General features: G+C 37.9%; 2 protein-coding genes across 2 annotated transcripts; one reads left to right on the top strand and one right to left on the bottom strand.

Moving 5' to 3' along the window:
* Window positions 1-37,477: 37,477 nt before the first annotated feature.
* Window positions 37,478-52,074, top strand: LOC109147297 (60S ribosomal protein L8-like). Its single transcript, XM_019294952.1, has 3 exons — window positions 37,478-37,667; window positions 50,261-50,573; window positions 51,579-52,074. The coding sequence occupies exons 1-3, from the start codon at window positions 37,541-37,543 to the stop codon at window positions 51,922-51,924; spliced, it is 786 nt and encodes a 261-aa protein (XP_019150497.1). The 5' UTR covers window positions 37,478-37,540; the 3' UTR covers window positions 51,925-52,074.
* Window positions 52,075-52,693: 619 nt separating this feature from the next.
* LOC109147326 lies at window positions 52,694-53,613 on the bottom strand. The gene is made up of 3 exons (XM_019294988.1): window positions 53,472-53,613; window positions 53,187-53,381; window positions 52,694-53,067 (listed from the first exon to the last, which is right to left on the bottom strand). The coding sequence occupies exons 1-3, from the start codon at window positions 53,611-53,613 to the stop codon at window positions 52,694-52,696; spliced, it is 711 nt and encodes a 236-aa protein (XP_019150533.1).
* Between the last annotated feature and the right edge of the window lie 18,476 nt (window positions 53,614-72,089).

Raw genomic sequence — 72,089 nt, 5'->3', positions numbered from 1 at the left:
CAGTAGGCAAAAGAAAGAGTAGAAGCAGAGAGTTTTGAGGCTAAAAAGATGAACTTTCATGTTCAATTTTTCTGTGTGTAAATCTCTACTGCACAACTCCTCTTTATATAAGGTTGAAGGATTAAATAGCTCTTAATAGGACACTTTAAGGCACCCCCCACTACACCTGGTAATAGCAGCCATTACCATGGGTTTCAATTCAAAATTTAAGATTGGATTTAATTCAAAGAATTAATTCCGTAACAGTAAGATTGAACACCCAACGGTCACAAACTGCACAGGTTGTGAAACTGGAAGTTTCGGCCCTTATCCACTGAGTGAAGTTTCGGCCATGATGCTCACAAGGCCGAGACATGATGTTTCGGCCGAAACATCCATGTTGGAAAACTGATACCGAAGTTTGGCATAACTTAGCCCGCCAGGCCAATTTCTGAACGACATTCGTGCCCGCAGGTGCCGGTGCACACGAGCTCGAGCTTGAATCAAGCCTTCCGATCTCGTTTCTAGTTGGAATTTGATTTGCACCCACCGCCCCCTTCCCCCCGCGAGAAAGCCTCTATGCTATACAATTCTACAAGCTTCAAAAGAGCTTTTTTATATAAGGGGGGTAAATCCACTTTCCAAACCAATGTGGGACAAAACTCACTTTTCCCTTCTTTTCCCAACTCAAATGGGTCTACTTTGAGAATCAATATCTCATTCACCCATTATCCGTTTTGAGCGTACAATATATCAATCTCTTCGTCTCACTACGAAGAACCCGAATCCACTTTGACCCGACTCATTTTGGAAGTGGACCCCACTGATAATTGTACCACAAAATAGCCACTTAACATGCCATTTTATGCCTTTTTAAGCTATTTTTTCCAACATTGCTTCAGTAGAACTTATTCTTGTACAATATAAAATGAAGAAAAGGATAGAGAATTTTTCAACACATATTTCTTCCCTGATATTGCCTTTGTAATTTAAAGGAATTCTTGATTCTTTTCTTTTATAGTCTCAACATGACATTTGTTACTACGAACATATTTAAAACTTACAAATTTTTATGAGACTTCGGAGAAAATAATGCATTACACTCAATCATTTTTATACTATCAAATATTGTAGTGACAAATTCCTCATATATATTTTTCAATGTGCATAAATACTTTGCACTATTTAAGTATTATATGTGTGGTTTCACCATCCAAAATACATATATTTTCCTCATTTGTCATGGATCCAATCATGACTGATGATATAGTCATTGCTTTTTTAATAAAACAAAGAAAATATTTAATTAAGAATATTATAGCATTATAGAGAATATCATGATTCACTTCCAATTTTTTCCGTATAGCATGCAAGATGAGCAAATATAAATAAATAAATAAATAAATAAATATATATATATATATATATATATATATATATATATATATATATATATATATTAATATATTATATGCGCGATGCGCAAAAAATATATGCCCAATATTAAAATTAAATATTAAAATCTTAGTTATATTAATTTTTTAAAAATAATAGTGTGTGTGTGTGTGTGTGTGTGTGTGTGTGTGTGTATATATATATATATATATATATATATATATATATATATATATATATATATATATATAATTGTATAATTCACATTAATATTATTGAGGTAAGAATTATAGAAATGATAATTTACTAAATATAACTATGGTAACAGTTTAATTAAAACCTAAATGAATTCAAACTTACCATTGAAGGATGTAAGAAAAAATATTGTGTATGCATGTACATGGTAATAATAATGTGAAAAGATAACAGAAGTTATAACGGCAGGGATATTTTTGTCCAAAAAATTATGTAGTACAGCTTTTATAGCACAAGGTACAAAAAAAATTAACGGAAAACATGGACATAAACCAGGGGTATAAAATATGCGATAAATTTAATATTTATGACCTATAGCAAATACTTATTATTATAAATTTTCTTTTATGATGAAGATTCTTGTAGCCATAAAACATAAAATAACAATTTGTGACACACAAACAACCGTCACATAATAGTTATAGCTCTCAACCTCTCACCATACAATATATGAAATGGTGATTTCTAAAATGCTTATCATCATGCTCTCAAATTTTAAAACATAAATTGGATGCAAAGACATTTGACATATTCTAACTCAATTATGCAATAATGACACTTTTGAGGAAAATATAATCAATGCCAAAAAAACAATATATGACTACTGCAAAAATTAATCATTTTCACTTAGTAGTCTATTGTCACGTATATACACATGTATAAATACTTTATCATGACCAAAATAATTAAATAAAGACATTCTATCATATTAAAATAAGAGAGGCCAAACACTGCTAGAAATTATGAAATTTCCGACCATAGAAAAGTGATTTTAAGTCGAAAGCCTTGTTCCGATCACTTTTGGTATTCGAAAAAACATTTATTGCTATTTTCGACCACTTTTTGCTTTTGAATTGATTTAAGATCATTTTCAGGTGGTCGGAAATTCCATAATTTCCAGTAGTGAAACCTCACACGAAGTGTGGTCAAAACTCTTATATGATATTCCAATAATTCATTCTAGTTGTACTCACATGCTTGATTTTCCATGACCATGACCACGACCCTTTGTATTTTCATTATGATATGACACTCCATTCACTTTAAGGAACCGGATTGAACCAATGGGACATGCCTCGTGATTTTTTTTATCAACATCTCATTAATTATTGTGTTCAGTCACAAGAAGACATGAAATCAATTGAGAATATTTTGTAAAACCTTTCTCTCTATATTGTTGTTAAAGCACCATATTGGATGCATGAAAAGTAGAGAAGGTTTTCTCGAGCATATCCTTTATCAATAATTTTTTTTCTTCACATAATAACAACTAAGAGCTAATTTTGAACATAGCAGAATTATATTCGCTCACAGTTTTGAAATCTTTCAATCGAAGTGAATCCAATCATAACGGGCTTTCAGGATAATTACTATCTTCTAGTGATTATATATTTCTTTCAAATTTTTTCAGAGTTCAGAGGGTTCTTTCACAGTGAGATACTCATCTTTTAACCCTTGGTCAAGACGATGGCGAATAAAAATTATTGTCTTAACCCGATCTTGCATCGAAGCATTATTATCTTTTTTGATAGTATCACCGAGACCCTTTGTATTTAAATGTATCTCAGTATCCAATATCCACGAAAGGTAATTCTTCCATATATATCAAGCTCCACAAACTCAAGATTTATAAGGTTAGACATATTTATGATATTGAATAAAATATCATGGAATATATAAATATATAAAGAGAACATACCTATATAATAATTAAATACGAGACTATGTACTGATAACGTGTTGTGAATAATGATAATAATGATGATAAGAACATCAGTAGAATGGAGTTGGGAGTAAGAGATTTCTATTGCTTCTTTTTGGATCATTACTACAATGTGTATAGTATGAGGGTATTTATACGTTTAGAATCAGAATAAATAATTAACATTTATACAAGAATTTGACAAATGTCTATGCTAGCTAGATTGGTGTGTCACTCGTAGAAACAGCTTGGTTAGCACTAGAGGATTTGTGTTTGATTTCTCAGGGCAACATTTATTGGAACCTGATAGTAACATTTGTTGAATGTTTTTGACAACATTCTCATTTAAAGAGTTGCTTTGAGTAAGTGGTAGGTATTAGGAGTATATTATTCATATTCAATTAGAATTATATTATTCGTGTTACACTAAGACTCTATCTAGTATTTATATATTCGCTCTCTGTACTCTCAGACATTATTGATTGAATACAACACAATCTATATTCTCATCTGTTATCAGTTTTCAGGTTTTCTCTCATGAAGAATCTCGGTGCTAATGATGACGGATATGTTCGTTCTTCTGAACGGACTGTTACTGAGACCTCTCATATGCCTGTTGGTAACAATCTTTCGTCGGCTCATCACTTTGTTTCTCTGAAGCTCACCGCTCGGAATTATCTGTTCTGGAGGACACAGATGTTGCCTTTCCTAGATGGCCAAGGTCTTCTCGGGTTTGTTGACGGCACCGTTCCATTCTCGACGGCGTCCCCGGCAGCGGCGTCGACGGCGGAAAGTGCACCGGAGGTGGTTGATCTGTCGGCTCAACAGATGGCGTGGCGGCGGCAGGACAAGGCAATCCTGTCGCTCTTGATTTCGTCTCTCTCAGAATAGACGTTGCGTTTTGCGGTTGGCCGAACGACTTCCCGACAGCTTTGACTAACCATCGAACAATCCCTCGCCTCTTCTACGTACTCGGTCTCGGGCGTTGCGTTTGTTTGGTTAGTTACAAGGCTTGCGCCAGGGGGACTCTTCTATATCGGATTATTGAAGATTTGGCTCTAGCCGGGCGGGAGATTACGTTAGACGATCAAAACTTATACGTCTTTCGTGGTCTCCGGCCTGAATTTCGTCCGTTGGTGGCTACCTTGGCGCGGGTGCTCCGGTTTCTCTCACTGAGGTAGCGGACTTCTTGGTCTCGCAAGAATGGATCTGCGCAGACGACGGGACTTGCGTGGTTGCTCTGGCGGCGTTGGCCGTGAACCGTGGCGGTCACGGCGGTCGCGGTGGCGCTCAGCAATATGGAGATCGACTATCACTTTGTTTGCGATAAAGTAGTCAAGAAGGAGATGCAAGTCAACTTTATCTCAACCAAAGATCAGATAGCTGATATATTTACTAAACCTCTATCTTCTTTACGTTTTAATTTACTCCGTCACAAGCTCAATGTTTTGGCTAGTCAACCTTGTGCTTGAGGAGGAGTATTAGGACTATATTATTCATATTAGACTAGGACTATATTATTCGTGTTAGACTAGGACTCTATCTAGTATCTATATATTCGCTCTCTGTACTCTCAGACATTATTGATTGAATACAACACAATCTATATTCTCATCGTAGGGAGTTTGTTTTCTAAACAAACAGTAAACAATCATCCGCCACTCCGATGCAATGTCACCCGATGCAATCATCAGTACAAACGTGTTCAATTTACTCCCCAACTATACAAATGTTAACCTAATATGTAAGTTTAGTATGGATTTGGAGACATTTAATTTTTGGAGAGTTGAGGACTAAAGTGGTGAAATTCAATAGTCGATGGATCATTTTAGGTAAAAATTACATAGTTAGGGACTAAATTGAGCAAATTTGGTAGTCGAGAATCAAAGTGATGAAATTCTAATAGTCGATGGATCATTTTAAGTAAAAATTTTATAATTAAGAACTAAATTGAGCAACTTTCATAATCGATGACCAAATTGGTGAAATCTTAATACTCGAAGGACTAAATTGGCTATTAACTCAAGTTGCTAATAAAGGAAGGGTCTATACGGCTATATGTGATAATAGGGAGAAAAGAGATTAATGGATGTAGGTCTAGTAGGTTTGTTTTACAACACCAAATTGCAAGCAAATAGGAGGACATCCTTGTGTGATAGTTCCCTAGGTAGCTTGTACTCTTTCTCAAAGACAGGTGAGGGTTGTGAAATGGACTAAACATCATCAGATGGACCCAGAAAACATCATTGTCCAAAAACCGTTTGACCATTGATTTTTGTTCCCTTCCTCTCCCTTTGACCCTATCGTACACATTCTCTCTCTCCCTTGTTACTGGAACTCACTCTCTATAGACCTCATGCATGGAAGTGTCTTTAGAGCATCCACAAGTGTGAATATTTGATGAATTTTTGTAGAATAAATAACTGATGTTGGGGTTCAAATAGATGTCGAGGGTTAATTTTATTTTTTATTTTTTTTTGTTCTCCCTGTAAGAGATGCATATTTGTGGGGTCCATAACATGAAAGAGAAAAATAAAAAGACAGCAGGCAATGGGAGTGCAGGTGCCCAGCAGGCGCGTGTAGCGCGCTGTGACCCTTTTATTTTATTTTATTAATTTTGTTTTATTTTCTTCTCCCCTTCTATATTCTTTTTCATAATCACACTCACAAAAATTTCTCAAAAATCACAAAATATCATTCTTTTCAAAAGGTTGAACCCCAACCCTAAGGGCCCCTCACACTCCGGTCCGACAGAGCATCTGGGAGGATGTAAATCATTGTAACTCAACTGAACATGAACCATAGAAGCTAAATATTTGCTTACTGAGTACAAAGAATCCTTCACTTTAAGAGGTTGCTCCCACACTTAACCACAAAATATCATGCTCTTATGAAAGCCCAACTTTTCACTGATTCAGTTAGGCTATAGGGAATTAATGCCTACTTTACTAGTGTAGTTGGTTATATGTGCTATGATATGATGGGGCAGTGTAACAGTGGCATCAAATGGCCCTATCTAGGTTTGAAGAGGATATGATGCCTTTCAGCTGGTTTTCTGTCCAAGAGTTGTATCTTTTCATGTTGGTTGCATACTACAGCTAATTCTTTACGGGGTAAGGTATTTGGTTGGAAGGAGTCAATTAAAGGGAAAATGAATTATAATTTCGTAGAAAAGAATAAAGTAAAAATTTAAATTACATTGTTTGGTTAGTATGAATAGAATGATTGAGAATTGAATGGTGAAAAGTGAATAAAGTCTAAAATATCTTTATATTATACTCTCTCTGTTTCATTTTATCTATCCTACTTACTATTCATGGGTCAAACCAACTTTTTTTTCAATGTTTATTTTTTTTTAGTATTTTTTTTTTTTACTTATTTTTGAATTTGATTTTTTTGTGTATAATAGTATTTTTAGTGTAGTTTCTAAATATATAAATTTGTATACTAATACTAAACTTAATGTTATTAAAAATTGAATTAAAAATAATTTCAATCAAATCTCGTTAACCGAGCCAAACATATAAAATAGAATGAATAATATAATAATAATAAAGGTAAAATGGTAACTTACCACGAAATTACAATTCTACAAAATGAAAGATTTTTCAATAAACCATTTACTTTATACATCCTTTCAAACATGAAGACAGCAAGCATATTTATTTGATCATATTATTGGGGTCTGAGTAAAGAAAGAAAAATATCAAATGACAAAAATGTCCACATATCGCTTTTTTTTTTTTTTTTTTTTTTCCGAATAATACAGTAGACAAAAGTATTGTATTTTTTTAAAACATCAGATGAAGTGAGTATATTTTATTTTATTTTATTTTATTTGAGATTGTTCCATGACTAGCAAAATGACTTTAGGGTGCGTTTGGTTCAGGTTATATAACATAATCAAGGGAATGTGACATTCCAAAGCTCACATTCATTTGTTTGGTCCACATTATCTCAGGGAATCTAACATTCTCTAGGAATGTCACATTCCCTCCACATAGGATTTTGAAGGGAATGTGATTCCTTTCAATTTCTAAGGTTATGTAAGATAACCTTAGTTATGTTAGTTTATCACACACACACATATATATATATAATTATTTTTGTAATTATATATTTTTTATTTTTATTATGTTAGGTTAGCATATAAAATAATTTTGTTTCTCAAGTTCAATATTTTAGTTAATATTTTAAAATCATGTAATTATATATGATACCGTTATCTTATTTATTTATTTTAATTTTTAAATTTATTAAAATATATGACAATATGTTAAGGATATTATAGTGTCTGAATAAAAGATAACCCTAAACCTAACATGATTATATTACATACCACAATTTTAACCAAACACAGGAATCTAACATTCCCAGCAATCTAACATTCCCTAAGGTAATCTGACATTCCATGAACCAAATGATCCAAGTTGCTAATCGCAATATGTGATAATAGGAAGAAAAGAGATTAATGGATGTAGGTCCAGTAGGTTTGTTTTAATTTACAAGAGTTTTACTATATAGACTTCCAAAATTCTATTCCCTTATTTATACTTTTTGAGGTGACAAATTAGAATTGGTTATTTTTATTATGTGAGTCCACAGAAAAATGTCTGCATCAAGTATGAGAAGAAGTACAAGTTGAAAGTTTAAAATGAAAGTACACCAAGTATTTTTCAATTTAGGGTACCAAATTGCAAACAAATAGGAGGACATCCTTGTGTGATAGTCCCCTAGGTAGCTTGTACTCTTTCTGAAAGACAGTTGAGGGTTGTGAAATGGACTAAACATCATCAGATGGACCCAGAAAACATCATTGTCCAAAAACCCTTTGACCATTGGTTTTTGTTCCCTTCCTCCCCCTTTGACCCTATTGTACACTACACACTCTCCCTTGTTACTGGAACTCCACTGTCTATAGACGTCATGGATGGAGGTGTCTTTGTAAAAGCCCAACTTTTCACTGATTCAGTTAGGCTATAGGCAATTAATGCCTACTTTACTAGTGTAGTTGGTTATATGTGCTATGATATGATGGGGCAGTGTAATAGTGCATCAAATGGCCCTAGCTAGGTTTGAAGCTAAGAGGATATATACGATGCCGTTCAGCTGGTTTTCTCTCCAAGAGTTGTATCTTTTCATGTTGGTTGCATACTACAGCATACATTAATCATACATTACCGCAAACTGTCCATGATGATATCATCATATTCCTAAGATGAACATGCTCAGCGAATCATGATCTTCACAAATTCAAAGCAGACACTGCTCATATTGTCAATACTAATTAAACAATCACCAAACAATTATCAAACTGAATTTCTAAGTCTGTTTTTAGTGTGACTTTAAAAAGGCATTAGAAACTTGCCTACTTGACTGGTGGTTGAAGTTTGTTTTTACCGTAATAGTTGATAATGCTTTAAGCAATATTACTGCCTTAGAATTTTTTAAGAAGAAAATGATGTCTTGGTTTTACTACTTTTAGGTGTATTTGCATATGCGATGCATTACTCACATCCTTATTTTGGTGGTGCAAGATGGTTGAGGGAATTTGATTTCGCTGTTAAGAATGTGAGAGACTGTGTAAGGTATGTGAGGAATTTCTCTGCTAGGCTCCAAAAATTTTAGGGGTCTTGTTGATTTAATTGGGGTGAAAGCAAAAAAATTCTTTGATCGTTGATGTTCATACAAGGTCGAGCTCTACGTATATGATGTTATGATGTTTCATACTGCCTTGCATCTATCAAAAGTGTTTGCACTGTATCAAGATCATGACACATCTTTTACTACTAATTTGGGTGGAAATATACCAGATTTTATGGATTGGGATTCTATTCAATCTTTGGTGAAAATTCTGAAATCATTTTATGAAATGACTGTTAGAATATCTGATTCCTTGTATGTTACTTCTAATACTATACATTCTTCTCTTAAATTTCTGATTTGTCATGCATATTAAATGATTTGACAGAAGTTGAATATGGTAGTGTTCAACTGATGGGAAGGAATATGAGGGCTAAGTTTGATAAATACTTGGGTGATCCAGATAAGATGAATTTTCTTATCTTTTTTGGAAATATCTTGGACCCCAGTTACAAAATAGAATACATGTCATATCAGTTTAATCAATTATATGGTATGTAATTGGTAAGTCATTGTTTCATAAGGTTATGAATGACCTTAAAAATTTGTATGTTGATTATGTGGCCAGTTTTCTTGTCCAGTCTGATCCAGTTGAGCATCATGTTCCCTCTATTTCACTGTCTGATCCAGTTTCTATTGGGATACCTTAATCTTTGTTAAAATCTCATTTGAAGAAACAAAGATTGGAGATGGAAAATTAGGTAGGAAAAAAAACTGAGTTGGAAGTTTATTTGTCTGAAACGATTGTAGATGAGCAGGGTGACTTTGACCTCTTGAGATGGTGGATACTTAATGCTGGAAGGTTCCCTATGCTATCTAAAATAGCAATGTATATACTTGTTATTCCCATCTTTATAGTTGCATCATAATCAACATTCTCCACCACTATGAGAGTTCTTGATGCCTTTAGAAGTTCTCTTACGCCTAAAATTGTGGAGGTACTTGTGTGTGCACAAGATTGACTGAGGTTGGCCAATAAACTTCTTTCAATTGAAGAAAACATAGATGAAGTTGAAAGATTTGAAAAAGGTAAACTGTATAACCTTATCAAATATTATTTGTTTGGCAAAAGGGTCAAATAAGCCCATCCACTATCAATTAACCCCTTGGTCTAAAATAAGAGCTAATTTGATGCATACACTTTCTAAAATTCTTGCATTTACCATTTTTTCTAGGTTCCATCTGGTTTCCAATCCATATTAAACTGACATGGAAATTTAATTAAAAAAGGTTGTTGACATGAAATTTATTAAGGCTATAAATTAAAACCAAGCAAACCCTATCAGTATCTTCTTCATCTTCGACTTCTTTCTTTAGCTTCGTCTTCTCAAAATCATAAGCTTCGCTCATCTTCTTGGATTGAAATGTCTTCATCTTCGGTTTTATTAGGTGCACGAAACAACTTGGAGTATGAGCATGTAATGTACTGTTGTTGTGGATTGAAAGCTCCAATTTGCACAACTCGCGATTCTATGAGGAATTTTTTTGGTTGTCAAAGATGAAAGGTGCGAATATTTATATTATTTTTATATTGGTGTAATTTTTGGAAGAGTTAATACCCAAAATAGTCCCTCGACTATGTCGTAATTATCAATTTGGTCCTCGACTATCATTCTTACCCAATTAAGTCCTCAACTATACAATTTTTACCCAATTTAGTCCTTTGTCAATTTGACTGTTTGTTGACTGTCAAAAGTGGAAATAAAGTTGTAATTTTACAAGTTTTCTCCTTCCTCCTCATTTAGCAGCGCCAAACCATGTAGCAATAAGCTCCGGTTGGGTTCTAAACCTGTCAGTATCGAAGTAGTGGTTATGCATCAGATAGCCCATGAATTTGATTTCCAATGATTTTTTGACGATCGAAATCTGATCGGAGTGTATTGCTGCATGGTTTGGCGCTGCTAAATGGAGAGGAAGGAGAAATCTTGTAAAATTATAATTTTATCCCGACTTTTGACAGTCAACAAACAGTCAAATTAATACAGAGGACTAAATTGGGTAAGAATTGTATAGTTGAGGACTATATTGGGTAAGAATTGTATAGTTGAGGACTTAATTGAGTAAAAGTTACATAGTTGAGGACTTAATTGGGTAAGAATAGTAGTTGAGGACCAAATTGGTAATTATGGCATAGTCGATGGACCATTTTGGGTATTAACTCTTTTTGCAATGACCCATTTAGTAAATGTGTTTGAAATCTTTTTTTGAAGGGGTACAGGTGTTTTTGTTTTTCTTTGTTTTTTTTTTTTTGTTTTTTTTTTTTTTTTTTTTGGGTTTGGAAAGACCAAATGTCATCTACTAGATAATAAAATGAGAATGATTCATTTGTAATGGAAGTTTTTGTTTTAGTCACATTAGGTTGAATTGGAGTAATACCACATCACCGAAAAGTGGAAAATCCATGGATTGAAGCCATGTCAAGGAAAATATTATTTTGTTGGACGTCATGTAAAAAAATAAAAATAAAATAAAAATTGCTAGCCACATCAGCTTAACCTGATGTCATGTCATCAAAATCGGATGGAATCTGAACAAATAGTAAATGCAAGAATTTTAGGAAGTTTTTGTATCAAATTCGATCTTATTTTAGATCAAGGGGTTAATTGAGCATTTTTGAGTAGTAGATAGACCTATTTGACCCTTCTGTCTATTTGTTTTAGCTTTTAAACTGTACAACTTTATTAAGTTTAAATGTTTTTTATTTTTGCAGAGTTGTGCACTGGGGTAAGTGGACTTGGCCTGGTACTAGACCTACTGGCGGAGTTGATTCTTCATTGCCAATAATACTTGTAAACTTATTTCTATTTTCTTCCAGTGTTATTCATTTCAGATATAACCTTATTAAATATTAGTTGAACTAATAACGTGTTTGTGTTAGATGAGTGTATGGAAGCTAGGGGTGGGCGTTTCGGGTTTCGGTTCGGTTTTTTTTTCGGTTTCGGTTTCGGTTTCGGTTTTTCGGTTTTAAAAAAGTTAAATCATTCGGTTTAACATTAAGGTTCGGTTCGGTTTGAAACGGTTCGGATTTAATTCGGTTCGGTGTTCGGTTCGGTTTAAGCTCCCCAAATTTCAACATTTCCTAATTTTTCGAACATACTACCAAACAATACATATTCACATAATCCAAAGTTCAAACACAATACTAAGTACTAATTACCAAACATCAGTTAACGTTTTTGCACAACTGACTCTTCAGTTGGTACACTTGGAATATTTTTATTGATAAGATGATTAATCATCTATCTGTATAGTTGATATTAAATGAACTAGTGTCAATTACTATATAGTTAATTTTTGGACACGATCTATCATTGCTAGTGCACTCGAAATATATTCCAGTACTAGAAAATAATTATAGTGCACTGGAAATCAAAATTAGAATGACTGTAAAGCACATTAAATTTATAGAAAAACATGAAACTAAGGAAAATACTGAATATTGTAAATATAACTCAAGTTAGATATAATTGTGAGGTAAAGAACAATTGCGACAAACAACAAAAGTGCAATGTAGAAAACAAACTATAAAGAAATTAAATAAAAAATGTAAGGTTCGGTACCAGTAAGAATGAGAACTAAACGGCGGAGCAGGCATCGAGGAACTTGGATTTACTTGTTTATTATTATTATTATTATTATTATTATTATTATTATTATTATTATTATTATTATTATTATTATTATTATTATTATTATTATTATTATTATTATTATTATTTATTAAAAAAATTATATAGCATTCGGTTCGATTTTTGCCGAACCGTTCGGTTTCGGTTCGGTTCGATACTAAACCGTTCGGGTTACAAAATCCCGAACCGTTCGGTTTTCTATTACTAGTTCGGTTCGGATAAACTGAACCGAAGTGCCCACCCATAATGGAAGCATTCTAGCTAACTCCCTGGTTGGAAAGTGGTGGCTCAGTGGTTTGGCCCATTTTAGATGATTGCCATTGAGTTAATAACTCAATATTGCCACAGGTATGAGGTATTAGTAAGAGTGTAAGAATTTAAGTTTGCAAATTACAATGATCCATGGTAATTGGTATATCACTTACCTCTCTCTTTATCTTTATGTTTATTTCTATAATAGTGTTTTTGTGTGTTTATTAAGTTCTTATGAATTTACTAACTTAAGAATTTAAATTTTCAATGATGATGCTTCCACCATTTTTTCTAAAATCTGGGATTGGTTTTGGTATGTTGCCATGTACTGTGGTATTGAAATCTTGATTTCCCATAACTCATGGGGAATTTGACACGAATCCCAACTTGATATAGAAAAATAAACATTTTGAGCACCCTTTGTCCCTTTAATGAGTTAATTTTTAAGTGTTTAACAAATGAATTGTTATAATCCTTTTGATAAGTTACAGTTTACTTAACTTTTAAACTTGTTGAATTTCTTCAGGAAGTGGAATAGCCGAATAGGATTGGATTATGATTTATGGATGCTTGGAAATTTGGAATTGGATTGTTGGATTTTGAAAATTGTAAATTTTTAATGATCTTATGATCATTCTTGATTGTTGGATTATGATCTCATGGACTATGTATGCTAGCTTCCAGTCTACGACCCCGCGGAATTCATGCTAGGGTCTTTGACCCGTGGTACTTATTATTTTGAGGTCCCTCATACTGATCCATTATGATTTGAGTCGTTGCGATGACTCCGCGGTGAATGACTTGGTTTGGCTATGTTCTTTGAGAATTTGGAACCTTGTCGGTGATTGATTGATTGTGTAACATGATGATTGTGATTACCCTATCTTGCTTGTGATTCTTATTCTACTACCATTGCTTCGTTGGGTTGATGTTATTGATATTCTTGTGTATTGATTAGTATTCTCGAGTGCATCCCACGAAGAGTCAAGTATTGCTTCTATTCTTCTTGATTTATAAAGCTAGAGTTATTTAGGGATATATGTATGTATTCCCAAGTCTCAAAATGGTTTTTATCTATATAGTATATGAATATGTATTTTAACACGTTGGAGTTGGGTTGCTTAGCATTATCGCTAACGGTTGTCTAACCTTATGTTTTCAGGTGCAGTTAGTGACCCGAGAGCGCGTTAGATGGAGCCCTAGTTTAGACTTAGCTTTATCTTCCCGTACTTAGTTTATACTCGTACTTGTGGGGGTTGAAAACTACGAGTAGACGGAGTAGTGTAGGTGATATAATACCTCATTCATTCTTTGCGGCGAGGCATCCAATGGCAGTGGTGATGAAAATTTGGATCTGTTATCCCAAGATGTTGATCGGTTTGCTGCCGTTCTTTTCGGCGTTGCAAACAAATCCAGTCCACTGGAAATCCCCAACGTCAATTACCGCTTCTCTGACATAATTGAGTCCAAGTTCGCTTCCGCCGGAGAGTGTCGGAATAGGACAGCGAGGGAAGATGATGTTCCGCGTTTGATGGGAGCAGTTAAGAGGTTAGCGATAGTGTTCTTAGAAAACGAATTCCCGTACTTGCTGGAAGATTCAAGAAACCAAATTTCGTTTAATCATTCTAAGTAGGCCGATGAAGAGACCAATGGTGGAGACGATGAGGAATATCCAGAGGATGTGGTGAGGAGAATGAAGATGATCGCCTGCGCCATGGTTTCGACCGGAATTGGTTTTTTGAGCAGAACATGGAGGACGTGTAGAGAGAACTCATTTCTTCCACAGCTTTATTTAACATGAAAAATAAATTTAAAAAAAAAAAACATTAGTTGTCCTTATTTCTTCCATACTACACCAAATATTAACTCCTTCAAGCTAGATTATGTAACAGAACAGAAAGATCAAAGATGCTATATATTATCATCTTCCTCTTCATATCCTTCTTGGCTTTCTGTTTCTGCCTTTTTGTTTATTTGGGAGGATCCATGAGAAGTTGCGCCTATGCAACATAGGTACTTTATGGGGCAAGTCATGGTAAAGTGAAGCACGGGTAATTGAGCCATGTTATGCTAAATACACAAAGATGAGCATAAAGCTTTAATTCAAAGGTTTCCTTTCCCAAGGATCCACTGATAGTTGATGCAAATGCATGTAGATAACCAGCGTAAAAAGTCACAAAGAACTGGGTGTCAATCAAACTCAAACAAGTAAACAGAAAATGACACCATCTTACCAGGGACGGGAAAGCAACAATGGGGATGCTGTTAAGAGAAAGGCAGTTGGAATATGGGGATGTAACGACTGTGGGAAAGTCAAGGCTGGTGGTGCAAATACACTAAACACCGCTAATGCTGTGACTGTAAGGAGCACCATCCGAAGGCTGCGTGAGCAGACTGAAAGCTAGATCATTTTGATGGAATACATGTTTGAGTTGTGATGCACAATATGTTGGGTTTTAGAACCAATGTTAAAGCCAAAATTTTGATTTTTGTTAAACTAAGTTCTGTATTTTTGAATGTGTTTTGGTCATATTTAGTTAGGGAAAATTGTAAAAAATGCCCCTCTATAATTGACCAATTATCAATGTTACTCCTGAATTATGAGGGTTGTAAATGTTGCCCCTCAATTATTAAAACGGTGCACTTATAACCCCTCCGGTAACGGATCTGTGAATTCCCGTTAGTCAATGGCGTTATATGAGGGTAAATATGTAATTGACTTATTTTTCCTTTTTCTTTATATAATTTCCATTTCCCCTCTGCATTGAGACTGTCACCGATTGAAGAGCTCGCACCTGCTACGACCGGCCTCTAATCTCCGTTTCTATTCTCCGGCCACAGACAACCAGGTTTGTCCTTCTTCTTAGTTTCTTCTTCTCTTCTCCTTAACAACCCTAATTAATAGAACATGGGATTTTGCTTAAAGACATGTCTGGGGTAAGCCAAAGCTTTTCATGTTCATCAATGGAGGAGATACGTTGTCATTGTGATCTTCTTGCACCAGTCAAAATGTCTTGGAGCTATGCGAATCCAGGAAAGAGATATCGAGCATGTCAACGATATGGTGTAAGTAATTGTGATTGAAAATGTTCATTTTAAAATAATTATGAATAAACCCTAAATTTAGTGTGTTGGGATAATTGCAGGGGCATGGAAGTTGTCGTTTTTTCCAGTGGTTAGATTTTGATGTGAATGAGCAAGTAGCACAATTGATCAGAGGACTACTTAAACGATTGGATAAGCATCAGAATGAATTCCAGAAACTTGAAATTGAGATGGAAAAGAAGGAGCTTGAGGTGCAGCAACTGAGAGTAAAGATTACTAGGCTGGAATTTTCTTTGAATAACCAAAGAGGGAGAAATATGCTTTTTTGGGGGGGATTAAGTGTAGGATTAATACTTCCCTTAATTTTGAAAGGGCTGTGGGAATCTGTTATTGCAGGTGGTATATTACAGTTGAAATAAATCCACTTTGTATTTTGTATGAAGTGATTGGTGTTTGCTACAAATTAGAGACTAGATCAAAATGAAACTGTAATAGGTGTCTAGGTGATTGTGTATATTATTTTGTATTTGAATGAAAAGTGAAGTGAAGTTGTTTATGGTGATTTTCATATTATGCTTTCTTGTTCATGTTGTTGTCTAATAATCTTGTTTAAAAAGCCTTGTTCTAAAGCACAATGTGCTGTCCAAAATCAAATAAGAGACAAAAGTGCAAAAGTCACAAAATACTGCCAAAAAGCAAATAGTCAAAAAAAACACAAAATACTGCAAAAAGTCACAAAGGATCATAAGAAGCTGTGCATAATTCATCAAAAGCACAAAATGCATAAGTAGAGTTGATTCTGCCCAATTACAAAAGTACTCAATACTGCAAAAGTTTGGCAGAATTCATCTAAAGCACAAAAAAAAAAAAAAAAAACTGCCAAAGTTAAGCATTCATCTAATTTAATCACAAAAAACTGCCAAAGTTAGGCATAATTCACCAAAAGATGTGCATTCATCTACTTTCACCACAAAATACAAAACTACTTGGACACCTTTATCTAATTTAAGACTGCTTTTTGTTGTTATGCTTGGACACCTTTATCTTCTTCTTCTGTAGAGTTGACAAAGTAACAAATTCTTTTCCCCCCTTCCTAATGACATTGTCTGGTGTTGGAAGCTGTTCCATGTGTGACGAAATGAAATATGATACTTGAGGGCCAGGATTTCCAACATTCTGACTTGGTTGAGAATTCATCATGGCCTGCACATTTGTTGTAGATATAATTTAGCAAAAACTGTTTACAGTATAGTCATGTTCAATAATACATTTCATCTAGCAAAAACTGTTTACCATTTCATCTAGTACAGATGTTGGAACTTGAGTTTCAACAACAACATCATGTTCTTCCACTTCTTGCCCTGCTCCTATTGCTGCTTCTGCTTCTGCTTCTTCCTCACCTGCCTGCACAGTTTTATTTGCAAAAATCAGGTTTTACATGTTTATTTAATATCACTTTTAAACTAAATTTCCCCTTCTAACCTGCTGGTTTTTAACTTCACATCTTCTTTTGTTATGGCCTTTCCTTCCGCACACAGTACACCTTTTCAATTCACCAACTTTTCCCTTGTTTCCACTTTGATTTGCAGCTGATTCTTCTAGTCCTATTCTTCTTCTTTTTTTTTGGCCTTCCTGGTTGTGCTTTATATTTGGGTGGCAATGGGGGTGGGAGACCTGTCTTGTGCCATAACTCTGAGGAAGTAACTGGTAGTATGACTAGTTCATAAGATCTCAGATAAGACTCCACACTATAACACTTGTTAACATATTCTTCTGGAGTGCCTCCTTTCTTCCTAATGGCTGCAATGCTATGGCTGCAAGGGATTCCTGTGGACAGTAATTAATATTTTAGTATATATTCATTATGTCTAAATATAATTAGCAAAATAGAGAAAATGCATACCTGTGAGATCCCATCTTCTACAAGAGCATTGATATTGACCTAAATCCACTTTATATTTCCTTCCATAGCAATCTTCTACTTCATAGACATCATCCTTTGACCTATAGGCAGTGCAATCATTGGACTTGTCTTTGGCCTCTTCTACCAACTTCATTATCTTGGGACAGATATTCAAAGGATGTTTCTTCATGGTATCTCTATTTGTTTGCATCCTCACCATTAGATAGACCCTAATGTTTTCACACATTGTCAGAATTCCATTGTCCCTAAACTGTAAGATTGAACTATTCCATGATTCACACAGGTTGTTTAAGAGAATATCACAGCTTGGAAAAGAGCTAAAGAAAGCCCTGCAGTAATGGTGTGGTTCCCTAGCAGTAACCCAATCAGCTGCTTTGGGATTGAGCTTCCTCAACTCTTCCATTCTAGTCAAGTATTCAGGTACAATAGTAGCTCTACAAACTGCCCACAATTTCTGCTTTAACAACTGCCCAGAGAATCCATCTTTAACAAAATTAGCATGCATATGTCTCACACAGAACCTATGTTCTACCCCTGACAGTTTTTCCTCCACAGCAGGCAACAAACCTTTTTGCTTGTCTGAGATGATGGTCCAAGCATTAGGCTTTTCTGAAATTTTCAAATCTTCGTCTAACAAGTCCAAAAACCATGCCCATGTCTCTTTAAGTTCTCCTTCTACAATGGCAAATGCAATTGGAAACATTGCATTATTTGCATCAACACCAACTGCAGTTAGTAATTGACCCCCCTTTTGGAACCCCTTTAAATGGCATCCATCCAACCCAATGAAAGGTCTACAACCAGCTAGAAATCCCTCTCTACATGCTGTATAACAAATATACAACCTCATAAACCTTGAACTACCCTTGATTGTGTAATCCCCATCAACTTTCATTTTTGCACTTGTCCCTGGATTGCTTTTCTTCAACTCCTCACAGTAATCCCAAAGCTTTTCAAATTGATTGTGATCATCCCCATATATTTCCTTATGTGCCAACCTCTTGGCCCTCCATGATTGATGTTTACTTATGACAGAATTAAATTTCTTCTTCACTTTCTGTTGAAACTGAATTCTACTAAATGAATCATCAGCAGTTTTGAACTCATCTTGATAGTACTTAGCAAGAAAACCAGCATTCACAGTCTTAATGTCATTTTGAATAGCACATGTGTGGTCTGAATTATAACTTTTAATGCTCAGTAGACTCCTAGAATTACTCTTTGAAGCATACATCTTCCATTTACAGTTGTCATCCTTACATACAACAGTAATTCTAGCAGGTTCAATCTTAGTAAATTTGATGGCTCTTTTCCTAAGTGCTTGGTGACATTTTACAGCCCATTTGAAGTCATCATTACTATTAAATATCATGCCAACAACAAACTTGAATCCTTCTTTTTCAAGATCTTTTTCATGAAAAACATTTGATGGCTTAGATAGCTCCAACTCTGAGTCAGATGAACACAAACTCCTCAACTCTTCTTCAGAATGGACAAAATCATTTTCTTCCCCATTATCTAAAACTTTTTGTTTGTTTTTTCTGATTTTAGACACCCTAACTTCAGTAACATTACCATCCATAGTAGCATTCTCAGAGGCATTCACAGAAGGATTCACATTCACAAAAGCATTCGCAGTAGCATTCTCAGAAGCAATCACATTCACAGTAGCATTCACATTCACATTGTCTTTTAAAGTCCTACCATTATTAGAATCTTCACCAACTTCAAATTCCCAATCTTGTAATGGAACAACATCATGTTCAGATTCTACCCATAACTCATCTGAAATGTACCCATCTGCATGTACCTCATAGTCCCACTGGTCATCTTCTAGATGTTCTACATACATTTCAACCTCTTTATTTTTGGGAATTTCATACATGACACTCAACAGTTCAGCATCAGTTTTAATCTGTCTCACTTTAGGATAACTCTTAGAACCACATTTAAACCAAAACTTCACCTTCTTATCACAAAACTTTAAACTTTTCACCAGTTTTCTTAATTCTAAAATACTACCTTCTTCACCAGAGAATTTGTCAAAATACTCAATTCTACCATTCTTATATTCAACTCTAGGTTTTAGCACTAGATCTCCACCATAATACAGTTTGAGAGTGTACATACCAACCTCATCATCTGACAGTAAAGAAATAGCATATAAGTACATTAATTTCAAGTCAAACTACTGGGGACCACAAAAACAAAGCTCAATTTCACTAAATCGACATGTTTATTGGCAACACACAGTATTGGGGACCACAAAAACAGCACTAATCTGGGCAGAATAAAAAATTGCTTAATTCACACAATGTTGGGACCTACACACATGGGAGAATCCAGATAACCATCACACATGTTCAGTAAATGATAATACAAACCAGAGAACAACAAACTATTAAGGGGTCCCTACTATTATAGTACAACCATTTATGACAAGTCAGATAACAATCTTCGAATTCCTATTAAAGTATTACTATTCAATTTAATACTTACATCTGGGTGTAGCAGTTAGTCCAGATAGCCTTCGACTAGTCATTATCGCATACTCCAACCTTCGGTTTCCTACCAATTTACTCTGTACTAAATGAGAATTTAAGATAGGGTTAGGGTTTTGAATAATTTCACCAAGAATAGAAGAAGACAGTAAGAAGAAGTTTTATACTTGTTGTCGACGAACGAACACACGAACGGAAGAAAAGCTTAATGTCGGCGACGGCTTCGGCTTCGTGTCCTTCAATCGTCGAATGGGTTAAAGGAAGTAATGTAATCTGTTTGTCTGTATCTTTTGTCGAATGGGTTAAAGGAAAAGGTTAAAAGCTTTTGGTAAAAAGGTTAAAAGAAACAAACGAAAAATATAAAAAGAAAAAAAGGAAAAATAATGCAATTACATATTTACCCTCATATAACGCCATTGACTAACGGGAATTCACAGATCCGTTACCGGAGGGGTTATAAGTGCACCATTTTAATAATTGAGGGGCAACATTTACAACCCTCATAATTCAGGAGTAACATTGATAATTGGTCAATTATAGAGGGGCATTTTTTACAATTTTCCCTATTTAGTTATGTTAAAAAAAAAATGACTACTGCAAAAGTACTGCCCGTCTCTTTCTCGCTGCAGTCTGCGAAGAAGCGGAAGAACCACTGTCGGTCTTTCACCCACCACCGTCCACCGGCACCAACCCACGAGAGTCCACCACTGTCGTCCTCCACGCGAGTCGCGACTGTTCTCCTCTGTTCCAGGCCGCTGCCTCCGTCTCCTCTGCTCCAGCCTGCCGCCATCGTCGCACGCTCTACTCTCCAACTCCTCAATTTTTAGAAAAATCAAAACACCCCCTTTTTATGTTCACCCGTAGCCGTAGCAACAGAATCGCAGAATAGATGTTGGCGGCGTCGACTTTTCGGCAGCAGATATTGGTGCCCCCCATGGCATCGATTGCCCGAATTACTCACTTCACACCTTTGTGACAGAGATGGCAAACGCCATCATAATCGACGACGCCGGATTGAAACAGAGTCGGAATCGTATCAGGCTTGGAAACAACGGCGTCGTCGATCAGAAGAGAGTCAAGCCGACAGCGGCGCTGGAAGCCACGGCCGCGACATTGGATGCCGGTGGAGACGTCGACAACGACTTCGTGGAGAAGCTATGGGAAACAGGCAGTGTGAAAACGGAGCTCAAGCTCCCTCTCAGCGATGTCAATGTCTGCAAACCATGGAGGAGAACGACATGTCAGCCGATTACGGGTTAACAGAAAAATGGGTATTTTGATTTAAAGACGGACGTATATGGAGGAGAAGGACGTATTATACGCAGAGCATATTAAAAGACAATTTTAACCTTCATTTTAACGGCTACTTAACAAGGTTGGGACAGAAGGACCAATATTAGAAACATTTTGATAATCAGGTGTCTAAATTGTCCAAATCAAAAGTCAATGACCAATTATGAAAAATCACGATAGTCGGAGGACTAATGCTGATATTAACTCAAATATAATCTACGTCTGTTCCGGGTCAGAAACAGACGCAGATTCTTATTTTTTAAATTAGACAAAAAAATTAATTTGATAATAATAATGCATACAATTCCTCAGAAATTAAACACATAATAAAATTCTTTAAAAATAAAGATGACTCTACATTTCCACAGTACCTTTCTGAGAGGAATCAACACAAAAACGCCAATGAAACAAACCACAAGCTACTACATAGGTATTAAAAGTGACATGAAGTAAAGTAAAAGGAATTTCCAAGAAAAGTGGAGCAATATAGTAATCGTCTCGAAGATACTCAAATGACCTGGTTACCTTCTGCCGATAATCAAACACTTGTTCCGATGTGGAGACACTAGGATGGGCACCAACTGGATTGAAGTATCGCAACAATATGATTTTCCATTCAGGGTCTGAGTAGTGCACATCACGGCATATTTCTTCGATGTAGAGCTGAATGATCAATTCTTAGCAGATTAGGATAAAACACCACATCACATAAAACACACACATTCTTAAATTTTAACCTCATAGAAGAAAATAAGTACACTTCATTTCAGATTGAAGATTCATTTGTTACATTTAATCATTCTGAAAACCAATTACAATATGAAAGCACTTAAGTGTGGATATTTAGTTTATTCATTGTCGATATTTAGTACATTCATTGTGGATATTTAGTTCATTCATTCTGGATTTTGTGTTATTCATTCACTGTGGATATATAGTTATTCATTCACTGTGGATATATAGATATGAATTTGTGGATATATAATTCAAATTATGCAAAACAAAAAAAAAATACTATTGTCGAGAATCAAACCTGATTTTTTTTTTTTTTAAATGAGACGCACGTTTTTAGTCAAAACGACGTCGTTTTGCAACCGTGTGCACCATGTATGGCGCACACGGTTGCACAGCATAACTATTCACCCAATTAGAGCTTCCAGAAAAAGAGGCTTTTTTTTTTGTAACAAATCTCAACTTTGACAAAGGGTCCTTTAGTCTAATAATTTTTGTGTTTGGCCCAACTTATACTTCTTGAAATACATAAAAGTCAATAAGTTGTGTGACACGAATGCACTAAATGGTAAATATATTTTATTACAGTGGAAACATTCAGCTATTAAAGATTAAAATTTGTCACTTTTTTTTTTTTGAATGTTACTAGCTCTATTACATTGTAATTATCTGTTCATATACTTTCTCAACCTACTGAAACACAAAGAACTAATAACGCGAACTAATAACGCCTCCACTGAAGCTCGAACTCACAATCTTCTAAATAGAAATCCAACCCGGATACCATTGGACCACATAGTCCTGGTGATTAAAATTTGTCACTAGTTCATCACAATCTATATGATAGTCAAAAGGTCATCACAAAGAAGTTCCATGCATCCTAGATAGTAGATGGAATGATCCACTAGCAACATAGATTATTTAAGAACAGAAAATTTTATCTAGAACTTAGAACAACCAAAATAAGTACATTAACAAAGTAAAACCTTATTTCATGGAGGCAAAGAGCTTTTCAAGTGCAGGCTTGTCACGAAGATCCATCTATAGTAAAACCCAAGACTACATCAGAATTCAGAAATCATTAATTCAAAAGAAGAAATAAAATAAAATGTTAAGAATCCAAAATCAGGTTAATCAGCCTATGTAGATCTTGTGTCATGTCTTTTTATTTACTTATTTAGTTATTTAAAAATAAAATAAAAATTTCTCCATGTTAAATTAAATCCATCAACAGCCAATGGAAGGAAATATAGAAATTGCACAGGAACTAAAATATGAGCAAATTCAAACTGTTAGGTACTTTATTTTTATATTCATTGAAATTGTGCCCTTACCATTTTTTCCGTTTTCAAGTTGTTTCCTAGCTAGATAATGATGAGGTGATCCCATACCTAATAACTCATACAGAAAATAATTACTCAAGATGTACTAATTATAATAAAAAGTTGGGTAAGAACAAGAAACAACACTTGTACAACAAGGGTGCATTTTAATTAAATAGTGGCATTTTAATTACTAACATTATAGAGGCTGCATTTGAAGATTGGTTAGAAAGAGGGATTACAGGGAAGCATGATCACATGAGGCCTTTGGATAGCAGCACCCTATTTGCGATAGCCATTTGGTGGATATGGAGGTGGAGGAACGATGCCATCTTTACTAATACGGTAATGCCATTCTACGGCAAACTATCTTGGTTGAAATCCCAAATGAATGAAATCGTAGTAGCCTACACTAGAGCAGCAGGCTCCCGAGCACCGGAAGATCGAGCATGGAGGCTGCTTTCATGGACTAAACCACAAACCGGTCTTATGAAAGTTAACATTGATGGCTCAGTACACTGCTGGAAATTATGAAATTTCCGACCACCTGAAAGTGATCTTAAATCAATTTGAAAGCAAAAAGTGGTCGGAAATAGCAATAAAGGTTTTTCCGGATACCAAAAGTGGTCGGAACAAGGCTTTTGACTTGATTTAAGATCACTTTCAGGTGGTCGGAAATTTTATAATTTCCAGTAGTGGTAGATCAACTTTCTTCTAAAGCTGGGTGCGGGGGCTTAATTCGTGACGACACTGGTACATGGATATGCTTATAGCATTGGGAGATGTTCACCTTTGGAATCATTGGCATACAAGAACCTGAAAAAACATTCACACCACAGGGTAGCAACAAATTAAAGACTCTAAAGGTCCTAAGGGTTGGGTAGGAATGTTTACTAATTACTACCATCAGACATCAGCATATATACCTCAATATCAGCAAGATGTCTTCAAGTGTGGGAATGCTCAGCTCGAAAAGTTGAACCAAATGTGTAAACACTAGAAAGTGCACAGGCAAAGTTTCAACTTGCAACTGCCCAGAACCCGTCAAGAAGGCTTGACGGGCAAAGAAATCCTGAGACTAGTCAATCTTAATTCCCATCCTTCATACACTACTGGAAATTATGGATTTTTGGACCTCTGAAAGTGATCTTAAATCAGTCGAAAGTCTTGTTCCGACCACTTTTGGTATCAGGAAAAACCTTTGTTGCTATTTCCGACCACATTTTTGCTTTCAACTTGATTTAAGATCATTTTCAAGTGGTCGGAAATTCCATAATTTCCAGCAGTGGTAGGCATACCAGCAGAATGCTTACACCTCAGCTCTCTCCCAATTTGAATCTTTCTTCCAACTTTGCAAGATTCTCCTTAGCCCTTGTTAGCTCACCAACCGCAACACTTATTTTCTTATTAATCTCAGCAACACCAGGATCATCTTTTCCAATGCTCGCTCTCTCAGATTTGAGTTTAGCAACAGCTTCTCTTTTCTCCTTAACAAGTTGCTCAGCAACTTTGATATCAGAATCAGAAGGAGGGTTTTCTTTCATATCTTTCTCCAATTTTTCTGCCTCACTAATTAAAGTTGTGACTTGAAACATCTCTCCAGCACCCTCACAATCACTGGTGGTATATGGTAACGATTATATTGGAGTATGGACATATAAAAACCCATGCTTTTGGAAGAACGTCTGAGTGGCATTGTAGATTCTTGCAAGTGAAGAAATCTAAAAAAACTAGATTTTCAGTAAATAATCTAAAAACATAATAAGTCTCAATCAAAGTTATATCCCTCATTTTATGTCCATGTTTTTAATGCTAATCATTTTGTACATTATGCTTTTAGAGTTGTACTATATAATTTTTTTGGATAAAAGTACCCCTGCTGTTATAACTTCCGTTATCTTTTCCATTATTGTTACCATTCACATGTATCCACCCTATATTTTCTTATATTCGATGTATCCACCCTATATTTTCTTAGATTCTTTAATGATAATAATATTTGTAGACATTATATATTGGATTATTATAATAAATAAATTTGATTTCATATATCTTTTAATTAGTAGGGATTTGTTAATTATTTAAAAGATATAAATATTGGGCATATGTTTTTGTGCATCGCGCATAGAAACTACTAGTAATAATAATAAAATTTAAATTAAATAAATAAAACTCATAAAATGAATATCCAGGCCAATGCAATATGTTGGATGAACACCAGGAAAAATATCATTTATGAAATTTTTGAGTGACTATCATCCTTCTATTTTCTCTTTTCTGAAGGAACATAAAATTAAATAAAAATATGAACACTAGGAAGGGGTATGTCATAAGGAACAATCCATATCAATGCATATAAAGTCAATCTATTGTATGACAGAAAAGTGAGAAAACCTAAATCAGGAGCATATATTTGAAGCCATCATACTAAAACTTAATAAAATAGGCTCATCTGACGTGACAATTTTTCTTCAGGCAAGAAAATAGTCTTCTCCAAAAGAGAAATGATGAATTCACCAATTTGGATATTTAGTTCAGAATCCGCACGGACCTTTAGAAAACTAAAATTATTAAATCATGCACGGGATAAATTCATATCAAATCACAATGTTAACATTTTAAAAAATGATATTGTAGACACTGAAAATTGGCAAATTAGTCCACACAATGTTACGTGGACTATAACAAAAAGTACATTTTTAATATACTAAATGTACATTATTTTTGTACTAAATGTATATTATGCAATATAATGTACACTCAGTACAAAAATAATGTACATCCCCTGAATACAATGTACATTATTTTTATACTGAATGTACATTATTTTTGTATTGAATATACATTATTTTACGGTATACAAAATATGGTCCACACAACTTGTGTAGACCATAGTCCACACAATAATGATTGCTGAAAATTTGAAGCTGACAAATGGACTGATTCATATGTTTTGGGCTTCGTTTGATGAAATTGGGCTAATTATTGATTTATTTGGATGAATTAAATTGTCCAATTAAATGTTCCAATTGCCCTAATTAAATATAAATTGAAGACTAGCGGACTCATATTATAATGATGGACCGATCTATATTTGGCCCAACAAGAAAATATTTAAAGTAATTAACTATTTAATTTGAATATGTGATAAGATATTCATATATTTAAATTAATTAATTATTTATTTAATTTGAATATATGATAAGGTTATGAACTTGGATGCAAAGGTGGCTAGATACATTGTTGATAAATGTTTATATTATTCTAAAATATTAATTGATAATAGAGTAATTACCTAAAATGGTCCCTCAACTATAGCTAAATTCACAAAGAGTAAATACTCAAAATGGTCCCTCAACTATAGCAAAATTCACAAATTGGTCCTCGACTTTCAATTTCAACCAATTAAGTCCTTAACTTTGTAATTTTAACACAATTTGGTCCTCTGTCTATTTGACCGTTTGTTGACTGTGATTTTTGAGGATATATATGTACTTTCATGATCCATAGTCGGTTTTTTAAGGTTCCGGTTGCATTTCCAGACCACACTGTTACATTCGAATCCATTGCCGAAAGCAATCTACCAAATCCGGTCGCCTTTCTTCATCCTCCCTTTGGATTCAACGTAGTTGAGTTCGTACCAGAGCGAAGAAGACGACGTGTTTCCGAACCGGTGCAACGTCATCCTGGAGGCCTCCACGTGCTCTGACGAGAGCTAAAGGTTCTTCTGGAGATCGTCGATCACGGTCAACAAACGGTCAAATAGATGGAGGACCAAATCGTGTCAAAATTGCAAAGTTAAGGACTTAATTGGTTGAAATTGAAAGTTAAGGACCAATTTGTGAATTTAGCTATAGTCGAGGGACCAATTTGGGTATTTACTCATTCACAAATTGATCTTCGACTTTCAATTTTAACCAATTAAGTCCTTAACTTTACAATTTTAACACGATTTGGTCCTCCGTCTATTTGACCGTTTGTTGACCGTGATCTCTGAGGAATATATGTAATTCATCGCCGCCCGCCCTCATCCGCTGCAGTGAAACAGTCTATCGCCCAACCACAAGCCACTGCCCAGCCGCCCTCATCTACTGCCATGACACACTCCACCGCCTAGCCTTCACCTATTGCCACGACACAATCCACTGCCCAAACACCTTCGCATAATTCATCATTGCCGGCGCTACAACCCAATTTTCAATCTTCATCAGGTCCAACGCCACAAACAACCGTGTCTGAGTCTACTGGGCGGCGTCGCAATTCTCGTGACCAACAAGAAGCGCGATTCGGGTCGGGCCAAGTACCAGCTCATGCACGTGGTCCGCACGCACAAGGGCACCGATGATAAAGCCTATCGCTAAGTTTACGCGTAGGAAGATCCACAAGGGAAAGTCGGAATCAACCTCTCAAAAGACCTAATGGTGATCGCCGGCGAAGCCCTCAAATCCAACATAACCACAATTGGCCCGCTCGTTTTCCCGTCGTTGGAGCAGATCCTCTTCATCTTCACCCTAATCAACCAGAAAATCTTCAATCCCAAATGGAAACCCTACATTACCGACTTCAAACAGGCCTTCGAACACTTCTGCATCAACGTCGGCGGTCGCGTCGTCATTGACGATCTCTAGAAGAACATGCAGCTCTCGTCGGAGCACGTAGAGGCCTCCAGGATGACGCTGCACCGGTTCGGAAATACGTCGTCTTCTTCGCTCTGGTACGAACTTAACTACATTGAATCTAAAGGGAGGATGAAGAAAGGCGACAGGATTTGGCAGATTGCTTTCGGCAGTGGATTCAAATGTAACAGTGCGGTTTGAAAATGCAACCGGAACCTTAAAAAACTGACGATGGACAATGAAATTACATATATATCCTCAAAAATCACAGTCAACAAACGGTCAAATAGACGGAGGAATAAATCGTGTTAAAATTGCAAAGTTAAGGACTTAATTGCTTAAAATTGAAAGTCGAAGACCAATTTGTGAATTTAGCTATAGTCGATGGACCATTTTGGGTATTTACTCTTGATAATATTAAGGGTTCTAGTGGAAAGTCTCTCATATCTCCCTTACAAATAAAGCTCTTCATTCATTCTAAAGATCACACTTGAAGAATTGAAGAGAACCTCTGTATTGAAGATTAAACCAAGCTAAGGGATTGAAGATCAAATATCTAAGAAATCAAGCTAAGCTAAACTGGACTGAAAATCAAGCCAATTACAGACCGGAGGCCCTTCAATGAAGATCAAGCAACAAAGCCCTTCTTTGAAGAACAAGCTACATTTCGGAGGCCCTTCAGCCAAAGTTTTTCAAGTCAAGTAAAAAACGTGAAGAGTCAGAGGATTTTGATAGAGATTTTGTACCCGCGCACTTTGAAATTCAAATATATATTTTGTTCAACTTTTTCTTGTTCACATATATATTGGGCAAAAACATTCACTCTCATCCCCTCTGCATTTCAAATTCTAGAGATCAGTTAACCAACAAAGAATAATGTAAATTGAGAGCGTAAGAGATTACACAGTGTTGGTTCGCGAGCGAAGATGAACAACATCCCGAAGAAACTCGATCAAGTTTCAGTTTGGTCTTCGGCAAAGGATATTTTACAGGCGTCGATGATGCGGCAAGAGACCGGCGGCGACCTTACGACGTAGAGCGGTAGCGGCGGCAGCGGGGCTGGAGACCGGTGGGGGCGACATTTGGACTTGTTGTGCGGCGAGAAGAGGATGACGACGGCGACTGTGACGACGACGAGCGACAGTGGCGCTATGGGGACGACGACGAGGGAGAATAGAGAGCGGCGGTAGTGGGGTGCTGGGGTTGTTTTCGCGTGGTTTGGAGACTGACGAGGGCTGGGGGTAGTGTTTTTTTCCAGAAACCGTAATAATATGTGTCCAAAGTTGCCAACTTTGGACGCATATTATATTTACGCGTCCACTATATGCGTCCAGGGTGCAAGAACTTTGGACGCATATAGTTTTTGTAAATACGCAGCCTGGTGTTGTGGTTGTTTTCGCGTGGTTTGGAGACTGACGAGGGCTGGGGGTGTTTTTTTCCAGAAACCGTAATAATATGCGTCCAAAGTTGGCAAGAACTTTGGATGCATATAGTTTTTGTAAATACGCAGCTCAATAATGTGCATCCAAGGTTCCTAAACTTTGGACGCACATTTTTTATATTTAAAAAATGAATAAAAAAATTAATTATTTAGTGGCATTTTAATTACAAAAATTCCACCGCATCCCACATTACGCGTCCAATGTTTAAACTTTGGATGCATATTCTTTGATTTTTTTGATATTTTTTTGTACTAGTGAAAAGTAATGTTATAGTGTAGTTATTAATACTTGTTGGTCATTAGAGTCTCAAATGTTGTTTTGTAAGTAAATCTTATCTTTACTTCGGCGTAAATCTTATCTTTACTTCGGCGTGTGTATACTTTTGGGGAAATGATCTTAAACCCTTGCTTTGGAAAAATCTTATATTTTGGTGTGAGTTGTGCTTGTAGAGTCTCTCTCATTCTCTTATGTTGAAAAACCTTCTTATTCAGTCAATGTTGACTCAAAGTATTCTGAAAATACTTTTGAAAATGTACTTTCTAAGTCCTTGTCTAAATGTTTTCTAAAATGTGGTTTATCCGAGTTTCAAAACCTATTTGCAATATATAAATTATTTTCAAACTAAAAATGTACTTTTTTGACAAGGCAGTTTAAACCTTACTTAGCATTTTTATGCCAATTTTATTGCTTTGTTTCTTTTCCAAACCTTGTTGTTTTCAGAACTGGAGTTGAGGCTAGCTCGAGAGCGCGTTGTAGAGGCATAGTACCTCGTAGATGGTAATAGATTAGAAACATTTGATTGTATAGAAATGTTGTATAATGTTGAAGAATTGTAGTTTAGTTATTTGGATTATATAGTAATTATGTTGTTAGATAAAATCTTTTAGCCTGTGCGTTTGGGCTTTAGTTGGTAGCCAAAACATGGCGGTAGCACCCCGTGTGTAAAATGTTATTTTAATCCGCTTTTGCATCTACATCTTGTTTTCATATAAATAAATGTCTTTTATTTTAAATATTTCGAACTTTAAATTATGGGTGTTACAAAGTGGTGCCTGAGTGCCTCCCTTATGTATCCAGTGTGATTTAATTTTTTTTAAGTACAACATTAATCATTTGTTTTGTATTTATCATCGACAATCTTATGGTCCATACATATATAGTCATAAGAAAGTATACTAATACTAAGAATCATTATGTACAACATCATCTTGCACATGTGTTATATAGCATATATAATAGCCATTCCTTACCTGGAATGTTTATCCACTGCAACTGGAGCTCTAATTTGCCACATTGACGTTTCGTAATCTCAGAACCATGTTCTGGACTACATTGCCATCTTCCCAAACAATGCTACTTTCTTCGGCCAGGCAATTCAGCCCGCTTGGTTTGATCTTGGTGATATAAGCTCAACAGATATAAGCTCATAGGAATTACTCAACGAATTCAGATTCCAATGGTATAACAACAACGAATAGATCTTGACTCAATAACTCAATGGATTCCAACAATATGAACTTCAAGGAATATAAGCTCAATTCAAATACAATGAGATTCCAAGAATAAGACTCTCAACAAGATCATACTAGCTTCAAGATTCAATTATACTAGCATTGCAAGTCAACGATAGCTCATAAGAATACTTAAAAGAATTTATAAGCATTCTAGATACAGATTCAACAATAAATCGTGGAATGTCAAGAATAGACATTAGCAATAATTCAAGGCTCAACTCAAACAAAACAACTTCTCATACTCAACTCTAGACATTAGATAGCTTCGATAGACATTGAAAGCAAACTAGAAGTAGCCAGAATGACTCAGGAATCAATAACAAGCTACGGGAAAATTTCTAGAAAGCGTAAGCTCAAGCTTAACCGTACAAATTCAAGGATTATCATGCATGCCATCAACAACAAGGAATTTAGAATAGAAGATTGGCACAATGAACACAATGAGATACTCAAGAATTAACTGCTTCTAACTTTTCTTTTCTTAAAGCAAGGCTTACAACAAATAAGACACAAAAACAAGAAACAAATATAAGCTCTTATACTTTTCACATTAGCAACTTTTACAACACTTCCACTTTCAAACTTTAACTTTCAAAGTCTCAACTTCTAGCTTTCTTAGCTTTCCACTTCTACTTCTCTTCTTTACTTACAAAAGATAAACAAGCTGCACTTTAAACACATTGATAAAGCACATAAACAATTTACAACAAAGCAAGGAACTCACAACCTCACCACGTTCCTAATTGTTACTTAGGGTTTCTCTTAGCGCTGAATCTCATACTTAACCACTGAACTTTGAGTCTTTCTCATCTTAAATTCATAACTTATGGCTCTTTCTTATCTCAAATTTCATAACTTAGGGCTCTTTCCCTAATCTGATCCTTCCTAGGATTTCAACTAAAAGTTCATCTTCTTAACTTATCCCACTTAGGATTTCAACTTAAAGGTCATTTCCTAATCGGTCTTTCCTAGGATTTCCACTTAGAGTTTCTATACTCAATCCTAAGAGTCAAACTTCTTAAGTCTCCCACGGTTCGTACCGCTCTGATACCAATTTGTAACACCCCACTTTTTCTAAATCTTAATTACAATTCTAAACCACAATTAACATAAACTAAGCAGCGGATAAACAACTTAATAAGTAAACTAGTGGGAATGTCACCGCCACAACCACCACTCCGTGGTGATTGCACAGGCTAAGGTTGGAACTAGAAATAAAACAAATAACTGACATCCATAAAACTTAATTTAAAAACATAAAGGGGAAAAACACACCCCGATGTCTACATCATCAATCATCATCAAAACAACATAAGTCTATAAATCTGACAAATAACATCATGATAAAAGACTATGAGTTCAGACTACTAGAGATACTAGACTAGTTTAACTCGATCACCTCTCAACACTGGGCCCACCTGAAAGGGGTTTTACAAACAACACATAGACAAATAGGAAAACACCCGTTAGCACGAAGCTAAGTATAACCACTCTCAACCCTGTAAAGTACTATAGAATATACTTTGGAAAAACATTTGTTCACATACTGAGTCAACCAATCTCAACACTTAAACAACTTTAAGATACATCACAGACTTTCTATATGCTTGCAACCTATAATATCAGCAGACATGCTTCAATATAAATGACTCAATAACATAAATACTCCAACACATAATTCTCATAACAAACTCATCATAACGAACTCATGCTTATAAGCAATTGCATACTATCAATCAATACGAAAATTATTTTCATGCCCTCAAGTTCTCAACAAGCAACTAGGTATATAAGACTTCAAAATGCAACTAAGCAGTCATACTCATAAACAAACACGGCTAATCATTCTCATTATGCAATCTCGTGCAATACTATACTCAAATGCAATCTCGTGCAATATTATACATATACTCATACACTCGTTTAAAAAATAGAATACATTTCTGTGGAGGTCTTAGACTCGCAATGACTCACTTTCTTTCTCTTGAGTCTCTTGACTCGATTTCTTTCTTGCTTAAACTTTATCATACTTCTCAATTCTTTTCTTGTGCGAGGCAAGTACTCCGCCACAGCGAAGCCCTAGCGTACGGTGCAATCTCGTGCATCCGCTACATCCGTAACTACGGAACCTCTAACTCGTGGGGAGGTAGGTCTTCACGAATCGTGAATGGACCTAGCCAGCTCGGCAATCTAGCCGGCCACATACTCAACTCGCCCACAGAACCACTCTCTTGGTTCTATCTTTCTTTCTTGCTTTCTCTGTGGAATCAGGTATCGTACCTTTAGTGTGCACACCCCTAACCAGGATTCCAAGCCTGGCGGGCAGTCTCCAACCTCGTAACGTGGAAATACGCTGCGTTACATATACTTGGACCGCAATGTCCATTTCTTTCTTCCCGAGAGGACGTAGTCCAAACGGATCCTCCAAAACCTCACATATATAGATAGATAATATATATCTCTCATGCACCAAACTTAAGCATGTCACTTCTCAACAAATTCTCAATGCAACCAGATAAAGACTTTCCACATACTCATGAGTTTTGGAAAATAATTCTTAGGCTCGCGTTGGCCACTTATGCACTTTTGAAACATGATATGCTTGAAATGCAAAATGCTATACAACATGCTTCAACTCCGTATATATATATATATATATATATATATATATATATATATATATATATATATATTATAAAATTCTCAAGAATACAATATCATGCTCGGTTTGCAGCATATCAAACTCTATAAATTTCTACCACCAAATATACTCCAAATCTCATTGGTCAAACAACACATTCTAGTCATGCTTTTCTAATAAATCATATTCTCAATGTGATCATGCTTCTCTACTCAATACATAAATAACATCAAGGCAACAAAACAAAACAAAACATTTCTCATTGACAGTGAACATTCAGCATACATACTGTGTAGAAAATCATCACTAAATCCATCATAACATGCTCATTTCTAATCCAAATTCAACGAAATCAAAGCCAAAACGTGCGTCGAGACGGTCCCGAGCCACAATGGCCCGTGACACCTGGCCCGAAACGACACGTAGCTGAGCCACAAGGGCCCAGCCACTACACAGATCACTCACACCCGCCCCTCACAACCCGCCACAACGCCGAGCCTAGGCAATGACCCTAGACCCGGTTGGCCACGGCACTAGCCGGCGGCCCTCTTGATGGGCCGCGGCTAGAGCCGTCTCATTCATCTGAAAAACACAATCAAGCAAGTCCAAAACATCCAAAACATGATCAACACATCATAGACAAATAATAGATCACTTCCTAGCTCAAACACAACAAAAATCTACCATTTCTACTCATTTCTATTTAAGAATCTAGGCTTCATAGAGCCAAAATTGAAGAGGGAGTCCGTGGGGTTATACCTCTTCTTGTTTTTCCTCCTTGTGCGGATCTCAGCCTTCTCTCCACTCAACTTCCACCACTTCTTTCACCACCTAAACATCCCAAATAAAAACACAAACTAAGCCTAAGAATCTCAAAGAATGGAGGCCAAAGAAACAACACTAGAAGCAAGAGAAAGAATGGAAGATGAAGGATGAAGCTTACTGTGATTGTTTTGCTCTTCTATCAGACAAGACTTGGAGAGACAAGGGAATGAGATCAAGGACTGAGGAGTGAATAGTGTGGGTTTTATAGGGTGCAAAACCCTAGGAGATTCTCCTATGATTGGGTGAGGGTAAAAATAGCAAAGGTTGGCTAAAGAATGCATCAGGCAAGGGAATTTGGGAGCTTGTGGTTCACCAAGCAAAATGGAACCAAGTCTAGAAGGATAGTTTCAAATAGTTTGGGGTCAAAAATAGATTTTTTCCAAAGAGGATTTCTAAACAAACGCTTGGTTCAGGTTTCTCTCGGTTTCACTCAGATTGGTTTCTAAATTTAAAACTTGGTACACGAAGTACCAAAAAATTTAGGATTTTGGAATTAAAATAAGTTTCGGTGTTGAATTAATTTAAAATGTAACTCAAAATAATTTATTCAAACACCAATTTATTTTTTTTAAAAAAATAAAAATTAAAGGAGTGAAAATGGCTATTTTGGAATTTCTTAAAATTGAATTTATAAAATTAAATTTTGGGTTGTTACAGTTGGGTACCAAGAGGTCGAGTGACCGATTCATGGTTGGCGATAGCCAACTAATGAGGGTCGATGGCCAATCACTGGGAGCTGTTGGGTACCGAGACATTGAGCGGCCGATTCACGGTTGGCGATGGCTAACTGCTGGGGACCGAGGGCCAATAACCGATCACCGAAGGCCATTGGGTACCGAGGGGCCGGTTCATCCTCCAAATCACTCTCCCTGAGATGGTGGAGTGGTCGGACAATGTTTTGGAATTAGGATGGCTTAGGGTTTCACGTAGGTCACTGGTCGACCGACCAAATCAGCCATGTCGGCGAGTGGTAACCATGATCTAGGGTTTCTAGATTTGTATTTTAGGGGTTTGAGGAATGAACGTAACTTTTTGTATCGATCCCCACAAACGGCACCTATGTTGTTTTATGAATTTTGGTAGTCAACGGTTGGCCAACACAACCGTTAAAATAACGAGTATATGAGAATAAAGAAAATATAGAGAGTAAGTATTGTATTTTTGAATATTGCTTGTGAATAGTAAAAAATTGCTCCCTCTCTCTCTCTCTCTCTCTCTCTCTCTCTTTCTCTTTCTCTCTCCCTATGTATGGGGTCTATTTATACATATTTTGGACTAAGGGCCCTACAAGGAATAGAAATCCTAGATTGCCTCATATTGGGAGTTCTTGTTACGTTATGAATAATAAGTCCAATCATTATTACATTATGAATACTATGCTCAATTCTTATTAAACTCTTAAGTTGCTCCGTACTAGGTATCCTTCTTGGACTTCCTTAATCAAGTTAATTTCTTGGGTTGGTTCGTGTGGCCCAGGCCCTTTTGGTTGACTAGTAGGATCGATCAGTCCAATATACCATCCATCAGATATCAATAAGAATGTTTCCATACTCATTAACATAAGGCTTCATAAACATAAAGAAATCTACAAAGTCAAGGTCCAAAGGAGAATTCGCACGTTTATTTGGCTTCTCAGACATAAGTAACTCATGACCAATGTTAAAAGACGAAAGAGAATCTTTTCCATGGATGACAGACGAGTTGTCTACAAGAGCGAAAATGAGGATATTGACCACGTATTGTTTTCTGGTGGCCTACTGTGAAATGTATCTAGAGGAAATTCATTTCGAGGGAGGAACTCCAGTGGTTGGACACTCTTTTGTTCCAAGACTGGTTCGTTGAAAACTTAGAAACAAAGATAGTGGTTTCATATATTGTTAACTAGAGTGCCAACTTCGCCATTATTACTTGGTGGATTTGGAAGTGGAGAAATGAGTATGTATTCCACAACTCAGAAGGAGACGAGACTCTCAAGCACAAGTGGCTAATGGATTAGATTAAAGAGTCCTCTACAGCCTTCACAAAAGCAAAATCCTCAGGAATGAACACAAACAATGTTGAAACCATGGCTTTATGCTGGAAGGCGCTAGGGGAAGGTCGGCTGGCTCACAACACTGATGGAAAATATTGGAGCAGAGACTCCAAGGTGGGTTATGGAGGTTGCATTAGGTCGAGTGACAAGAATTGTGAAGGAGGTTTCATCTGTAAAACACATGCAGACAACCCGTTAGATGCTGTGTGTTTGGCAATATAGAAGGGAATTTGATGGGCTAGTCAAACAAATTGCACCAATATTGACATATAGAGTGATTCAAAAGAGGCAGCGAATATCATCAGAGATAAAAGAAAAAGTGGGGGAAAAATTGCTTTCTTGATTGAGAACATCAAGAGGCTAATGAGGTCTATAAGAAACATAGCGGTTATGCATATTTTCCATGAGGCATGAGCAAAATCAAGTGGCCAATATCCTAGCCTTAAATGGTACTAGTGAATAGTGTGAATTCAATGACCCTCCTACCCAAGTGAGAGAAGCTTTATTCAATGACCAACTAGGAGGCAATAGCCTTCGTGGGGTCCCCCTCCCTATGATAAAAGAATAACAAAGCGCATCATCGCTTCTATTTTCAAACATTAGAGGTCAAATTATAATTTAAATGGTAACTATTACAATTAGAAAATAGCAGAGGGGTCCATTCGATAAATCCATATTTGTACTATTTAGTGAAACAGCTAACCCTCTAAAACCCTAAACATCGCCTCCCTGTCCATTTATCCAGCAGCGCTCCTCCATCTCCGTGAGAGAGAGAGAGAGAGAGAGAGAGAGAACGACATGGGACGGGTGATCCGAGCACAGCGCAAAGGTGCCGGGTCGGTGTTCAAGTCCCACACTCACCACAGGAAGGGACCAGCCAGATTCCATTCACTGGATTTCGGCGAGCGCAATGGGTACCTCAAGGGCGTTGTAACACCCCAGATTTTCAAGATATTTAAAACTTATAAAATAAAGGTGAAATCTCATTAAATCCCAAACAGAGTACGAGTGTACGGGGTGTTATGCCACACCTGAGCTAGAGAACTCAGGTGCACAGGCTAACTAACTAATGTCTCAATGATATGAATGTATAAACATGGCACGCAGGCCGAAAGGGAAACTAACTACTTCTATGTTCCAAGCTCTAGCGCACTCCAGTGACTTAATCTTCTGTGCCTGAAAGCCAAATATATCTGTTCAGCGAGAGATGCTGGTAACCCACTCCAACGCGTTGAAATACAATACGTATAGAGATATATATAGATATACGAAAACCATTTTAAAGCATGAAGATATATCCTATGAGACTCTAGCTTTTAAAACCGGGAATGACTCGACAGATAAGGCTAGACACAAGCAACAATTATAACAGGCGTATACAATCCACAACAGGCAAGACAGATAAAGCTAAGCATAATTAATAATCATAACCCAACATAAACAATCCCCAGCATAAATCCCTTAGTCACATCCCCCAATATACTCATAAACACAACTCCTCCATATCTCATCACATAGCATACTTTGTTGGCGCCACAGGACCAATCGCATGCCCATACATGAGGGTCAGCGCATATAGCTCTGACACGGCCCCGCAACACCCTGCCCCGTCTCACATTACGGAGGAGCCGATCGCAACCGACTGATGGACCTTTGTCCTACATAATATTTATATACCTGACCGGTCTTTACCAGCCTGGTTAATAGTTGGGATGGTTCTCAGCCCATTCAACTGCCCGTATAGTGGACCTCTGTCCTATATAATATTTATATACCTGACCGGTCTCTACCAGTGTAACACCCCAGATTTTCAAGACATTTAAAACTTATAATAAAGGTAGAATCTTATTAAATCCCAAGATATAAATACAAGCGTTCGGGGTGCTATGCCACACCTGGGCTAGAGAACCCAAGTGCACAGGCTAACTAACTAATATCCTCAAAGCATAAATACGTAAACGTGGCACGCAGGCCAAAAGGGAAACTATCTACTTCTAAGTTCTAGCGCACTCCAGTGACTTAATCTTCTGTGCCTGAAAGCCAAATATATCTGTTCAGCGAGAGATGCTGGTAACCCACTCCAACGCGTTGAAATACAATACATATAGAGATATATATAGATATACGAAAACCATTTTGAGCATGAAGATATATCCTACGAACTCTAGCTTTAAAACCGGGAATGACTCGACAGATAAGGCCAGACACAAGCAACAGTTATAATAAGCATATGCAGTTCCCAACAGATAAGGCAGATAAGGCAAAGCATAAACAATGATCATAACCCAACATGATAAATCCACAATATAAATCCCATAGTCACATCCCAAGGCACTCATAGTCACAACTCGTCCATATCACACACATAACACACATTGTTGGCGCCACGGGACCGATCGCATGCCCATACATGAGGGTCAGCGCATATAGCTCTGACACAGCCCCGCAGCACCAGGCCCCGTATCGCAACACGGGGAGGTCGATCGCAACCGACCGATGAACCGCAGCTCATCATAATGTTTGATCGCAACCAAACAGTGGACCGCAGCCCAAGAGAGTGTCATCTGACCGCAGCCGGGATAAAGGACGAACCGCAGCTCGTATAGAAACGTTTGATCGCAACCAAACGGTGGACCGCAGCCCAAGAGAATGTCAACTGACCGCAGCCAGGAATACCAATCTGACCGCAGCCAGCTTCTGAACCGCAGCTCAGGATAACCAATCCGATCGCAACCGAATTGGGGTAGCACACACACATAACACATAGCAAGCACATGCAACCCACATTACAGATTAGGAACGGGGGGAAAACGTATAACAAAACCTATGCGTGATCCATCACATACTAAGAATAGTCCTAAGGGGTTCATACTTTCTTCACCTAGGTCAACGGGATACCAATTCATCTAGCATGCGATATAACAGACTCATAAACCTACGAACGGTACCCGAAACATCAAACTAGACATAGGCACGACAAATGGGGTCCGTTGGGACACCACGGGGATCGGGGAAACATCAAACGGGGAAGCCGGGAGCCCGAGGTAGTGTAATTTCTAGCGGGTAGCTGGTGGGTGGGGGTCCACCCGCCGGCTGCCACTGTTCCGGGCAGCGGGTGCCCGGCGGGCAGCTGCCCGCCCGCCGGCTGCCCGCTGCCGGAGCTGCCCGAGAATGCCACGGGTAGGTGGCGGGTCCCCTACCCCCACCTACCCCCCACTGACTCTTTTCATCACTTTTCGCCCCGGGAACCGTTGTGGAACCCGAAACCATGCTTAGACACTTTACAACGCAATTAACAACAACAAGTAGACAATTAACGGATCAAATATGAGAAACGAACGGTACATAACCTATCATACTTTTCTAAATATAATCAACACCCAAACATGCGATTTCCCCACCCGATAATCCAAGAATAATATCATACGATACAACCTAGGGTTCTAATCACTTTTATACCAACAAGAATACGGTTCGTCTTTTAATTGCAAGATTCGGTACAAATAACACATAAGCATCAAGGACGCCATACAATTATCAAGAACGACAAATAATCATCAAGAACTCCACATAATCATCAAGAACACCATAATTATCAAGAATCTCCCAATATCAAGATTATCAAGATCCCCCATGGGATCATCACATCAATTATCAATAATAATCATCATAACTCACCAATACACAATAATATGGGGAAACCCTAAGGGGGAATCATAACTATGAAAATAGGTTTTGTTGAGACATGGGTTACCTCTTAGCCTTAATTAATTCCTTGGCTATGAAGGGTCTTTCTTTAAGCTTTCTTGGATTCTTGATTTCTTCTAAGGGGATTCTTGGAGCACTTTGGGGTGGTGGAACGTTTATTGTGGTGGGGGGTTCTAGGTGCCTCTTAAGTCCCTTATTTATATATTTAGGAGTCCTGGTTAGGAACTAATATTATAGGCTTGCTAATTCTATTCCTTTTGGAACTAAGGATTGGGTTTTAGGGATAAGGGTCCATGGTCCATAGTGGACCATATTAATTAATTAAAGGGAATCCTAATCGTAGTCTGAATAGTAAAAGGCCTACTTCCTTTATTCCTAATAGATAACTAGGTCTAGGATTCCTAATTAGAATCTGAATAGTAAAGGGTTTACTTTCTTTATTCCTAATAGGCTTAGGACTCTAATTTAGGCAAGGGTCCACGGTTCATGGTGGACCTTTATTAATTAATTAAAGGAAACCTAACCGAATTAAATCATATTTAATTATTATTAACGGGATTAATTTAATAATTAATCCGGGATTGAAGGCCGTAACACGGGGTGTTACACTCTCCCCCCCTTACGAGAAGCTTCGTCCCCGAAGCTTGGAAATCATTGCAGGGTTAACGAGTCAAGAGAAGAACCGTGGTCCTATAGAGAAGGTATTCCATGGGGAAATTGTATACTTGCACGCCTATGTGTGTTTGGTTTTTGGGAGCGATTAGGTTTTACAGGGTTAAGAGAGTGGGTTTCAAACTTGAGGACACGGTGAATTCAGGAATTAGGATCAAGTTTTCGAGGTTGCAACTTAGGTTGTGAGGTTGCCACTTGTATGGAATCGTTAAAACATGGGATTGAGAATGGGGTCTGAAGGGTAGAAAGGGTTTTGAAATAAGGAAGGGGCCGATTTTCCGAGGGAGGGAAAGGAATTCGGCTAGGATGGGTTAAGGTTTCTCGATCCCAAGTGAAGAATCTGGTTAGATGCTTTGATCACGATGCGCCGACGAGCTGATGATCCTCCTTCCTTGGTGTTGGTGCTTGCTTGACTTTAAGATCCTTGTTAGACCTTGCTTCCCAGGCTAAGGTTTCATCCTTCTCTTCTTTCTTGAGGGAATTTCCCGTGGTGATTCAACACTTACTTCTTTAATGCGTCCAAGGTCTTGACCGAGTTGGGTCAACCAAGCCAATCTCTTAGGGCGCATTTCCCAAATTCTTCCCAAAGTCTCTTGGGAGTCGATGGATTTTGGGTTGAATTTCTCTTCTTATTGAATTTCATCTCCTCTTTAGTGGATGAAATTCTTAGTAAGACTTCATGTCTTACCCGAGGTTCGGCATTGTTGTGCCCTGTTTGTGTTATTTTTAATGATGAAGGTGTCCTTGCGTGCCCTTTTTCTTTTAAAGCGCAGTCGGTTACCAAATCTCGTTGTGGGATGACTCGGCGACTTTACGAGTCACCTCATCTCCTTGTAGGTCCTTAATGACCCTTGAAGTCTTGGCGCGAATGTGTTCTTCACCCTTTTTGCTTAGCACCATGGGCTACGTAGTTCTTGATTCCATACAACTTGTAAGGAGTCCTCTGATTTGCTCGAACGATGTCCATGGTTTGGAGGAGTCCCGGTCCCTCCTTAGCATTTTGACTTTTAAGGTTTTCGTGGGTTCTTAGTACGAGTTCCCAACTCGCCTCCTTGGTTTGCGCAATCCTTTATGCCAAACATCCCTAGTCGGTTGTATCGTAGGATCCGATTTCAATTACTCGTGCAATGTAATTGATTGTGATTTCCCGATGGTGCCTCGTGCGTCAAGGTCTTTTACGTAGGACACTATGTTTAGGTGGTCCATGGTTCCTTACCCAAGACTCACATTCCTCAATCGAGGCACACAAGTGCGCCACAAATCAATAAAATGAGGGGTTAAGAAATCAGCACATTGTACCAGTGGGCGCGAGGTGGGCGATCGTCCGCCTGCCAAGCTCCTGCCAAGGACCCGCCAAGGTCCCGTCAAGGACCCGTTGGGGATCCGCGGGAAAGTGACTAGGAATAGTCAATTCCTTCGGGAAAGACCCCAAAAATGCACAGATTCATGTCCTGACAAGTCCCATGCCCTTGTGCACAATAAAAGGGACTTGGATACATAGGATGACCCATCGTACAATGTTCATTGATCCTTAAGCACGAGTTCTAGAGGTAGATATACATACATATATATATCTATGTTTTCTTGGTCTGGGTTTAAAGGGGTGTAAGGAGTGCAAGGGCTAGGTTTCAAAGTCGAGGGGCGGATAGGGTCGATGTCTCAAGGTCGTAATACAGGAAGGAAGGTTGCCACCTTGTACGGGTTCGTCTGTAATGAGGGATCAAGAGTGAGGTTTGGAGTGATAGGACGAATTCTTTAACGAAATGGTACTTGATTGGCAAGGGGAGCGAAAGGGGCTAAGGACTCTTGGCTTCGAGTGATTATGCCTGTTTGGGGCTTGGTTGTGGCGTGCAGTCGAACTGGTGATCCCTTTTCATTGGCTTTGTTTGATTCTAAGATTTTCGTTTGATCTTCTCTTCCCGTGTCGAAGTCCCCTTCGTTTCTATGGCTTCCAGGGGAATTCTCGTGATGGTTTCCGTGCACGTTCCCCTCGGATGTCCAGAAGTCTGGACCCAGTCGGTTTAGTAGGTCAAACCCCTAGGTCTTGACTCCTAATCCTTGCCGAGGGTTCTTAAGGGTAAGGGGGGTTTCGGGTTAGTCTTTCTTGTTCTATTGGGTTTCGTCCCTTCCTTGGTGGATGAAATTCTTAGCAAGGATTTATGTCCTCCTCGAGGTTCGGCCTGTTGCACCTATTTGATGATGTTTTCTGTAGCGAGGGCCCCTGACACATTGAACGTATTTGTTTGCCCGCTCTTGTCAACGCATGGCGTTCTTCGGTGGCGTACGTACAGGCTATGGTTTCTCGTGAAGCCTTCACGGTTTTCGTGCAAGGGTGGGGTGATACGTATTCGTAACCTCCACCTACTTCGCCGATTCCTATCTAACAACTTATTTTAATATTGAATCAATGAATGTCGGTTCTTCACGCCCCTGGGCAGGGTAAGGGCCTTATGCTGCTCTACGTTTTTAACAGGGTTTCCAAACGGAGTGGGGATATGAACTTAGAGTAAGGGCAATAACAATTTAGGGTTTCCGAGGGTTTGGGTCAAGCGCAACAAAGGGTGAGCAAGGTCATGACGGTTGCGAATTTTCTCTTAAGGTAATTAAGGATTCGGGGTGGGAGTTTTCAACAAATAGGGGTATCAAGATGCTGGGGTTTCAGGGCGGATGATATTTTAAATTGGGGTGGTGGGGTCGCAAGGTGTCGCGATGTACTTACCTTGCACCCAAGGATTCGACTAATGGTGTCGTTCCTTTGCTACTTTAATAGGTGTCCTAGTTCTCCTTCCTGTTTGTTGTAGCCGCAACCCGGGTTCGCCGAGATAAGGCAACTTGTCGGAAGGTGCATGTCATTTGCCTAACTCGGGGGTTATCGTGGTTGATAAGTGCTTATTTGTCTATATTTTTGCTCCTTTCACTAAGACATTTTGTTTATAGATCATTCCAAATTTCATTAGATTAGGACTAATTTGTGTTATTTTGCAAGGAATTTGGTTTGAAAAGCTTTGGAAGCAAAAATGAATATTTTCATGCATTTTGAAGGACATTGGAGTCAAGTGGAGCATTTTGGATGAATTTGGAGTCAATGAGAGCCAAATATGAAGCTATGGAGATGGATGCAACACTTCCAAAGGAGTCTAGGGTGGTTCTTTCAATGGTCTTGGTCATGTGGGCAAACCAAAGCAAAAGAGAAGCAAGCGACCATGCAATTGCAATTCCCAACCTGCACGTCGACATCATGGTTTTTGGACCATATCTCAAGCTAAAAACATCCAAATTACATGATTCTTGTCCCATTGCAAAGAATACTCAAAGGACTACAACTCATATTCAGACATCAAAGCCTAAAGATGAAGCCACAGTTGTCAAAATCAACCTTGAAGTTGAAGTTCCGAACTTACAGATTTCACCCGAAACTGACCACTGTTTGGTAATTTGATCATATCTCGACCTAGGATTGTCCAAATTAAGTGATTCTTGCGCCATTTGAAAGAAGACTTGAAGATCTACAACTTTCATGAAGACACCGAAGCCTAATTCTGAGCATAAAGTGGTCAAAATCAGCCTACAAGTCGGAGTTGCGTTACAGAGAAGCACTCGACGCGTCGAATCTGGGCAGTGAGGTCGCGATTTGCATTCTGTAAATGCTCGACGCGTCGAGAATTACGCTCGACGCGTCGAGCCCCCCGTCTCTGCTCTATTTTAGCTGAGTTTTCACTCATTTGTACTCGGTTTTGAATCCCATTCGAACCCTAACTATTTTCTACTCTTTCTTTTCATATTTTAGTATTAGATTAGGTGTAGATTTAGGTTCTTTATCATATTTCAAGCTTGTATTGGAGGATCTACACTTGGATTTCAAGATTCTACCATCCATTTTCAATAGAGAAGCTTTCCTTCCTTTTATCCCTTTCTTTTGCAAGATTTATGTTTGTTACTTATGCTTTTGTGTTCTTTATGTTATTTAATCATGAGTAGTTAGTTTATGGACTTGAGTTAGGGTTGTATTATCTATCTTGATGCTTGATTTGTGATTATTGCAAAAAAGGGGAAGAACTCTAACCTAGGGTTCTTGAGTTTATGAAGGATTTGTGTTTGTATATTGTTAATGCTTGGTGTACAACATTCATTGACATGTTTTGGAGGATTCTTGGCCTCAATGAGAGTTGGGTTAAGATTCCAAGCTACTCCTTGCATAAACCCGATTTTTCCTATGAAAATGGGGGAAGTTGGGGGCTTTTGATGCTTTGTGTGCTTGATGGACTTGGAATTGATTCACCACGAAAGTGGGGCAATTCCTTGTTCTAATCCTAGCTAATTTGCTCACGTGAGTGACTTATAGACTAGGATTCCTACGTGCATCCCCTCTATTCCTTGGTTGTGTGATTTTCCCCAATCCTTAGGTTGTGCTATGCATTTAGATGATAATGCTCCCTAGCTTGAGTCCTATTTCTTTATTTTGTGTTTATCCTTGTGTATATGTGTTAGTCTTATCATTTCCTTAAACTTGTAGTTTGCTTAGCTTCTTGTTGATTTCCTTATGCTAGTGCCTAGTTTATTGCGATTGCATATTGCGTGCCATAACCCTCAATCCCCTGAGGACGACATAACACACCCGTACACTCACCATCACTCATTTTTGCTACACCAGTGGTTACCCTGGGTTGGTGCGTATTGCAGTCCTGACTGTAACGCCTCTTCTTAGTAGTCATCCAAATCTTCCTTTTCTTTGGTCAGGGTCCTTGTCAAGTCTTTTGACGGGAGTTAGGACGAGGCGATTTATCGGGTAAGTGTACGTTACCCAGTTGTGGAAGTAAACTTATCTATTCGCACCCTTACCTGGTGTGGTAAGCGTAGGGGGAGGTTCCTTTAAGTTAGAGAGGGATGAAGTGAGGGGAGGTTATGTGTAGGTTTCACAATCTCACTGCGCGTCCTAAGATTCTTGGATCCTATGTTCCTAAGTACCTAGAGTTCAAGCCTAGTGTCCTAAAGTCCGGTCTTAAGAGTCTTATCCTAGGGTCAAACTTAAGCTCTGATACCAACTGTAACACCCCAGATTTTCAAGACATTTAAAACTTATAATAAAGGTAGAATCTTATTAAATCCCAAGATATAAATACAAGCGTTCGGGGTGCTATGCCACACCTGGGCTAGAGAACCCAAGTGCACAGGCTAACTAACTAATATCCTCAAAGCATAAATACGTAAACGTGGCACGCAGGCCAAAAGGGAAACTATCTACTTCTAAGTTCTAGCGCACTCCAGTGACTTAATCTTCTGTGCCTGAAAGCCAAATATATCTGTTCAGCGAGAGATGCTGGTAACCCACTCCAACGCGTTGAAATACAATACATATAGAGATATATATAGATATACGAAAACCATTTTGAGCATGAAGATATATCCTACGAACTCTAGCTTTAAAACCGGGAATGACTCGACAGATAAGGCCAGACACAAGCAACAGTTATAACAAGCATATGCAGTTCCCAACAGATAAGGCAGATAAGGCAAAGCATAAACAATGATCATAACCCAACATGAACAATCCCCGATATAAATCCCATAGTCACATCCCAAGGCACTCATAGTCACAACTCGTCCATATCACACACATAACACACATTGTTGGCGCCACGGGACCGATCGCATGCCCATACATGAGGGTCAGCGCATATAGCTCTGACACAGCCCCGCAGCACCAGGCCCCGTATCGCAACACGGGGAGGTCGATCGCAACCGACCGATGAACCGCAGCTCATCATAATGTTTGATCGCAACCAAACAGTGGACCGCAGCCCAAGAGAGTGTCATCTGACCGCAGCCAGGATAAAGGACGAACCGCAGCTCGTATAGAAACGTTTGATCGCAACCAAACGGTGGACCGCAGCCCAAGAGAATGTCATCTGACCGCAGCCAGGAATACCAATCTGACCGCAGCCAGCTTCTGAACCGCAGCTCAGGATAACCAATCCGATCGCAACCGAATTGGGGTAGCACACACACATAACACATAGCAAGCACATGCAACCCACATTACACATTAGGAAGGGGGGGAAAACGTATAACAAAACCTATGCGTGATCCATCACATACTAAGAATAGTCCTAAGGGGTTCATACTTTCTTCACCTAGGTCAACGGGATACCAATTCATCTAGCATGCGATATAACAGACTCATAAACCTACGAACAGTACCCGAAACATCAAACTAGACATAGGCACGACAAACGGGGTCCGTTGGGACACCACGGGGATCGGGGAAACATCAAACGGGGAAGCCGGGAGCCCGAGGTAGTGTAATTTCCAGCGGGTAGCCGGTGGGTGGGGGTCCACCCGCCGGCTGCCACTGTTCCGGGCAGCGGGTGCCCGGCGGGCAGCTGCCCGCCCGCCGGCTGCCCGCTGCCGGAGCTGCCCGAGAATGCCACGGGTAGGTGGCGGGTCCCCTACCCCCACCTACCCCCCACTGACTCTTTTCATCACTTTTCGCCCCGGGAACCGTTGTGGAACCCGAAACCATGCTTAGACACTTTACAACGCAATTAACAACAACAAGTAGACAATTAACGGATCAAATATGAGAAACGAACGGTACATAACCTATCATGCTTTTCTAAATATAATCAACACCCAAACATGCGATTTCCCCACCCGATAATCCAAGAATAATATCATACGATACAACCTAGGGTTCTAATCACTTTTATACCAACAAGAATACGGTTCGTTTTTTAATTGCAAGATTCGGTACAAATAACACATAAGCATCAAGAACGCCATACAATTATCAAGAACGACAAATAATCATCAAGAACTCCACATAATCATCAAGAACACCATAATTATCAAGAATCTCCCAATATCAAGATTATCAAGATCCCCCATGGGATCATCACATCAATTATCAATAATAATCATCATAACTCGCCAATACACAATAATATGGGGAAACCCTAAGGGGGAATCATAACTATGAAAATAGGTTTTGTTGAGACATGGGTTACCTCTTAGCCTTAATTAATTCCTTGGCTATGAAGGGTCTTTCTTTAAGCTTTCTTGCTTTCTTGATTTCTTCTAAGGGGATTCTTGGAGCACTTTGGGGTGGTGGAACGTTTATTGTGGTGGGGGGTTCTAGGTGCCTCTTAAGTCCCTTATTTATATATTTAGGAGTCCTGGTTAGGAACTAATATTATAGGCTTGCTAATTCTATTCCTTTTGGAACTAAGGATTGGGTTTTAGGGATAAGGGTCCATGGTTCATAGTGGACCATATTAATTAATTAAAGGGAATCCTAATCGTAGTCTGAATAGTAAAAGGCCTACTTCCTTTATTCCTAATAGATAACTAGGTCTAGGATTCCTAATTAGAATCTGAATAGTAAAGGGTTTACTTTCTTTATTCCTAATAGGCTTAGGACTCTAATTTAGGCAAGGGTCCACGGTTCATGGTGGACCTTTATTAATTAATTAAAGGAAACCTAACCGAATTAAATCATATTTAATTATTATTAACGGGATTAATTTAATAATTAATCCGGGATTGAAGGTTGTAACACGGGGTGTTACAACCAGCCTGGTTAACAGCCGGTATGGTTCTCAGCCCATTCGACTGCCCGTATAGTGGAACTTAGTCCTATATAATATTTATATACCTGACCGGTCTCTACCAGCCTGGTTAACAGCCGGTATGGTTCTCAACCCACCCGACTGCCCGTATAGCCCGATTGATCTTAACCAACTCGGGGTTACATGCACACATTAACACATAGCAAGTACATGCAGCCCACATTAACACATTGGGAAGGGGGAGAAAACGTATAACAAAACCTATGCGTGATCCATCACATACTAAGAATAGTCCTAAGGGGTTCATACTTCTTCCACCTAGGTCAACGGGATACCAATTCAACTAGCATGCAATATAATAGACTCATAAACCTACGAACGGTACCCGAAATATCAAACTAGACATAGGCACGATAGACGGAATCCGTTGGGACACCACGGGGGTCGGGGAAACATCAAACGGGGAAGCCGAAATCCCCAATTGGGGTGCAAACCAGCGGGTAGCCGGTGGGTGAGGGATCACCCGCCGGCTGCCCGCCGGCGGTAACAAGACCGGGCAGCGGGTGCCCGGCGGGCAGCTGCCCGCTGCCGGCGTTGCCCAAGGAGGCCGCGGGAAGGTGGCGGGCCCCCTACCCCCACCTACCCCCCACTGACTCTTTTCATCAAGAAACGCCCCGGGAACCTTTGTGGAACCCGAAACCATGCTTGGACACTTTCAAACGCAGTTAATAACGCACGCAGACAATTAACGGATCAAAATCAGGAAACAATCGGCACATAACCTATCATGCTTTTCTAAACATAGTAAACACCCAATCATGCGAATTCCCACCCAATATACCAAGAATAATTCCATACGATACAACCTAGGGTTCTAATCACTTTTATGCCAACGAGAATACGATTCGTCTTCTAATTACAAGATCCGGTACAAATAACACATAAGTATCAAGAACGCCATACAATTATCAAGAGCAACATATAATTATCAAGAACAACATATAATTATCAAGAACAACATATAATTATCAAGAACTCCACGTAATTGTTAAGAACACCATAATTATCAAGAATCTCCCGATATCAAGATCACCCATGGAATTATCCCATAAGTCATCAATAATAACATCACAAATCATCAATACACAATAATATGGAGAAATCCTACGGGGGAAATCATAGCTACGAAAATAGGTTTTGTTGAGACATGGGTTACCTCTTAGCCTTAATTAATTCCTTGGCTATGAAGGGTCTTTCTTTAGGCTTTCTTGCTCTCTTGATTTCTTCTGGGGAAATTCTTGGAGCTCTTTGGGGAGGTGGGGCGTTATTCTTGTGGGGGGTTTCTAGGTGCCTCTTAAGTCCCCTATTTATATATTTAGGAGTCCTAGTTGGGAACTAATATTATGAGCTTGCTAATTCTATTTCTTTTGGGACTAAGGGTTGGGTTTATGGATAAGGGCCCGTGGACTATGGTGGGCCTTTCCTGCTTAATTATTGTGTTTTAATTCTTTCTTTTGGGTAATTGATTAAATGATTTAATTGATCTTAGGGGTCGTAACATGGGGTGTTACAGGCGTGGTGAGCGAGGTGATTCATGACCCGGGTCGAGGCGCGCCGCTCGCACGAGTCACCTTCCGCCACCCTTTCCGCTACCAGCACCAGAAGGAGCTCTTCATCGCCGCCGAGGGGATGTACACCGGCCAGTTTGTGTACTGCGGTAAGAAGGCCTCTCTCATTGTCGAAAATGTGCTCCCTCTCAGATCCATCCCCGAAGGTGCTGTCGTCTACAACATCGAGCACAAGGTCGGTGACCGCGGTGTATTCGCTAGGTGCTCCGGTGATTACGCAATTGTCATAAGTCACAACCCGGACAATGGAACCACTAGGTATAATCAATTTATTAAAATACATTATAATTTATTTCAAATTTTAAGTTTAATATGAGATATAAATATCTAATATTCTTCACTGGATTAAATTTATGCATATTTTAATTTCTAATTTATAATATAGCTATTGTTTCATAATGCTACTGTATTTATGCCTATATTTAAAATTTTAACTATTTCATTTAGATTCAGTTCAATTAATTTTTATTATTTTGAATTTGATCAATTGATATGAGAAATGAAGTTTTAACAGATAACACTTTCTGTTCGTATTGTTTAGACACTAGTTAAGTCTTTTTGGTACTTCAATTTTTGTTGTGCTTGTTCTATATCTATCATCTTCAACAATTTGTTTGTAGTTTGCATTTTTGTACTATTGATGAATTGATTTTTGGGTGTTTTGCAATTAGTTTAGCTGATTGGTAGGCTTAAACAACTAGCATTGTCCTATTAGGAAAGAATGCATACTGATGGAATAAATTAACTCTGGTGGCCTGAATTAGTTAAACCAATAGTTAAAGAATAAGTAAATAAAGACAAGATATTGAGTAAGAAAGACAATGCTTTGTATTAATGACTTGTGTAAGATGTGATTACAAGAGAGATTGTGTCTTAACAGACAATCATGAGGGAATTTATACCAATCTTGGCCCTGTAAGTGCCCCCAAGTCCAAGTACACACGTTCCACCCTGCCCCGTGGCTCAGCCTGGGTCCTCAGTGCTGGTCAGGTTTGCTTTGTTTCGCTCCATCGGGTCGGTTTGTTCCAAACCCATCTTCAATATATCCATCACATACAATTAAAATATTTTTATGGGTTTGATTCTTGTGTTAGTGTCTTACTTTTCCATTATTTTCTCGATAAATATTAGATGGAGCTCTCTACTTGTGCAAATATTATATAGGGGGCTATTAGAGGATGGGAGTTTTATGGATAGTGTACACATTCAAATAAAAGTTGTATATATCAGTAAATCAGTTATGTGCAATTTGATTATGGACAGGATTAAATTGCCGTCAGGATCGAAGAAGATTGTGCCGAGTGGGTGCCGTGCTATGATTGGTCAGGTTGCTGGAGGTGGGCGTACTGAGAAGCCACTCCTAAAAGCTGGTAATGCTTATCACAAGTTCAGGGTTAAGAGAAACTGCTGGCCCAAGGTTCATGGTGTTGCCATGAATCCTGTGGAGCATCCTCATGGTGGTGGTAACCATCAGCATATCGGTCATGCCAGCACTGTCCGCCGTGATGCACCCCCCGGCCAGAAGGTTGGTCTTATTGCTGCCAGGAGAACTGGTCGTCTCCGTGGTCAAGCCGCAGCCACTGCTGCTAAATCTGACAAGGGTGCTTAAATTCAATTTTATTGTATTAGTTATGTAAAAGTTGAGTTTCGATCTCTGCTGTTTTTATCTTCCTTTTTGTTTTCTGGCATATACCCCAACCTTACTGGAATTTAACAGTAAATTTTGGTTTAGTGAATTTTGTTTGAAGTTGAGCTTGAATAAGTTTATGATGGGGTGTGCTATTTGTATCACCCTCTAGTCAAAAGTAAGTGTAAATCACATTGGAATTGTAAAAATGGCAAAAGATTCAACAATCTAATAGGTGGTATAAATAGTCATAATGGTGTTCATATTGCTATTTACACCAGGTCAAATGTGATTTATGAAATTGTATTAATAATATTTTAATTAAAAATTTAATTAATTAAAACATTAAAAAAAATAGAAATTCCCTTGCCTTCTCGGGTGAAAAGGTGAGGGGTGTTCATATTGCTCTTTACACCTTGGTGAAATGCGATTTATGAAATTTTATTAATAATTTTTAATTAATTAAAACATTAAAAGAAATAGAAAATCCTCTTGCTTTCTCCGGTGAGAAGGCTGTTCTTTTTTTAAAATGTTTTTTTTTTAAAAGGAAACTGCAAGTAGATTGAAGGAGGAAGGTGATGAGTTGCTCTATTTGCGGATCGTTTAGCAAACATAAAGCTAATGTCAAAAAGATCACTAGCTAGGTACCTAATGTCCTGAAAGATAAGATCAAAAGAGGTAATACAAGAGAAGTCCTTAAGACCATTGATTACAAGTTGAGCATCATATTCAATAATGGTGGAGTGGATATTCAAAGACTTGAGCCATTTGAGAGCTTCTCTAATTGTGATTGCCTCCGCTGTTTTGGGGTGGTACGAACTATCACATCGTTGCTGAATGCAGCAACAAAGTTCCCCTCCTCGTCTTTTAAGATACAACCAAAGCCAGTCCTTTTGTTACCAAGATCATTTGCAGCATCTACATTAAGTTTAAACTTGCCATGCGGGGGTTTGATCCATCTTTGAGTACCAGTATTGGCTGCCGGTTTGTCATGATTGTAGTGGATGTTTTTCCAAGCATGAAGAAAGACCGCTGCTTCTTCCACAATTGAGGATGATTGAGATCTCTGGTTGTGCCACACTAACTTGTTCATTGCTTCCCATAATTTCCAGCACACTGTTACAACTAGGGACAAAGAGTCAGAGTTGAGATTTGGATGCAATCAGTAAGCCACTCAATAAAGCAAGGAGCAGTTCTGGGTGGGATTGTGGAAATAATATTCCAACAATAATCAGCAAAAGGACAGGCAGTGAAGAGATGATCCACAGTTTCAGGGTGAGAGTTACAAAACTTGCAGTCAACTTGGCACTCAACTCTCCTACTCCGGAGATTAACAACAGAAGGAAGGCAGTTGGAGCAGGTTTGCCAAACAAAAGTTTTTATCTTAGGAGGAATAGAAAGGTTCCAGATTGCTGTCCACTTCAGAGTTTCACCCCAGACTGGAAATATGTTAGGGATCTGTAGCAGCTCTTGACGGAGTATGAACCTTTTTCCTCAGCACCCCTCTTAAAGGAAATATGTATTATTACATTTATTAAGGGGCAAGAGGATGCTTAAGATGTTATCAATATCTTCATGTACAAAGATGTCCTTGATGATGTCTTCTTCCCAACACTCCTGATTCACATCCATGAGAGAAACCACTTTCGCATTTTCCAAATAATGGGGCATACTAGTTCTGACGAATGGATCATCTTTTCTTGGGATCCATGGGTCCTTCTAGATATTGACAGAGGGACCGTTTCCAATTCTCCATCTGCAATTTGCCTTCAAAATTTGTTGGGATTTCATGATACTTCTCCTTACAAAAGAGGGATTACTTCCAAGCTTAGCTTCGAGGAAAGAGGTGTCTTTAAAGTATTTAGCCTTCAGAACTTTAGAGGTGAGAGAGTCCGGAAATTGGATTAACCGCCACGCGTGTTTGCCTAGAAGGGCAATTTTGAATTCCCTGAATTTGCGAGAACCTATGCCACCGAGAGGTTTCGGTTTGCATAGCTCATTCCACCTCTTCCAGTTTATGCCTTTGTTACCTTCAGCTTCCCCTCTCCACCAGAATTTCTTCATGGCTATCTCAATATCTTTGCAAAGACCAACAGGAAGCAAGAAAACGCTCATGGCAAATGTAAGGATCGCATGAAGTACATTCTTAATCATGATTTCCCTTCCTGCCTTGGAAAGAAACTTGTTGTTCCAGCTCTTAATACGACCCAAAATTTTCTGTTTGATGAAACCCAGGATCTGATTTTTCCTCCTACCAATTAGTGAAGGGAGGCTGAGGTATTTTCCATTGTGTGAGCCTTCCGGGATCCCCATAACTTCGCATACCACTTCCCTTGTGAGATTATCCACATTATTGCTAAATATGAGAGAAGACTTATCATAATTGATAAGTTGTCCAGAAGCCATGGAAAAATCAGTGAGGATGTACTTCATGACATTGGCTTCATAAGAATTGGCCCTGCCAAAAAGGAGGCAATCGTCTGCGAAAAACAAGTGACTGATCACAGGGGAACCTTTAGCAACAGTAATACCATGAATAGAGCTACACCGGATTTCCTTGTCAAGGCACTAAGGCATTCCATTACCAGAATAAATAGGTAAGGTGATAGGGGATCACCTTGCCGTATGCCTCTAGCAAGGATAATAGGGCCCAGTTCCTGACCTTCAAGGACAACCTTAAATTGAACAGAGGTGATACAAGTTTCAATCATAGAGACAAAATCATGGCAGAAACCCAATCTGTACAGAACACCCTTCACCAGGTCCCAGTTCACTCTATCAAAGGCCTTGTTCAAGTCAATTTTCATACTAACAAAATCTGAGTTTCTTTCTTTGGGTCTTTCTATTCAGGTAGTGGTGAGATTCATAGGCAAGAAGGAGATTTTCGGTTATCAATTTGTTAGGAACAAAAAACACAATGGGGATGCGAAATCAAAGAGTGTAACAGGGGCTTAATTCTGTTGGCTAAGCATTTGAAAAGAATTTTGTACAAGACGTTGCAGAGGGAAATTGGTCTGAGGTCAGACATAGTTTCAGGTTTGGAGACTTTTGGGATAAGGACAATGTGGGTATTGTTACTGCCGCTGGGGAGAGTTTTTTATAATCTAAAGTCTTCGCAGAAACAAACAACTTCACTACCCACTATATCCCAATGGTGCTAAAAGAAACCAAGAGTGAAACCGTCTGGGCCGGGGGATTTCTCTGGTTTCATGTCAGAAAGGGCAAATTTAACCTCGGCACAGTCAAATTTTTTAACCAAAGCGGTGTTTTGCATATGAGAAATTTTGGATTGTAAGCAACTCAAAGTAGGATTAATATCCACATTAGGTGATTAAAAGAGATTCTTGAAATAGTTCACAATTAAAGAGTTCATGTCATTACCTCTTTCTACCCAATCTCTATTGCCATTTTTGAGCCTCTAAATCTGGTTGATTTGTCTCCTTCGGCGGACCGAATTGTGGAAAAAAGTAGTGTTTTGATCCCCTCCTTTTAGCTAGTATTCCTTTGAACGTTGACGCCAGTATGAGTTTTGGTGGTCGAGAGCTCTAAGGTGCTGCATCTGGGCATCCATGAACAACGCACAACCATGGCTATCCGTTCGCCCTTTAAAAATCACAATCCTCTTTTGCCAATACTCAATCCTCTGGTTAAAATTCTTTGAGGGCATTCTCTCCCATTTCCAAACATCCTTCCCACATTTATCAAGACTTTCGGACAGATTCAATCCCTAGGTGGATTACCAGATGTTTAGGACGATTTCACAGCAATTGGCATCCTTGAGCCAGAGATTCTCGAACTTGAATCTCGAACTGTGGTAGGTACTGTGCTGATTTTCAAGTTCCAGGAAAAGGGGCAAGTGATCACTTCTTGAGGTGATTAGAGAAGATGCATGGGCTCCTCTGAATTCATCTCTCCAAGAATCAGAAACAAGGATACAGTCGAGTTTAGCTTGAATCCAGTCTGGTTTCCCCCGAGCTCTTTCCCAGGTGAATTGATGGTCGGTGAAGGTGAACTCTGAAAGGCCACTTGCTTCCACTGCATCTCGAAAGCCCTCCATGAGCCAATTAGGTTGCGGGTTGCCCCCCCCCCCCCCCCCCCCCCCCAATTTTTCAGACGGGTGAATGATGTCGTTGAAGTCGCCCACTACTGCCCAGGGGATGTTAGATTGCGACGAGAGATGCTTGAGGAGGTTCCATCCAATGTGACGATGGTTTCTATCCGGCTCACCATAGAAGCCGATGAGTCTCCAAATTTTACCATTGTTAGGCTGAGAAACCAATGCATCGATGTTTCTAGGAGAGAAGCTTTGGATTTTAAGTGATGGGCCTAACTTCCAGAGACAGGCCATGCCTCCGCTGTGACCTCTGTTGTCCACTGATAAAAGACCCTCAAACCCCAACCTCCTTTTTATGGGTTCCAATTTATTATGGGCTACAAAAGTTTCAATTAACAAAACAATATCTGGCTTCTTAGAGTGGATAAGTTCCATTAGAACTTGAACCGACGTTGGATTGCTGAGCCTACGACAGTTCCAAACCAAGAGATTTATTGATCTAAGCGGGCCTGAGCAACAGGACCCGCCTCTAGCAAGTTTTTTGGCACCAAATTTGGGAGCACAATGAGCATGAAGTTTTCATCTTGAAGCCCACTGATATTGGGCTCAGAAGTCTCGCCATCCCTTTTTCTTCTTTTCTGGTTTATGAAAGATAGGCCCAGCCCATTTTCAAAAGTTTGACTTTGAGAGTGAGGGACAGCTGTGATTGGGACAGGTATTAATGTTGATGTCGTTTCAAGACTGGAGTCTGACACCTGTTTCTGAAGATCGGCCGCCTGAGCAGAACCTAGCGGGTAAAGGCTTTCCACACATTCCTTTTATCCGCTGGATTCCTCGTACCTGGGGATACCCGCTTGATGATGTTTCGAATGCATGTCGTCGGTGGAGTTACTAGCCGTCGTGGAGCTCCGGTTAGGCCGTTCAGAGAGAATCCATCTGTTTTCTTTTGGTTGAGGCCGCTTATTGCCAGCCCTAAGATCTAGACCGTAAGGCATTGCCATTTCCGTATCATTTGTTTCAAACTGTTTGGGACAATCTCTCCATGCCCTAATAAACCACAGATGAAGCAGAAGGTAGGGAGTCTCTCGTATTTGCATTCTAAGAAAGAGGCTCCCCAGAGGGTGATTTTAATTTGATTCTCTTGCATAGGGGTTTCGAAGTATCGATACGAACTCTTACCCTTATGAAAGCTGACCAGGATCCGTCATAGTTTGAGACATCTGTTTTGATAAACTCTCCTAGATGTGATCCTATGAATTCAACCATTCTCGGGGTGGTGAGCTTGCTGGCGAGCTTCGATCGGATTTTGTGTATTTGGATCCAAAACTCAAACTTTAAGAGATCGATATGGAAAGGGGACTCATCCTTTCCAAGACGGTGTAAGATAAGAAGATGTTGCTCAAATGACCAGGGGCCATCTTCAAGAACTCTACGAAGGTCTTTCTCATGGAAGAAGTGGAAGAGGAAAAGGTTCGTTGCAATCTCTTCAGCCATTAGACCTTTACCGAGACGCCAGATGGTAGCCATAGTATCTTTTAGAAAGTTAAACTTCACAACTTTTTCTGTCAGAATTGTTCCCACCAGGGTGAAGACCTCTTCGTTTGGGATATCCCATGTTTCTCCATCATCAGTGGGAAGTTCGACTTCCACCTCGTCATGAATACTTAGGGCTTCGTACTGCATTTCCAGAGGTTCCTTGCCAAGATATTTTGAAGCCATTTGGAGAAGTAAGTGAGCTGACTAACTAGAAAGGAATGATTGGTAAGAAAAAACCAGGGGAGGAGAGATGGTAGTGCTGGGAAGGGGAGGAGAGATGGTAGTGCTGGGAATATTGCATGCAAGGAAGCAAAGGAAGAAAGGGAAGGATGACAACAAGTAATCGGCAGTTAGAAAAAAAAAAGGGGGGGGTGGGGGGGGGAGGGGGGGACAATTACATCCTCATAAATGCCATAAATGTGGTTGGTGGTAGAGAGCAAATGATGATCATAAAGATGGAATAACAGATCATAAACACGAAGGAGAAGGGAAGATTTGTAAGAATACAAGGAGGAGAAAGACTTTTTATCATGAACAAGAGAGAGAAATTTACATTATGAGCCCTTAAAATGTTTTGATACCTATTTTTTTTTTTTTTGTGCAATTAAGTTTCTAATTTCAATATTTTTTTTTTGTGCAATTAAGTTTCTAATTTCAACACATATTTTTTTTGTGCAATTAAATTTCTTAGTCAATATTGATATTTGTGAGATGAAACTATTGGTAATTTTGGGTGGCAAAGAATACTAAAAGCAGTCATGACTCTATATATATGTGTGTGTGTTATGTATATGTATCACACAATCTATAAGCCATGGATGGTTGGATAGACGATTTTTTAGTTATAAGATCAAAATCAAAGCCATTTATATAGCTACAATGATCAAAATCAAACTCAGTTTCTTAGTTACAATGATTAAAATCAAAGTCAACGACATTATGAGGTATTTTAAGTTATTATATAATTGTTAATGAAATGTTATTTATTTATATATATAATGTCAAATATCATTACTAAGAGTTGTTATTTATTTGTCTGTTTATGACAAAAATGCATCAAACTTTATGATGACAATGGAAATAAAAATGATGATCAGATGAACCCAAATCTCGATGTTGCATGCGAATTTTCTACTGAAATGGTAAAACTATAAATAACCTATTATAATTTATATATTATAAATATCAAATAATATTTTCTACTTGTATGGTAATTTTATTATTAATACAAATATTTTTTTATTAGGCGTTCATGTCTTGTGAAGATTTTATTGAATGGGTTCAAAGCAGAGGTCGAGTTCTCGAATATGTGATTGTGATCAAAAGGTCCCGGAAAAAAATTCCTATAGTTATATTTCAGTGTGACTGTGGTGGTACTTACGTGCCAAAAAAAAATCTCATAAAAAAACACGAGCACAAGAAAAATTGATTGTCCATTCCAATTGGAGGGAAAATACATGTGTTTTGATGGTGTTGGAGGGTAAGGGTAATATGTGGAGTACATAACCATGAGCCTGCGTTGCGCCTTGAAGGTCGCCCTTATGCAAGGCGATTGTCAGCAAATGAAGTTGAGTTGGTGGAACATTTGTCAACGATGCATGTGAAACCACGAGATATTTTAAAGATGCAAAATTCGAATAATGTTTCCATTACAAAAACCATACACAATGCACGCCAAAAATTTTGAATGATGGAGAAAGTATGTAAAACTCAAATGGAATTTATGTCTTTTTTTTTTTTTTTTTTTTTTACATGACAATGGTTATGTGCATGAGAGTCCATGGGCGGATCTACCATGGGGATAGTGGGACTCAGCCCTCGATAGTCCTTTAATATATATGTATATTTAAAAATCACTAAAGAATGCAATAGTTTAGTTGGTTGAAGCTTGGATATCAACATGAAATATCTTATGTTTGAATCCCACCTTCAGCACTTCTTTACATTTTAGGTTTCTTTTATGTTCTTTGTTTTTTAATCATATTTTTGTGTGTGTATATTTTAGCTTCTTTTTTTTTTTTTTTAATTTTATTTTAGCTCTTCTCACCCTTCAATAAATTAAATATTTTTTAAAGTCTACTTTTTTTTTTTTTTTTGTGAATCATTTAGTTAATGTAGTCCACAAGTTTATATTATACTTCATTGTATCCATGTGGGAGGTCATGAGATCGAGCCTCAGTGGAGACGTTGACTATTTGTGCTTCATTAGGTTGAGAAAGTATGTTTGAATAGATACTATAATATAATAGAGTCAGTAACATTCAAAAAAAAATTAGTTTAGAAAAATTTAAAGTTAATCTAATTAAAAGAAAATTAAAATTAAAGTATTTATGAATATAATGTCTTTTCTATTCAAACTAGTTTATGTAATTGATTATGTTTTATATTTTGCCAATTCCACCCTAACTAAGTATAGTTTTGGCTCCGCCCCAAACTATCTTGTCGTCTATTGTAAACATTGTATTATAATTTATAATGCATTATGAACCATATTATAAGTGTTTGATATTTTGTACAATTCTAAAGTCATTTTAAGTATGCCCCCACTCACATAATTTTCTGAATCCGCCCATGTGAGAGCCGTACTAATAATGCAACAAATAAGTTAGAAGATTTGTTCTTTGTTCATCCTAAATCTCTAGAGAAGTAGCATGCATTTTCACATGTCTTGTTGATAAATGCGACATATAAAACAAATAGGTACTCGATGCCCCTCGTCGAAATGGTCGGTGTAACTTTGACCAACATAACATTTTGCATAGTGCTCGCCTTCATGCACAAAGAGAATGAGTCCACTTATACTTGGGCATTAAATTGTCTCAAAGCCACAATTGAGGGATGCATTACCCCACGTGCTATCGTCACGGATCGAGAGTTGGCATTGATGAAAGCATGTAAAAATGTGTATCTGGATGCTAAAGGATTACTTTGTAGATGACATATCTATAGAAGTATTTTGAGAAAGTGCAGGTCATCGATACCATCAAACCATCATTGAGATTTATTCTACCAATCGCGGAACACATTAGTTGAGTATCAGTCTCATGAAGCATATGTGTCCCGTTTAGCCCAACTAAAAGCAGTTTTGCTTGACTTTCCAGGTATTATTAGATGTATATTTTAATATATTTTTCTACTAAGGCATATTTCTTCAACTAAAGCAATTATTCACATTTTCAGGTATTTTTGGTTACATTGATGATAATTGGTTGAAACTATATAAAGAAATGTTTGTAGCTGTTTGGACTGATCGATTTCTCAATTTTGGAAATCACACCATGAACAGAGTCGAGATTCAGCATGCCAAATTAAAAAAATACTTAGAGTCATCACATTCAGATTTGGAGACATCATTGCTTTATATCGATCGAGTCATTCAGTCACAAGACACATCAATCAAATCAAGTCTTGAACAAAGCAAAATTGTCATTCGACATCGGTTCAACACTTCACATTTTCAAGAATTGCATGGATTTGTGTCAATTCATGCACTCAATCTCATTTTAATGAGTTTGAGAGGTCAAAAGCTGGCGGGTTTATTTTTGAAAATTGTGGATGTGGATTGCGTACAAGTTGTGGGCTTCCATGTGCACACGAGCAAGTAACATATTTTAACAATGATCATCCTAGCCCACTTGATTCGATTGATATATTTTGCAGAAAGCTCGACTTATCATCTTCTATCTCTCTAAATAATGAGGATTTTGGTTTTGAGCATAAGCTTCATATGTTTAAGGATCAGTTCAAGAAACAATCTAGAACTGGTAAATTCAGTATATTGAGAAAGTTGAGGGAGATGATTGCGCCATCTACAACTTTGATCCGTGAGCTAGCTGTGCAAATAAATATTTGTGGGCGTCCCACTTCAAAGAACAAATCTCTCATAAAAACTCTATCTCTCAGAAAAACTCAAGCTGAGCCAAATGCTTTTCAGTTTCAAGAACCAGCTCGAAATAGTTGTTCAGTTGCATCAACTTCAGGTGATAGACACTTTAACCATCAATATATTCATCAACTTCCGGTTATATTCCATCCTTTCATCATGCAAGTGCAAGATGTGAGATCTGACGGAAATTGTGGATTTCGAGCGGTAGCTCTCTTATTAGGACTAGTATTAGGATTCTTGTATTTAAGTCATAGTATGACTCCCTATTCTAGTCTCCCTATGATTCCCCTGGTATATATTCCCCTGTCTGTACAATTGTAATCTAAGTTATGTTAATACAATTCCATCAGTATTCATCTGGTATCAGTTAGCTAGGGTTAGATAATTTCCCAAACTCCAAAACCGCTGCTACCGTCCGAAAATTGTAGCTGCCGGCCGAGATTACTAAAATAGTGATGCATAATCACTCATTCTTGAGGAGTAATTCTTGGCAGCAAAGGCATGTGGGCCACATTAAGGTACGTGAAGCAAAGGTAGGGCTCCAGAATGCGAAGATTCTCCATGTCAAATATTAAAAGCAATTGACACAGTTGGAGTCGTGGCAAACATGGGTTTGATGAACCGTGCCAAATTTGTAAAGGTTTCGGTCACACGGGAGCCAATTGTTTTTGGCGCTATGATGATCCGTGTCAAATTTGCAAACATTTTGCTCACACGGGAGCCAACTGCTTTTGGCGCTAGGATGATCTGTGTCAAATTTGTAAATGTTTCAGTCACATGGGAGCCAATTGTTTTCGACGTTATTCAGGGGCTCCGGGTTCTCAGGCTAATTTGGTGTTTCAGGATGGTTTGGGAACTAAAACCTCGTCAAATTCTCATACTTGGGATCCTCCTCCACAAGCAAATTTCGTATATCAGAATACCGAGTCACATCCTAATAATTCACAGACATGGATTCCTGATACAGGGGCTACCAATCATGTGACTTCGGATATTGCAGCGCTATCTACATCGGAAGAATACACGGGTAATAACACATTGCGTGTGGGTGATGGTAAGTTACTCTCTATTAGTTGTGTAGGTCATGCTTCTTTTAATACCTCGTCTCGTTCCATCCAATTGTCTAATATTCTTCGTGTTCCTAGTGTCTCTACTTCTTTATTATCTGTTCAGAAATTTGCGATAGATAATAGAGTGTTTTTTGAGTTTCACCCATCCTTTTTTTTCTTGTGAAAGATATCAACACCAAGGAAATTCTACTTAAAGGCAATAGTCATGGGGGTCTCTACAGGTTCCCAATTGCAACTCCATCCCCTTCAGTTTTCATTACAGCTCGTACTTCTCGGTCGGTGTAGCATGATCGCTTAGGACATCCACATCATCGTGTTTTACTTCGTATTCTCCAGTCGTGTCCGGTTAGTGGGTCAAATAATTCTAGTTTGTGTAATGCGTACCAAATGGGTAAATCCTCTCGATTCCCATTGGCACGTGTTGAGTCCTCCAGTTCTAGTGTCCTTGATTTAATATACACAGATATTTGGGGACCAGCTCCCCTTTTGTCAACTGATGGCTATTGTTATTTCGTTATTTTTGTGGATGATTATACTCGCTACACTTGGTATTTTCCCATGAAATTAAAATCTAATATGTATAATCTTTGATAAGTTTCGTACTATGGTTGAACGATTTTTTAACACAAAAATTAAATCCGTTCAATCTGATCTAGGAGCTGAATACCAAAAATTGCATCATTCCTTTACTCAGCTAGGTATATTTCATAGACAATCATGTGCCTACACTCATGAACAAAATGGTCGTGTCGAACGGAAACACAGACACATAGTTGAAACAGGTCACCCTTCTGGCTAGTGCCTCTGTTCCATATAAATTCTGGGATTTTGCATTTGAAACTGCAGTTTATTTAATCAACAAAATGCCTTCTGTTGTATTAAATAATCTCAGTCCTCACTTTAAAGTGCATAATTCCAATCCCTCCTATTCTTTTCTTCATGTCTTTCGGTGTTTGTGTTATCTATATCTCAGGCCATATAATCGTCATAAATTCTCGTTCCGGTCCTCTCTCTGTGTTTTCCAAGGTTATACTGAGTCGTTTCGGGGGTATAGATACATGGACTTACAGACTAACAAGATTTATGTGTGCAGACATGTAATCGTCTCCACCTGTGCAGACTTACCCATGGGCAGAGTCGGTTTTTCATCCCACTGCGAGTTCACCGCCACTTGGTCCTGCCCACCCAATCCCGCTGACAGTGATTCAGACTCCTCTCCACCATCGCCTACTGCCGCCGCCGGTCCATCTGCCTCGCCGGATCAAGAGCTGCCTGTCGAGGTGGTCCAGCCCGTCAAATGCCCATGTGGGCGTCCTCACGGGAAAACGATCAAATCCACAGTTCGGACCCATGAGATACACACTCGGAATCGGTCTCAAGTTCTACCTTCTATCTTGACGACTCAGGTTTGTCCTTCTGATCCCACTTGTTACACTCAGGCTATTAAACTCTCAGAATGGCCAGAGGCTATGGATCAAGAATTTAATGCCCTACTACAAAATCAAACTTGGCAACTTGTGTCATCTCAGACAGGCATGAACATTATTGGGTGTAAATGGGTTTTTCGTACGAAATGAAAAGCTGATGGTTCCATTGAGAGGCATAAGGTGAGACTTGTAGCAAAAGGGTTTAATCAAGTGCCAGGTCAGGACTTCTTCGATACTTTTAGTCCAGTGGTTAAACCAACCACAGTCAGGTTACTACTTTCTCTTGCTTTATCATCTGGGTGTACTATTAAGCAATTGGATGTTCATAATGCTTTCTTGAACGGTAATCTCTCTTAAACTGTGTATATGAAGCAACCGCCGGGATATATTGATGCTTCCATCCAAATCATGTATGCCTGCTAAAACGGTCTCTTTATGGATTAAAACAAGCTCCTGAGCTTGGTTAAATCGTTTGCACACCTTTTTACTATCTATTGTTTTCAGGCATCCAAAATGGATGTGTCTCTTTTTTACTACTCGCAGGGATCTGAGTGTGTATATCTACTTTTTTATGTGGATGATATTCTTATGATGGGAAGCGACACGAATCTAGTTCTTCAACTAGTTTTGAAACTCTCTGCTACATTTAAAATCAGGGATCTTGGTGAACCATGTTTTTTTCTTGGAATTGAGGCAATTAAATACAATGATGGGTTTTTACTTTCCTAAAAGAGATACATGTATGATATTTTAAAACGTGCTGGAATGACAGACTGCACATCCTTGTCCACCCCTATTCCCACGTCAAAATCTAATTCAATTGACGCAACTCCACATGATGATCCTACACAATACAGGAGTTTAGCAGGTGCACTACAGTATCTAACTATCACTCGTCCGGATATGTCCTTTGCAGTCAATCAGTTATGTCAACACATGCATGCGCTTACAGTTACTCACTGGGAGCAACTAAAGAGAGTATTACAGTATGTTAAAGGAACTGTTAATTTTGGCCTATGAGTCAGGAAGTCGTCTTCAAGAGAAATTCATGCCTTCTCTAATTCTGACTGGGCTGGCTGTCTGGAGGATAGAAAATTCACAAGTGGCTTTGTTGTTTTTCTTGGATCTAATCTTGTATCATGGGTCTGCGAGAAACAAAGGACCGTTGCTAGATCTTCTACTGAGGCTGAGTATAAAGCTCTAGCATATGTTTGTGCTGAAGTAATTTGGATCATGTCTCTTCTGCATGAAATCCGTGTAATAGGGATTTCGATTCCCAAGTTATGGTGTGATAATCTTAGAGCTACATATATGTGTGTCAATCCCATCTTCCACTCCCGCACCAAACATGTAGAGATAGACTATCACTTTGTACGAGATAAAGTTGCTACTGGAGAGATTCAACTAAATTTCATCTCAACAAAAGATCAACTTGCAGATATATTCACCAAAGAATTGCCTGCTCCTAGGTTTTCTTTTCTCAGAGACAAGCTACAAGTTACAAGTATACCATGTGCTTGAGGGAGAGTATTAGGACTAGTATTAGGATTCTTGTATTTGAGTTCTAGTCTCCCTATGATTCCTCTTGTATATATTCCCCTGTCTGTACAATTATAATCCAAGTTCTGTTAATACAATTCCATCAGTTCTCATCTCTCTGTCTTGGTTTTTCAGAGGACGAATGGTTCAACTTCGATCTAATTTAATGGAAGAACTAGAGTCTCACAAGATGGAATATACCAATATATTTGGAACTCAAGGATGGTACAACGTCTATAACACGTTGAATTTTTTTGCACAAGATCGGTGTGCACCAGTTGAGCACTGGATGATTATGCTGGAGATGGGTGTTCTAATTGCTTCCCGATACAACGTGATATTACATGTTTTGAATATGGCTGGCAGTACGACATATTTACCACTCCGATCTAGCCCACCACCTTGGTATGAGCATGTAGCAATTGTCATTGGTTACGTTAATAATAATCATTATGTTAAGGTAAAATTGACAAGAGGGCATGGTATCCAATGCATACTATTGCTCCACAATGAGTTTATTTTAAATATGATTGTGCAAATGTCTGATTACTCCATATGTGAATCAGATCAATAGTTACAATGAGCATGTATGCTCTAATTGTACTCGGGAGAATGTTATATTAGATTGAAATTGAATGAGTTTTTTTTTATTGTGATGTTAATGTGTTTTTACAGTTTTGAGTGATTCAAAATTAATTTATTGTATTTTTATAAAAAGGTAAAATAATGTTTACAACAAATTTGAGTTATAAAGAATATTATAATAACACAATTATTTTTTTATTTTTTATTTAAAAATTAAAACATTAAAAAAAAAACCCTCGCCGTCTCACCGGAGAAGGCGGCCCACTAGGCTGCCTTCTCACCGGAGAAGGCGGAGGAGAGTTTTTTTTTTAATGTTTTGATTTTTAAATAAAATAAATAATAAATATTTTTTAAAAAAATATAATGTTTGACTAAATTTAATGAATGTGGTGCAAATAGCAAATTTTTATTTACAACACCTATAAAGCTATCGCACCTATCAAAGGGTGGTGTAAATAGCAATTATGGTGGTGCAAATAGAATTCCCCTTGTGATTATGCTTTGGATTTGTCTAAAAATAATTAATTCTCAATATTGTTAGCAATGATGCCTTTGTTTTATATATATATATATATATATATATATATATATATATATATATATATATATATATATATATATATATATATATATATATATATATATATATATATGAATAATTGTAATATAGTTTTGATGAGCTAAAATTGTATTTTTAGAATCCCCATATTTTATTTTGAGTCTAGTGTACCAACTTCAAAATAGACTTAAGAAGACCTCTTAGAATATTGGTACTCAGGATTTATTTGCAGTATTTGTACCAAGATGTATTAGTAAGTCAATGGACAAGGTGTTGTTGTGCTTTGTGGAAAACCTATGTTCGAATCTAAATGATGCTTTTATGCTTGGAGAAGAAAAGAGCTGAATAGCTGATGCTAGGACAGGGAAGACGATTATGAGCATGAAGAGGAATGAGAGGATGACGTAAATTAGTTATGGGTACACGTTCTTACGATCAGATTTGAATTTATATATAAAATCAACACAAACATGATCAATAGGTTGACGTAGAGCATTAGTTAGAGAACTGGATGGTGTTATAGTTGGACATGGTTTTGATTCTTGCTAGTAGCATTTTTGAGAAGATGACACCTGGAGAAAGCATGCTGTCTACATCACACGTCGCTCATCAACTTCATCAGATATCTTTTTCCCATTTTGAAAGAAGAGGCGAGCTGAGGAGGAGGTCACGCTTTGATGTAGTGGAGGTCACGGAGTAATCTCAACAAAATAAAGGGTCACGCTCTATGTTTAATTAAGGTTATCTCAACAAAATAAAGGGTCACACTCTATGTTTAATTAAGGTTAAATAATTCATGGAGATGAGCTTCGGTCTTAAATTATTTCATGGAGATGAGCTACGAGCTTCGGTCCTAAATTATTTCATGGAGATGAGCTACGGTCCTAAATTAATTCATGGAGATGAGCTACGGTCGATCAGATTTTTAGAAGAAGGATGAGCTAAGGTCTATTTATTAGATGGATGAGCTACGATCCTAAATTAAATCATGGAGATGAGCTACGGTCATATTTTTAGAAGAAGGATGAGCTACAGTCAGATTTTTAGAAGAAGGGGTCAAGGAAGATCAAGACAAATCTCTGACAAAGCTTTAATTACAAAGTATGGAGATTACTTGCAAGATCAGGAAAATCTCACAAAGTCAAAAATCATTCTGACATTTGATAAAAGTTGAAATTATTTTGAACATCTCTACAAGGCAAACTTTTAGTACAAGATTTCAAAATTTGAAATTGTCTATCTCCAACGGGCAACTTCAAAAATTCTCAACTATAAATATGGGCAAGGATTGAAGACTTGAAGCAGAGAAAAATACACACGATCAGAGAGCAATATTTGTGAAATATCCAGTGCATTGAGCTTTTCACGTAGATATCTTCAAGTCTAGAAGAGAATGTTTTCTCTATAAAACAATTTTCTATAGTGTGTAGAAAGAGGGTTGAGTGTAGCTGTGTGCAAAACACTACCCTTTTAAGTGTAGCTGTGTGCGAAACACTCGGAGTTGCTAAGTGTAGCTGTGTGCAAGACACTTAGTTGGCGTAGGAGTACAGCTGTGTGCAAAGTACTCGGGGTTGAGTGTAGCTGTGTGCAAAACACTCGGGGAAGTGCTTGTGTAGCACTTGATTCACTATTTGTATATGGGTGAACGAGATAGTGAATTTCCTCCTTGGAGTGAAAGGAGAAGAGTGGACTAGGAGGATTACGCCACCTCCGAACCACTATAAATTTCCTCGTGCATTTTACTTACTGCTCTCATTTATTTACCGCTCATATATTATTGTGAACGAACACATTCTTATATTTGCTATTCACTATCTGGGTTTAGTAATTCTACGTATTCATGCAATATACTTCATATCTAATATAATCTCTTCTATTTGCATTTATTATTTCCTACAAGTTCATGCTAAAGTTAACTATTAAAATATATATCATCTAGTTAGCATTTCCATACGTAAAACATGCATGCATAACATTGTATTTAATTTCGCATAATTTATTGTACTAATCATTTTCGTATGTATCCATGCAAGTCTATTTCTTATATAATATCCATTATTCTTGCATGATTGTTTAAAACCCCACTTTATGCTAAATCAATCATCTGGGTTTAGTACTTTCCACGTTCACATGCGAAGTTAAATTGTGCATATATATCACTTGAACTATTTCAAGCATATTCATCGTATTGCATGTGATATATATCTCTCTGTTTTTAAGTAACACTTTACTGTTGAATCATTCCGCTGTGCACCCAAGTTGAATATCTTGTTATTTATTTATTACTTGGAGTTGAAATTACCAAAGTGTTATTTATTGTGAAAAAGTTTAAAAAGTCTATTCACCCCCCCCCCCCCTCTAGACTTTTTACCACCCTATCGGGACCAACAATTGGTATCAGAGCGGTTGTCTATTTGAGTCAATTTTGACTGCTAGACAGATCTCAAAAATTCAAAATGATGAAGAGAGATATGGCTCTTGTCCAAAATTTATTATTTTCCTTAGAAAAATTTGATGATTGGAAAATTCGTATGCAGGTACATTTATCTGCTCTACATGATGAGATGTGGGAAGTAATCATTGATGGTCCTATTGAAATTTTGCAAGTACAGACAAGTGATACTCCACGATATGTTCCAAAGCCTAAAGCGGAGTGGACTCGCGAAGATAGAATGCGAAATAATTTGGATAATATTGCTAAGGATATTTTGTTTAAATCTATAGATGATACAATTTTTCCTAAATTTCGTAAATGCAGAACGGCGAAGGAAGTTTGGGAAACACTCATTCAAATAGGCGAAGGAGACGAACAAGAGAAGGATAACAAGCTTACCATAGCATTAACGAAATTTGAGGATTTCAAAATGCTAAGTGACGAGAGTATTACCGACATGGAAACCAGATTTACTAAAATCTTGGGAGAGATTAATGATCTTGGAAAAGTCATTAATCAAAAGGAAATATCACTCAAAATTCTACGCAGTCTACCATCAAGTTGGGATATGAAAGTCACCTCCATGAGAGATCATAGGGATCTAAAAACTCTATCAACCGAGAAACTCTTTAGTGATCTCAAAGCCTACGAATTTGAGATGAAATCAAGGACGGAGGAAGAACAAGAAGAAAGAAACAATGCACTAGTTGCCGAACAACCGTCTACGTCAAGGTTAGTAGAAAATAGTGAATTATTAAATGACGAAAATTTTGCTTTGTTTGTCACGAAATTCAAGAAATTTATGAGGAAAAACAACTCCAAAAATATTCCTCATGCAAGCTCGTCGAGAATGCAGAGAAGAAACAACCTTGAGGGCAATGCATACTTGTGCTACAACTGTAGAAAGTCAGGACACTTTTCGGCTGAATGTCCTTACCCCAAGGTAAGCAAATATCAAACTGACAATATACAGGAAGAAGTCAAATCCAAGGAAAGAAGATTCAAGAAGGATAAGAGAAAAGCCTTAATTAGTGATCCTTTGGAGACAAGTGACTCAGAACTATCCTCAAGTGATGAGAGTGATAGCTCAAAAGAAGACACAGCACTATTTGGCATGAGCATAGCAAGTGAATCAAATTATCAAGACATGTGCTTAATGACACACGAAATAGAAGATGATGAGGTAACTTCTAAATCTTTTGACTCTGTAAGTTCATCATTTTCTAGAGAGTCTATCTTTCATTTAATGAAGGATTGTCAAACCATGATGGACACTCACTCAGAAATCAAAGAGCGCAATAATCTTTTGATTCTTGAAAAAGATAAATTAAATGAAAATTTGCAAAATGCTCTATTTGAAATAAGAGACTTGAAAGCCGAAAATATTCGACTTCAAGAAGAGTGTAAATCAAGGGAAGTGAGAGAACACAACCTAAGGGAAGTGATAGCAACATTTACTCATTCATCCAAAATAATGGATAAAATGGTAAATATGCAAAAACCTTTAGGAGATAAAACCGGACTTGGTTATGATCCATCGTGTTCTCAAGCCTCCAAGAAATTGACCAATTCTACTACTGCTTTAACTAATAAAGTCCAAGTAGTAAAATTTGTGAAATGTTAAGATAGCACAATGAGACAAGGAATCAGTTACCAAACTAATGCCAAAAGTGTTACTGCAAGGACGATGCCTCAAAGACAAATTAATTCACCAATGCAGTCAAATATAATAGGCAAAAGTTTTGGAAATATGCCAATGAGTCATGTGCACAAAGTCCTCATAGGAAAATGGGAAGATTTCCAAGGATTGGGGCAGAGAAACTTTATCCCTCTAAACAAGATTGGTTTGATGAAATTAAACCATGGAGTAAATCTAGGTTTAATGCCTTTCATAGGCTCAAACAATCTACTTCCCAAGTGCCAAAGAATAGAGTCAATTTTCAAAACCCGGCACCAAAATCATTTTCAAAAATTAGTTATGATTATAAAGTGTTTAATGGTTACAAACAACATATTCTTGCTTCAATAAGAACTAGGTGGATTTGGGTACCAAAAATTACTAACACCCAAGGACCCAAAAAGATGTGGGTACCAAAATCAAATTAATTTTTTTTTTGCAGGAAAATTGGGATGCATAACATATTGATGATAAATGCTCAAGACACATGACAAATCAAATGCACCCAATTGGTAACTCTATATCTATTCATTATTTTGTTTAATATTGTTTGTACTTATAGCTTTTAAATGTTATGTGCAATGATTGAAGGAAGTTCTGCTTCTAAATGTGCTTAATTGAATTCTATTATTTGCATGAGTATATGTTGACATATGTTCTTTACCTTGAAAGTATATTTGATGTCACATATCTTGTACTGGAGATACATGCTACAAAGATTTACTATCTATTTTTCTCCAAAATAATTGCTCAATGCGAAATATTTGTTGGTTATCACTTCTTGAGCACTACTTGAATAAATAGATATACTTCTTCTTAAATGATCTATTTTTCATATCATGTGTAACACCCCCCAAACAAGACCTATATATAAGCCTTAACACATGCAGATTAAACGACAAAACTAGCACAGCGGAAGATAAAACGAAACTGGATTAAAGAAATCCAACGGGGTGTCACGCCACGTCTACCAAACACGGTAAACGCTACGGCAACAATCTGCAAGTGTATACATTTGTCCCAAAACATCAGTCTAACTACATTGGCGCACAGGCCACAAAAGCAAAGGTAAAGGTGCTAAGCTACCAGGCTCTAGACATCGCGCCCGTCTAAGCATCACCTGAAAGATATAAAGATAAACATTGGGACGACGCCCGGTCAGCGAATAATGCTGGTAACCCACCAATACCGTTAAGTATCATAAATAGATAGATATAAGTCATAAAAACCATTTTCGAAACGGAATACATATATATATACATCAAAATCAAGATCAACTGTCAACACAAGACTCATCACTCTCAAGGATAACACGAGAACACATCCCAAACCACAAAGGTTAACCACACGCAAAGGGTAAAGACTCACCCAACGGCAAC

The sequence above is a fragment of the Ipomoea nil genome, unplaced genomic scaffold (genome assembly GCF_001879475.1).
Source record: "Ipomoea nil cultivar Tokyo-kokei standard unplaced genomic scaffold, Asagao_1.1 scaffold1993, whole genome shotgun sequence".
Classification (NCBI taxonomy): Eukaryota; Viridiplantae; Streptophyta; class Magnoliopsida; order Solanales; family Convolvulaceae; genus Ipomoea; species Ipomoea nil.
The sequence above is the reverse complement of the archived record's forward strand: the minus strand, read 5'-3'. Positions and strand labels throughout refer to the sequence as shown.

What these genes read in the sequence shown, in the direction of transcription:
- LOC109147297 (XM_019294952.1), top strand. Translation starts at nt 37,541, where the DNA reads ATGGGACGGGTGATCCGAGCACAGCGCAAAGGTGCCGGGTCGGTGTTC. An exon ending in GCGCAATGGGTACCTCAAGG is followed by an intron (nt 37,668 to 50,260) that starts GCGTTGTAACAC and finishes GGGGTGTTACAG; the next exon opens with GCGTGGTGAGCGAGGTGATT. An exon ending in CCGGACAATGGAACCACTAG is followed by an intron (nt 50,574 to 51,578) that starts GTATAATCAATT and finishes GATTATGGACAG; the next exon opens with GATTAAATTGCCGTCAGGAT.
- LOC109147326 (XM_019294988.1), bottom strand. Translation starts at nt 53,613, where the DNA reads ATGCCCCATTATTTGGAAAATGCGAAAGTGGTTTCTCTCATGGATGTG. An exon ending in CCTCTTGCCCCTTAATAAAT is followed by an intron (nt 53,382 to 53,471) that starts GTAATAATACAT and finishes ACATATTTCCAG; the next exon opens with TCTGGGGTGAAACTCTGAAG. An exon ending in GGATCATCTCTTCACTGCCT is followed by an intron (nt 53,068 to 53,186) that starts GTCCTTTTGCTG and finishes CTTTGTCCCTAG; the next exon opens with TTGTAACAGTGTGCTGGAAA.